The sequence below is a fragment of the Carettochelys insculpta genome, chromosome 15, assembly GCF_033958435.1.
Source record: "Carettochelys insculpta isolate YL-2023 chromosome 15, ASM3395843v1, whole genome shotgun sequence".
In the NCBI taxonomy this organism is placed as follows: domain Eukaryota; kingdom Metazoa; phylum Chordata; order Testudines; family Carettochelyidae; genus Carettochelys; species Carettochelys insculpta.
The window spans coordinates 27,351,882-27,415,288 of record NC_134151.1 but is presented as its reverse complement, the minus strand read 5'-3'; the positions used below and the strand labels follow the sequence as shown (position 1 = coordinate 27,415,288).

Here is a 63,407-nt window from a genome sequence, read left to right as displayed (position 1 = left end):
CTGCCATGGTTAATCTTCCAGAGTTCGATTTAATGCGTGTGGCCGGGACATGATAAATTGAACTTACAGGTGCCTTCGCTGGCTTCCATTAGCAGTTAGGGAAGTCAATGAGGACGTACACTCTTGTTGACCTCCTAGGGTGGAGATGGCAGGGAAGCTAGAATTAGGGTAAGTCGACTCTAGCTATGTAATTAATATAGGTGGAATTGCATACTTTAATTTGACCTTCCGCTGTAGTGTAGGCCTTTCCTTCATCATACACTGCTGACCTTCAGCAGACAGATTTTCTCAGAGACAGACAAACACATTTATGTTGTAAATATTATTAGTTTAGATCTACTGTTCATTATGAAGTCAACATCTGATCCCTGTGGCCTGCAGCAAGTTAGCCTTCCAGAAAGCCACAAGGAATAGTTCCCATTTGTGATATGCTATTTGTCCACGAGATGTTTGTAAGGAGTAGCACTTGTAAATCATTCATTCTGATAATTTTTACAATCTTTATTTGTTTTGTACCTCCATCTGTACAGGAAAATGGCATAATTAGTAAAAGTTTCAGATTTCAGACTTGGAATAATCCTGCCTCTAATATTAAGGAGCTATTATCTGGCCAAGACATCATGATCCTTACTATTGTAACAATGCAAAATTGCAATGCTGCTTTTAAACAATTTTGGCAACTGTCCTCTTGGCTTCACACCCACCCTCCTGTCAGCAGCCTGAGTGTACAGAGAAAGAAACTTACCCTGGTGAATACAGATCTAGGTTTCATAACATGGACAAAAACGGTGCCCATTGACATTAATGGAAAAAATCCTGTTAACTTCACAGCATCATCACCTGGCCTTATGAAAACATATTGAGACAGATTTAGCTCCCTAAAGAGAATTTCTGGACCTTCCAGAATTCCTTTATGCTATTTTACTGACCCCACACTTTTCTGACTGTTTTTTTTTTTTTACAGCAATATGTGATCATGGACAATTGATTTATAAGGATTATAAATAATCAAGTGGCTTTGGGACCCAATCATACAAATGAGGATTATGTAGCTGTAGTACTGAATTCCTCCTGACTAACCAGATGCGTACAATGTGAAAATACTTTCAGAAAGTTTTACTACAGGGGAAGAAACCTAAAGTCTATTCATGATGTTACAGATTTGATTTAAAAAACCAAAGCCTATAAAAGCAAAGCAGAGTAATAGTAATCTCAGACTAAGGTAAAATTGTGTCAGAGTTGAGTGATTCATCAGAAAATATTTTCATTTGCAATCAATGAGACTAAAACTCACCACATGGTGAGAGCAAAGAGAAAGTGTCATAAATTTCTGGCCACTGGGTAAAATGTTATCTCACTCTGATAGCTAAGAATAATTTACCACAACATTAGTGGGCTTTTCTAACATTTCCAGCATGTTTCTTTACAAAAGCGATTGTTGATTAAAAAAAAAAAGGATCAAATACCACATCATGCAAAAGGATACATTATAATCAGTTGTATCACTTCTTTGCCAACTTGTCTTTACACATTTCTTACAATTGGCTATATTTGATCCTTGCATATTTATATGCAGAAATCTCTAATGCGGAGAAGACAATGATAAGAATATTATTATAGGTTTGACCCACAAAAGCTTGTGCCCTAATAAATTTGTTATGTCTCTCAGGAGCTACAGAACTGCTTGTTGCTAAACAAGAATAATTGTTCTGATGAGAACATTACATTTGTATCCATTTTCCTAGTTAAAGACAACAGTAAGCCCTTTGATCTCTAAGCAAAACTTTTCAAAAGAATGCAAATAATTCAGAGAGATAAAAGGAAACTTTCAGCAAAGAAAGTTCATACACAAACTAAGAGCAATTTCACCCTCTGCTGGCTGCTACTGCAAACATGCTGAGGTGTCATAGCAGTGACATGAAGAGTTCTGAGTCAGCAAGAAAGCTTGTTTCTCTCACAAGTGGATCCAATAAAAGCCATTATTTCCCGCACCTTGTCTCTGTACTGAAAACAGCTATTTAGGCCAGGTCTACAGTAGGCATTAAAGATGATTGTAGATACACAATTCTAGGTACAGTAATTGTGTAGCTAGAATCATCTTATCTACCATCAACTTACCTGGCTGACCTTCCTTACTCCTTATGATATTGAGGAGGACAGGGGTCGACTGTCAACCCCAGTAGTTCAATTTCTTGTATCTTTACTAGGCCTGCAAAATCAAACCCCTGGAATATTGACCCCGACCAGGTCGATCTTCTGCATAATGAGGACATACCTTGAGGCTCCTGAGCTAATAAAATTCTTACTATAAAACAATGAGAAGTCCTGTGGCATATTATAGACAAACAGAGTTTTTTGGAGCAAAAGCTTTCGCAAACAAAGACCTACTTCATCAGATGCCTCTTTGCCCTCGAAAGCTTATGCTCCAGAAAAAATCTGTTAGTCTGTCAGGTGCCACAGGATACAGACCAACAGAGCTACCCCCTGATAAAATTCTTACCATCCCCTTGAGAAAACAAAATATTTTCTGCAAACGTCATTTATGCTTTAATGCATGGGTGAGCAATTAGTGCGTGCAGGCATGCACCCACCCACACACACACCACCTGTCTAATGTAATCCAACCTGACAGAAATTTCAGTTATTTTCACATGAAGAAAAAAATACACTTTCAATATGTGTAAGAAAGTAAGTTTGTAGAATGCAAAAATTTGATTAATTGGTATATAAATGTGAATACACAGACTTTAAAAAGTCATACATTTGAAAAATTTTTTGAGATTGATGAACCAACCAATCGGGCTACTCCCCCTTACAAAATTTCATCCCCTCCCCTTGCTTTAAATGTACTGTCCATTTCCAACAAAAGGGGAAAAAAACAGGTACAGGCTGAACTTCCTTAGTCTGGCATCCTCGGGACCTGTGTTGTGCAGAATGAGAAACATTTGCTGGATCACTGGAGGTCAATATTGTCTAGCACATTCCCAGCACTTCCACGGCTTACTGGGCTCTTAGAAGACATTTAGGGGGTAAATTACAACTAAATAACAGCACAGAACATTGAGAGCCAGGACTGGTGGCTAGTAACAAACTTTATGGGACCATGGGAAACTTGGCCACACCCATGATAAGTGGTCGTTCAGCTAATTAATTTATGCTGGATTATGGATATTTCCAAATGGGAGTTCCAAACTAGAGAGGTTCAAGCTGTACTAAAAAATATTAGAAAGATTTCAAATTATAGATTACATCAATAATGCATTTTAAAAGTAGTTTTGCATATCTCATATTTCAAATATGAAGTTTGACCAATCTCAAATATATCAACTATAATTGTGAGCAATGTAATATATTTTTTCTGAAATTAATTACATAGTTATTATTGCTACTTTAAAAATGCCTTCATAACAGCAAGAGGTTTTTAACATATAAAGAACTCAGTCCCCCAGGCTTGATGTTAATAGAGCTGCTGAGTCGACTAACTATGGAGGTTTGCCTCAGAACAGTGGTCTCATCCGACATCAAGTGTCTCATTATCTCTGATATGAAATCAAGTTAGGCACTTAAACTGTGAGGCACTTTTTAAATGTCACTAGGTACCAGAGACTATTCATGCAGTATGAATGACTAAGACTCCCTTGAAATGTGATCTGGTTGAGGTTTCCAGGCAGCTGTTTAATGGAGCCATGCGAACTGTCTCATCAATTTCTCTCTGATATCAAAAGACGACAAATATTTATAAGCACCTAAGTGACTTCAGAGCCCAAGTTCCAGTTGAAAAGGTTTCAGATTTTCAACAGTATTTAGCATAGGGGCCATAGGGGATGCACAGGGGGCCGCACTCACATCTGGCATTGGTGTCCTCCACTAGAATCCCAGCACCGGTCACCTCTGGTATTTTGGCACTAACGATGGAGATGTGATGAGTGTGGGGTGGGAGGGTGAGTTGCCAACTTTGAGTGGATGAATTTCTAAAGAGTTCATGACATGATATAATCTTTAATTAAAGATTAATCTAATTCATGGAGGGTTGGCAACCTTATGGGGAGAGGGGCATATGCTCCTACCCTAATTTGCTCCCTGGCTTGTACAGTGCATGCTCATGCAGCCCGAGCATGCTCAGTAATGCAACTGAAGCCAGATGCCTTCATTGTGCCCCTGCCCACTCCTTCAGCAGACTGGAGCAAAGTTGCAGATGACACTAAGCGAGGGGGAGAGGTCGATATGGTGGAGGGTAGGGACAGGGTCCTGAGTGACCTAGAGAAGTTGGAGGATTGGGCCAAAAGAAATCTGATGCGGTTCAGCAAGGACAAGTGCAGAGTCCTGCGCTTCGGCCAGTAGAATCCCAAGCATTGTTACAGGCTGGGGACCAACTGGCTTAGTGGCAGTGCAGCAGAAAAGGACCTGGGGATTACAGGGGATGAGAGGCTGGATATGAGTCAACAGTGTGCCCTTGTGGCCAAGAAGGCTAACAGAATATTGGGGTGAATTAGAAGAAGTATTTCCAGCAGATCTAAAGAAGTTATTATTCCACTCTATTCAGCACTGGTGAGGCCTCATCTGGAGTATTGCATCCAGTTCTGCCCCCCTCCCCCATTATAGAAAGGATGTGGACACATTGGAGCGGGTTCAGTGAAGGGAGACAAAAATTATTAGGAGGCTAGAGCATGTGACGTGAGGAGAGGCTGAGGGATTTGGGGTTATTTAGTTCAAAGAAGAGAAGAGTAGGGGCAATCTGATAGCAGCCTTCAACTTCCTGTAGGTGAGGCTCTAACGAGGATGGAGAGAGGCTGTTCTTAATAGTGACAGATGGCAGAACAAGGAGCAATGGTTTGAAGTTACAGAGTGGGAGATGTAGGTTGGATATCAGGAGAAACTATTTCACCAGGAGGATGCTGAAGCACTGGAATGCGTTACCTAGAGAGGTGGTGGGTTTTTAAGTCCCAGCTTGACAAAGTCCAGGCTGGGGTGATTTAGTTCGGGCTGATCCTGCTTTGAGCAGGGGGCTGGACTAGATGACCTCCTGAGGTCCCTTCTGGCCATGGAATTCTATGAGTCGTCTCTGGTGCCTATTGAGATTTTCAGAAGTGTCTAAAAGTTTGTGTGTCTAGCTGGATTTTCGGGACATGATGAGACACAAGTTGTCAGATAAAAGCACAGTTCTGAGGCTAGCTAGCAAACCTGTCTGCTCCATGAATTAGTTGTGGCATTACTGCCCCTTCTCCACCTCGTGGTGAAGCAGGGCTAATTAAGGGAGTGTCTTCAATCAGGTAGCAGATATATTTATAAAGCTATTTTCAATAAAGCAATAAGATACAACTTCCTTAAAATGTTAGTGGCAAGAAGGACCATAAAACAAGAGCATATCAATCTTGTTGGCTGGTATCCAACTCAAGGCCCATCTGCAGTGCCTCCATTCCTGCAGGCACACAAACAGCAGTGGTGAATCAAGCTCCCCAGAACTGGACATCAGAAAGGGCAGAATCCTTCTCTTTCTCCCTTGTGACACTGTGGAAGTAAACAGAAGTGCCCCAGGATTGAGGCAACATCAAGCTCTACTGTAGTGATTTATGGTTTATGCCCTTTCACCATAAGCATCAGGCACAAAGCCAATGGGCAACTTTCCATGCTGTTCTAAACCTTGTTTCTTAAGCAAGGATGGTCCAAAACCAGAATGTACCTAACTTTTGAACTCCTCCAGCATCCTATGGTTGAGTAAAACATGGTTTGTAAACATCCAGCAATGATTAAAAGCTAACTTATCAATTGTTAGTTGGCAAAAGTTCCCTGATTTCACATTAGAGCAGGACCATACAAGAACCAAACTTCCATCAGAAGACAGATGTTCAGTTTTACTTTTAGATAGTGCTGTTTTCATCTAGACAACCCATGATAATAGGGAATTTCCTACTAGAGCTGTGAGAGCCTAGAAAAAGCTAGCTGGTGACCTTATTGTTTTCTTTAAGAAACAAAGAAAAGGCTTTGATGTTAATGAGCCTGGGGCAGATTTTAGTTAAGATCACTGGAGAACATAAATATTTGGTTAAATTGCACAGTGAGAAAGGATACTATTTTAAGCAAATCCATGAGAAGCCATTCAAGCCAATTATCAGCAATCCAAACATAAATACAAGGAAAAAGAATGAACCGTAGATCTAATGAAGTAACAGGGGGCAAGAGGGGCTCACTGATGAATCTGCCCTTTAACTGCAGAGCATAAAAATTATACAGGAAGAATGTGTCTGTTCACTTGCTGGTTGCTGATATTATTAGCATCAGGGTTTCAAATATTGCCATATAAGATGCGTCACCTTAACCTGATCAGAGAGAAACACAACAGTATACACAAAATTAACTATCTTCTTGTAGTATCCAGAGGTACTGAGACCTCATTCTAGGGTGAGTGAAGTCTCTGCTCTACAGCCTCATCTGAGAGCCAGCTGGCCTTTAGCTCATGCAGTAGAGTGCAGGGCTTTAGACCCTATGCTTACAGGTTCTACTCCTGGTGCCAGCAACCTATGTCTGTTAGCAGTACATTCTGTATGAAGAGGACTCACAACCCCTCCTTCACTCCAAACTGAAATCTCAGCCTGCCTTTCTGACCTCTCCTAATTGAGGTCCTGCCATCATGGTATGGTCAATGAGGCCAAAACGCATGTCCCTATCTTTGTCTCCACTCATTCCTCTCCCCAGCACCTTTCTTCACTGCAGTAGACAACCACCCTCCCTCCCTGTCCCTCCAGCCTGTAACCTGCTCATATCTAATCTTTGTCTGAAGCTGGCCGATGCTTTCTGCATAACATTTCTAATACACAGATTTGCCTCTGCATCTACCCAGCTAAAATACTTGTCCAGGTCTTATCAGATCACATCTTGATTACTGTAGCACCATTTTCTCAGGTCTTCACAAATCCCATCTCACCCCTGTCAAGCCATTCAAAGCGCTACTGCAAAGATAATTTCCTAGCTTGTCTCCTTTCCAACCAGCTAGAGGGCATTGATTTTGCTGATGATGTCACCCTCCTTTCACACCGACATGAATGCATGGAAGAAAAGGTTGCACCACTAGACAAAACTGCCTCCTCATAGGCCAAAGTTTTTAAAATCCATTATTTGCCAGGTATTTCACATCATTGATATCTTGAATAGTAACAAAGAGGAAGCCATTCTAGTCTATATACTATCAAAACAAAAACCAGCCAAGGAGCACTTGAGAGCCTAGCAAAATGGTTTATTAGGTGAGCTTTCGTGGGACAGACCCACTTCTTCAGACCATAGCCAGACCAGAACAGACTCAATATTTAAGGCACAGAGAACCAAAAACAGTAAGCAAGGAGGACAAATCAGAAAAAGATGATCAAGGTGAGCTGTTTTTGGTTCTCTGTGCCTTAAATATTGAGTCTGTTCTGGTCTGGCTATGGTCTGAAGAAGTGGGTCTGTCCCACAAAAGCTCACCTAATAAACCATTTTGCTAGTCTTTAAAGTGCTACTTGACTGTTTTTTGTTTTGACATTGCTATCTTGAGAGGTATCTTGGGGACTTTCTGGACAGAACATTTTTATCATAATAATGTCTTTTTTTACATAAGAATATCCATACTGGCTCAGACCATCTAGCCAAGTATCCCGTCTTCCAACTGCACTAATGCCAGGTTGGAAGGAAATGGGAACGAACACAATAGGCAATGATCAAGTGATACGTCTGGTCCCAGCTTCTGACAACAAGAGGCTAGGGACACTGGGAGCACGGTCTTGCATCCCTGCTATCCTGGATAACAGCCACGAATGGACCTATCCTCTAGGAAATCATCTCGGTTCTTTTTTAAAATTGTTTTATAGTTCTGGCCTTTATTTTATAGTTTTGGCCCCTGGCAGAGTTACACAGATTGACTGCATGTTGTGCAAATAAATAATTCCTTTTGGTTTTTTTTTTTAAATTTGTTGTGTATTAATTTCATTGGGTGATGCCTAGTTCTTGTCTTATGTGAAGGATTAAATAACCACACCGCAACAAGATTTTATTGAATTCTATCATATCCCCACTTAGTTGTCTCCTTTCCAAGCTCAAAATTTCAGTCATTTTAATCTCTCCTCTTGTTTCATGCTCCTAATCATTTTCTCTGCACCTTTCACAACTCCAATATATTTGGCGGAGGGCTGGCCTGAGTGCAAACAATATTCAAGATGTGAGCATACCTTGGATTTATATAGCAGCTTTAGGATACTTTCTGCCTTATCTATCCCTTCCCTAACGGTTTTTAAATTCCCATTTGCTTTTTTGACTACTGCTGCACATTGATATTTTCAGAGACCCCTGCACAATGACTCTTGACACTTTTCTTGAGTGGTAACAGTTCACTTAGAGCCCAACACTTGGCATATGCAGTTGCAATTGTGTCTTCTGGTGTGCAATAATTTCCATTTATCCTACAGGCCGTCTTCACCCTCACAGTCCCACCTCCCACTGGGTATGACACCTTTCCCTGTAAATTCAAACACCTTCCATAAGTTCAATTTCCAGAGAAAACACTGAATTGGAACGTACTCAGAGTATGTCTAGACTACGGGGATGATCGACCCTATCAACGTCAATCTTACGGAGTTCAATTTCACACGCCTGGTACAGACACAGAAAATCAAACCATCTGGAGCCAGAAGTCGACCCCTTTACTCCTCAGTACTGTGAGGAGTAAGGGTGGTCAATGTGAGATTTTCTCCCGTCAACCTCCCTCTGTGAAGGCAGCCAGGTCAATTGCAGATACGTCATTGTAGCTACACAATTGCCATTGTTAGAATGGTATATCTACAATCAGCTTATCAGACTAGTGTAGACCAGGCCTCCGAAAATGCAGAGGAGCAGGGCCTGCTGATCCAAGAATAGTTCTTTAACCCTTTGCTGTCCTACCCCATTCTCTTGTCTTTCAGTCACCCAGGATCACAGTCAATCAGCTTTCCCCACAAAGCCCATTTCTGAGGACCCTGGAAGGGAGTTATGGGAGGAAAGGCCCAGCCCCCAGGATTTTGTCCACCAGATAGGCCTAATATCCAACTCCAGCTGTAGTTCACTGATTCCTGATCTCCCACTTCCCATGATCTTGTTTACCAGGCATGGTCTTAACACAGTCCTTGAGTTATAGCAGGAGAGTTTTTTGTTTGGACTAATTCACTGTCTTCTTTTGGCACCTTGTCCCACCAATACTTACTATGACACTTTATGAACTTTCACTCACTTTCCACAGGGAAGCTCACAGTCAGGGCAAATCTACGGACCCATTTTATTACAACAGCAGGGGCCATACTTTTGTTCTGTGTCCGTACCGTATCTGGCACAAGGGGTTATCAATCAGGCCTGGGGCTCCCAAGCATCCCACAATGCAAAATTCAGAATAAATAATAATCAGCACCGTCACAATACCACCATGAGGAAGAACACTGAGGACACTAGTGTCTGTTTCTTCCCTGCCTGTTGAACAATGAATAACACCACGCGTGGCCTTTGCATCAAATCTTCCACATGGAAGAGAAGTAAAACCCTTGTACCAGTTCTCTGATGCCACTGGATTCATGATCGGGGAATGCCTTGTGTTCAACTGGCATCCATGCTTCACTCAGGTCTGAAGTAGCCACATTCAGCAGACCCTCAATTTAATGGACTAATGGAGGGAGGGGTGTCCGGTATCCCCAAAGGGCTGTTAAATTCAGGGGTTTACTGTAATGCCCACCCACCAACCTCTGACAGCCCCAGTCCCTCTGCAAAAAAGCCCCTGCCACTCACCAGAGTTGCCACCACTGGAGGAACCTCATGCTCTGCCCACCCTGGGTGGGGGTGGTACTCAAGTGCCAGTGTGCCATGTACGCACCCCACCTCTGGTGAGAGGAGCTCGTGGTGGTGCCAGTGGAGGAGGTGCTGGCTCCCCCAGGCCACAGCAGGGGTAAGTCTCTATAGTTTTTTTTTTTTTTTTTGGAGGGGGTGTGATTTTATGGACCCCAGCAGACTTCAGGAACAATGGGAGTGACATCCATTGTTCCTGAAGGCCGCTAAATCGGGGTCCATAAAATTGAGGGTTTACTGTATGTATATAACCTTCCCAACAACAGCCACAGTGTGTCCTTGATGATGTCTTTTACCCTTTATCTCAATTGTTCTCCCCCTCTGTCTTTATTCGGGCTTCACACCCAATCCTGTTCAATATCAGAACTCTTTTTTGCACTGGGGGGGCCTTGAGGCAGGAAAGCTTCTATACTCAGGAAGGTGCCCTTGTGACTATAACAAATATGACTTTTCTTCAACCATATTGAGAGGCCTAAAGCCTTCCTCTGCCACCAGAATGAAGAGCATCAGCCATTAACTGGAAAGCTACAAGTCACATACTCACATTCCAGCTAAATTTCATTACCATAGTGTCACACCAGGTGGTAGAATGAAAACACATGCTGATGCCACCTGTGATGGAGTTCAGGGGTCCCTGAGCACTGCACCCCATCCGCAGGCAGGAGTGACTCTCACTCAGCAGGTAGAACAGGAAGTTTATTAGGCGACAGCGGCACAGTTTCTCACAGAAGAGTCAGTGCAGCAGTCAGAGAGTCATTCCAAACCATCCTGGGGAGAGAAGCCCAAGGGGTGCCCCTCTGGGGTGTAGCTTCCCCCCCTCGCCAGGCTGGCTGCCTTCCAGCTCCCTCTCACCGCAGCATCTAACTGCTGCCTCCAATTCAAAACCCCCCCGCTCGGCTCCTCCATCCTCTTTGTTCAGGGCCAAGGTGTTACCTGCCAGCCTAGGTTATAGCCCCAGGGTCATCCTTAGCCACTGGGAGCTGCTCTGCTTGTCTCACACACATCCAGCCTGAGTCTCACACATGCACTCCCCCAACTCCATCACACCACCCTCTGTCACCAGATAAAGAAACAGATCTCAAGACAGTAACAAAGAGGAAGCCGTGCTAGTCTATACACTATCAAAACAAAAAGCAGTCAAGTAGCACTTTAAAGACTAGCAAAATGGTTTATTAGGTGAGCTTTCGTGGGACAGACCATGAAAGCTCACCTAATAAACCATTTTGCTTGTCTTTAAAGTGCTACTTGACTGCTTTTTTTTTTGATAGATCTCAAGACAGGCAGAGAAAACTTAGTTAACATTTTGTCTGGCAAGAAACTACTTATAGCTAGCTGAGGCTGTGGAATCCTCACTCAGAGCTGACTGTCATCTCTACTCATTGTCTGTATGATCACTGTCTGGTATGTTATTGTTGCTGTCTGCTGTATAATTAATTTTGCTAGGTGTAAATCAACTAAGGTGGTGAGGGATGATTGGTTAGGTAATTGTGTTACAGTAGGCTATGACTGGCTAGTAAAATTATATTAAAATAATTGGTCCAGGTATAACTGAGCAGAACAACCTGCCAGCGTGAAAGTGGCACTTCTAGATTTTATCTACATATATTTGAACAAGCCCCCATCCTGCTCTGCCCTGGAACCTCCTTTCCAATGCATCTGATGAAGTGGGTCCTGGCCCACAAAAGCTAATGCTCCAAAACAATCTGTTAGTTGATAAGGTGCCACAGACCTTCTCATTGTTTCTGCAGATATGGACTAACACAGCTATCCCTCTGATACTTGTCAGTGTGTCGTGGGGCAGCCAGATATAGGCCAGTACTGGTCTCTGATGGTTCAGATGACTGGATGTGGAGGAGGCTGTCCTAAGCCTAGTAGATAGCATGCTGCACTCTAGACTGTGGCCCAATGCCTCAGTTTCCCCATCAGCAAAACAGGAATATGATTCTGACCTTCTTTTAAAGTGCTTTGAGATCTCTCGATAGAAAAACTGTCTAGGAGGCAAAGGCATTTTTATATCCTGAGACCCATGGGGTTTGGGTTGTGATTCCCTTCTTAAACAGACATCAAATAGAGCAGTGAGGATGTAAGCTGAGGAATCCAGAACTAAGTACATGCATACGTTGTGGTCAGCCTTCCACAGCGCCACCACTGGGGGAGAGGGAAGGCTAAAGACAGCAGCTGCTCCTAGCCCTGGCAATTTAAAAGGGCCCAGGACTCCCACTCACCACCTTGGCAGCAGCAGCAGCTGGAGCCATATGCACTGAAAGGATGGCTGGGGAAATCTAGCCCCAGACCACGTCCTTTCTGCCCAAGGCTCTGCCTCTTCCAGGGGTCCCAGAGCCAACTCCTCAACCACAGGAGGCCTAGCAAAGACTCTTGTTGGTCCTGGCCCTCCATATACAGAGGCTATAAAGAAGGCGCAGTGGAATTATATATGAAGAGCCTCAGTCAGTTCTAAAACCTAATCCAAAAGCCCTAAGGAGCAAGGTTCAGTAGCTCAGCTAAGAACAAAGTGATGTATTTGCATCCACTCTCCAACAGAGGTCAGTGCTACACAGTGTTCTCAATTTGCATGTGGAGAGCAGTCTAGTACGTGGCCTGATTTAGCACCATATAGAATCACAGACCAAACCCCCACAAAACATCCCATGGACTTTGCAGCAGGTGTATCACTGTCCTCTCCAGGTCCTGGTGTGTTTCTCAGGAGTCTGATGAAAGGACATGACCGATCCAATCTATGGTGTCAGCAATATCATCTCTCTTTCCCTCCAGAGGCTGGCTAAACCATGACCAGGTTTGCCTACTGAGGATGCACATGGGCTTTTCTATAAGCCTCTTGTGGGTATTGTTGTGAAGTGTTGTCAATTGCTTGTTTCTTACACATGATATGGTTTTTGGTTGGTTTGTTTTGCAGAACAGTTGCAGAATTTTATTCGTGAGGGCTCAACCATGAGCCGCCTATATCTACCTCAAGTCATAGGGGGAAAAGGGGACATTATTATACCCCAAGCTCCATGCATTGTCCTTATTGTCCATGTGCAGGGAGAAGAGACACTACCACCAAGATTTTACTTCCTCGCACAGGAAGTAGTTAGAATTTTCACTCTACATATCCACTGCCCCCCACTCAGCAAGTTGAGCTGAGAGGGAACTAAACTGTGCCAATAAAATGGCTTGTATGTGGCTTGCTTCCTATGCAGAGAGAGGGGAAAGCAAGGAGTCAGCTGGAAGTCAGTCTCTGCTCTGCTCGTGGGACAGTGTGGCTGCATGATGACAAAGGGTCATGACGGAATAGGAAAGCAGTTTACAAATATTTCAAGGGGAGCTAATATTTAGTGCTGCACACAGGGTACAGCTAGGAGTATGGGATAAAAAAGAGTATCAGGCACAGTTTTGATTGTGAGATGTACTACGGACTAGTCTCCCATGTTGGTTATAACAACCAAACATTGTAGTCTAGACAAATTTTTAGGCTGTGTCTTCACTGAAGAAAACTAAAGATATGTTTTTTACATAGAGATAACTGTCTCCTTGTAAACGCCTAGGCTATGTCTACACTAGAGAGTTTTGTCAACAACATGTGTGGAGCATCTACATGTAAAATGCGTTTTGTCAACAGTCTGTTGACAAAACTCAGCACTTCCGCCCACAGTGATCTGCCTGTCTGCGATGAGGAAGAACGCCTTTCTTGACAGTTTCTATCGACAAAAAAGCCGTCTGGATGCTCTGGGGCGCGCCCCTCTGTCAACAGACAGGGCTTCTGATTCACCAGGCAGCCCTGTTTGCTGAACTTCCAGTTGGACATTCTGTTGAGAGTGTGACCAGGCAGTCTGGCTGCTCTCTGTTAACAGAGCAAATTGCTCTTTCGATCCGCTTTTGGGTCTGGATGTGATCTGTGGACAGATTGCTGTAGTGTATACAGCCAGGTTAGCTAGTTTTTCTCTCAATGAGACTGTTCAGAAGCAACCATATACACCTTTGCCTTGAGCCTCTAGTGACCACAGGCACAATAAATACGACATTTATGCCTCCAACTCTTTCAGCTAATAACGGCTTAGCAAAGCAAAACCAGCAAACAGGAACATCAAGCTTCCATAACAAATTCACAGGGGTGTGCACAACATATAAATTTATACTCATTGTTATGTGGTTAATTCATATGAAAGAAATTGTAAGAGAAGATACAGAACGTGAACAGGGAGGAGGAGATTGTACCCTCACCTTTCCTGCTCAAGGAAACAGCTAATGAGAGTTCACCTCTTAGCTTTGACCAAGAGGATAGTGCAAAATATGCAGCTAATACTTTAGTCTTAGCATGTTTAACCCCTCTAACTATTTTTATGAGTCTCAACCAAATTAGCTGAAAAGCAAGCTGAGAGAGTACACAGAGGCCAAACTTTGAGAGAGAGCTCAGTGGTTTGAGCATGGGCCTGCTAAACCCAGGGTAACGAGCTCAATCCTTGAGGGAGCCACTTCAGGGCAAATAGGTCAAACAAAATCTGTCAGGGATGGTGAGAGGTCCTGCTGTGAGTGCAGGGGACTGGACTCAATGACCTCTCAAGGTCTCTTACAGCTCTGTGAGATAGGTATATAGGTCTTTTAATTATTCCCCCGAGTTCCCTTTTCCCTCAGCAGTCAAGGGTCTATGACAGGGATAGAGTCATTTCTGATAATCTAGGTTGCCAGTGACTATATCAGTATTTATGAACCAAGCTTTCAACGGCCCAATCACCTTAATTCATCTCTGGCCCAGCAATGGTTTATATTCAAGCCGACTTATTTATTGTGTACAAGTTTGTTGAGTGGTCATCTTTAGAGAGCGCTCTGGTAGAAATCCCAAAGTGCTGATGAGTTTTGTATTTGAAGAGCACACTCTGGCTTGCCGTTTGCCTCTCCTGATTTACCTCAAGATGAGACTGCCTCCAATGGATCAAAATTATACAAATCAGGATTGTCTGGAAAACCAGAGTGGCTTTCAGTGGTATTCATAGGTAGCTGCATGAGTGGTATTCAGAAGTAGCCACTTTCTTGTAACCACCACCTCTGACCTTTGCTGCTCCAGACCCCACTCCCCACATCCTCCCCTGCCTTTGACTGCTCCAGAATCCTCTTGTGCAACTTTCCTGCCCGCCCCTCCGGGCCTGCTTCCCCTCTTCTCCCCTGCCTCTCTCTGCTCTGACTATCTCCCCACTCTCTTCTACTGCCTCCCGTTGTTCTAGATCTACTTCTCCCCCTTCACGCACATTCACACATTTATGATTGTGCTGAAGGCAAACAATATGAATACTATTCTATGTAATATCATATCTCAGACTGAACAGGACGGTTTGTTCCCCCGTTACATCACATTCCTATTTACATTCCCATTTTTGATAGCAAGAGACAACTGTAATCCCTTCAGCTCTTAAAGAAAATTAAAAAGAATGAAAACAACCAAGTCCTTATATCAATGAAGGACAGTCACAGACAGGTAGCTGTGTTAGACTATCTTCACAAAACAAAAAAGCAGTCCTGTAGCACTTTAACTACTAACAAAATAACGTATTAGGTGATGGGCTTTCATGGGACAAACCCACTTCTTCAGATCTGGAAAATTCTGCACTCGCTAGATCTGAAGAAGTGGGTCTGTCCCACAGAAGCTCATCACCTAATAAATTACTTTTTTAGTCTTTAAAATGTTACAGGACTGCTTTTTCTGTTTTATCACTGAAGGAGGACATACAAACAAAAACTAAAGCTCCATCTCCTGGAGTATATTGCAAATTGTTATTTAGGCTTTTGGGCTAGGAAAATTCATATTCTCCCCAGCAAATAATTTTCTATATGTGTGTTCAGTATCTTAAGATATGGCACATTTGCAATACAGATGAAAAACTAACATGTCCTTAAAATATTTGAAAGCTTCCCAATTGCAGAGGAGAGCAATAATACTTAAGAAGTAATTGTCTATTTCATACATCCAACTAATCAAATATCATTGGGAGCAGTTTAACAGATACGGAACTATAATTCATTACAGACAAAAATAGAGAAACAATGTGTTCCATTAAAAGGTGTTATCCTACCTGCCTTCTCTCACTATCCTGGGACATATGCAATTACACCACTGTAAACAAAAACATAGAAAATACTTTCAAAATGTTTGTTTTCAATTTGATCAGGAAAACATTCTTTTTACAAGTTTGATAACAGTGAGATACTGTAATATAATATTTCAATTTCACATTTAAAAGACTCAGTTCTACCATCCTTGATGTTGATGGAACTACTGAGGTGAATAAGGGTTGGATGAGCTGGTATGTCTCTACTTAAAACCACCAGGTTTCGTCTATACACAGCGCTCAGTGGCTGCATTGGCGTAGTGAAGATGCTACCTATGCTTAAAGGAGAGCGTCTCCAGTTGGTGGAGGTACTCCACCTCCTCAAGAGGCAGTACCTATTTTGAGAGGAGATGAAGAACTCCTGTGAGCTTTGTGGTACTTTTTCATATATTTTTCATCTGGGGCTCTGAGGATCAAGTCTCACCCCATTTCACCAAGAAGCAGTAGCTCCTGTCCTGTCCCATGGAACTGGGCCTGGCTCCCAGCTCCAGGAAACTTGACCCCATCCATCTTGTTCTGGTGCCATTCACTCAAATTTGGCCTGGTACTCCTGATTCATGACTGGAAAACAGCCAAGCAGACCTGAATGATGCTGCAATCCCACATGCCAGCTTGCAATGCGCACAGCAGGGATTCAGACCCAGCCCTGTGGGACAGGAGCTGCTGTTGGGTAAGCGCAGAGTGGGTTTGCTTTCCACCTAACCGCCAATGACTTATTGTCTCCCTCAGCCACATCATCTGCCACTGTATTAAATTAACAAACAGTCCTATAGCACACTGGAAACTACCATATTTACTAGGCTACGAGCTTTCATAGGTAAGACCTACTTCTTCAGCTATCCCCCTGGCTTCTCAGAAGGAGTCATACTGTCTTTTCCAGATCCCAGTGTGTTTCTCAGGTATCTGATCAAAGGATTTTACTGTTTCCAGACACATTTTCTCAGACATCATCTCTCTTCCCCTTCAGAAGGTTAACAAGCTGGCACACTGAGCCACGGCTCCTTAAAATGATTATAGGTTTGAAATCTACCTCCTGGTTTGCATATTGGGGGTGCACTTGATGCTTTTTGCTTCTCCAGCAGCCTCTTCAATTCCTTGGGGTTCCCCCCACCAAGTATATGGTTTGATTTTTGCTTGGTTTGATTTGTAGAACTACTGCAGAACTTCATTTACCAAAGCCTAAGCTGTGAACTACCTAGGGCAGCCACATGGGGGACTGAGAGGACATATCCTGTCCTCTGCATTGCTTATCCACATGGCCAGCCCACGTAAAGAGGGAAAACAGCTGCCTCTAGGCTTCTACTCATTCTTCTGCGTAGGTTGGTGGGAGTGGATGGATGCCTTATTGTGAACTAATTCTCCTCCCCCAATGCTTTCACCAGCAAGCTCAGCTGGCATAAAGGGGAACTAAGCGGTGCCAGGAAAGAGGCTTGCAACACAGTTCACTTCCTTCATGGTGCAGGGAGAAAGCAGGGACTGAACTGCCAGCCTGACTCAGAATTAGTCCTATCTCTGCACCTCAGGCAGTGCAGCTCCATGCTGCCCTAATTTGGTCTGGGTTTTAAGCTGCCAACACCATCCCAAGTGATGGTATCAAGAGGATGATAAAGCACTGGAATGAATTTCCTCAAGAGGTGGTGGAATCTTGATCTCTAGAAGATTTTAAGTCCCCAGCTTGACAAATTCCTGACTGGGATGATTTAGTTAGAGTTGGTCCTGCTTTGGGCCGGGAGCTGGACTTGATGACCTCCTGAGATCTCTTCCAGCCCTAGGAGCCTCTGATTCTAAGAGACCAGAGGTTTTCTAAGCCTTTTAGGAAGTGGGTTGAAGTTGGCGTCGGGTGCTGGTTTGTTTGGGGAGGGGGGTCCTACTTGGTTTCTAATTGGAAGTAATCATTTCTATGTAAAAGAGAAAAGAGCAGACACATCAACACAGACACATGATATTCATGGCGTGAACTTCACCCATGCAGAGGGACCAGAACTAAATAAAGGTTAAGAGGGATGTCAGCGATAGACAGGGTTTGTGCTGGCTCACTGCACAGGGCTGAAATTCACCCGTGACAGAATAGGACTATGAATCAACACAATATTGGAAACAAATCCTTAAATTATTCCATGAATGATAAGTTCTGCTTCTGTTATGTACACCTCTCATCACAGCCACACCATTGAGTGCACACACAAAATATTGTGTCCACAGTATCGCTACATCTTTTAATCAATGAGGGTAACTAGCAAAGGAACACTAATAAACATAGAAGAAAATAAAGGACATTTTGAATTTTCCCTTTTGAATAATTCCTCCTGTTCCCTGAGTCTGATGTGATCACATCTGGAGTATTGTGCATGCCACATTGCTTGAAAGAAGCAACAAACTGGAAGGATTTTGAAGAATACTGATTAGAGGATAAGGGGCTAAAGGAGTAAAGATTAAAAAAAGCTCAGTTCGTTATGGCATGACTAGAGGATGATGAGAGGGTGATGAGAGAGTCCCAAATATTTAACAGGAGGTTATTACTGTGTTACACACCAGAATATAGCTAGGAGTACAGGACAAAATTAAGAAAGCTAAATATCGTGCTGTGAAATACATTCTGACATGGAACAGTCTCCCAGGGTAAGTGGCAAACCCCCCCGACTCTTGGGAATTCCCAAGGAAGACAGGATGAAGTGCATGGTAGGCTATTCCTCCGCATAGGAAGAGAGATGGCCTGGAGACAAGTATTCTCCCTCTCCCATTTATTTGTTTGTGTACTTGGTGGCTCCAGTCTCGTTTTCTTTTTTCAGCTCAGCAGCTTTCAGTTAATGAAAAAGTTTCTCACGTTTTTCCAAATGCTCAGCCAGCTGCTGTTAATTCGTTATCAGCTGCTACCTCCATCACAGAGAAACCAGTTCTTAATTTCCAGTCTGTGAACCAACATTCCTATTGTTAATACAATAAATCACCTTCTGAATAACATAAGATGCAAAATAGAGCAGAAGCCTGTAATCAATTGCTCTTGCAAAGTTGTTATAAACCAGATTATATTTATTTGGCTTCCATTTTGCATGTGAAGTTAGAACCAACACCAAAGATTCACTGATGTTAAAGACTTCAATGGCCTTTGGAATAAGCCTTTTTGACTCTGACTATACTACAATTAAAAACCCAGAGCTGGCCTGTGCAGTTACTCAGGCACATAGGGCTTAAGTTAAGGGTCTGTTTAACTGCAGTGTGAACATTTGGGCTTGGGCTCAAGGATCCTGCAAGGAAGGAGCTGGCACAGGCCAGCTGCATATGTCTAGTTGGATTTGGGGCCACGCCCACAGTGCTTGGGAAAGACAATGGCTCCACAAAATGGACATGGCCCTGGACATGAGAAAATGGACATGAGAAAAAAGCAGCTGTTTCGCCAGCCTTTTGCACACTGAAAGTCATACCCGGAAATGATTGCTTCAGTTTGGCTAATTAGCACCAGCTGAAATGTTCTATTTGATCTATGCTTCATAATCAACTTTAGCTTTTTTGATTAAAAAGAAGAAACGGAAATAATAAGATGCTGTTGACACATTCTGTAACAGGCACCTTTTAATGAGTAATTCACTCCTCCTTTTTGTCTGCTCAGTCCTTCCTGGAGAAAGCTAATGAGAGAAATTCATACAACCAATGTCCAAAGAAGGAACATTGAAACTGACATAAATGATTGACAAATAGCTGCTCCAGGAGCTTTTTCTGACAGTGGCGAGAACTAGAGACACCAGAGGAAGAGCCAAACCTTTTTAATAGACCATTTTGAAATTCCATGATTCAGGAAATTAAAACCTGTACTTTCAGGAAATCTAGATATTTCCAAATCTGATACTTATGCTGCTATACAATCCTTTCTGCCTTCGTTATTGGAATCCACAAGTATCCATAACAAAATAGAATAGATTTTATTCTATTTTAGTCTGCAGCAATTTTGATACTTTATGCTGATTTAAGGGTGTATTCATGCATGTCTGCTACTAACAAGGACACCTAAATAGATGGGATATTTGCTTTATATATGCCGAGTGACAGAACTAAGAGCACAGTAGGAACATTTAAATTCATGTACCTGGATTCCTAAGTAGCTCAACAGATGAACAAAAAATTCTTTTAAGGAAATGTTTATGATATCCCAGTACGGATGGAGTTCTTGGACATTTTATTTGCTGGATTTGAGGAGTTTTGGAATAAGATTTACTAAAACTGTTTTATCTATTTTTATTTTAAATACAGTTTGATTTATTCGCACTTTTTATATTTGCCAAGCTAGCTGGTCAACATTTTGCTGTTTATTCATTACAATTCATTACTGCTTATCAGTTAACTAGCTCTTAATTGACATGTTCTGCTTTTTATACTTACTTACTTCTTTACTTTTCAATGATTTTGTCCATGTTTACAGATTACAGTGGCAGATTTACATTTATGCAATCCACAGTAGTTTAACTGTGAAATGAAATGGAGTCCACTGAAAGTTTTATGTTCATTTTCTGACTCTCAGCTTGCACCACCATTTCTATTAATTGCAGAATGTAAACTCCAGAGCAAGAGCCAATTGGCGCCAGATTCATATTTCGCTGACACTAGTCTGAAGCCAGTGTTAGTCTAATGAAGTTCAATGTGCCAAAACCTGTTCCAAAAATGAATAAAATTAAGTGTAAACCACCATAAACATTTCACCTTTTGTGGTTCTTACTGCATGAAGTTGATTCTCCCTCCCCCACTTCCAATCTCACCTCTCCTTGAAGAAAATCCTAAATTCGATACACACATTCAGATAGAGAAACACTGAAAAAAATATACCCTTGGATATGGGCCCATTTTTAAACTGCTTCTCCATTCATTTGTTTTCTCCTACTCACCCCACATCACAAGTGAACTCTGTCATTTGTTCTACAGTACTAACTGAGAAAGATAGAGAAACTTGTCAAGAGGCAAGGAGACATCAATAACCAGGCTCCTCTTTGAAGCTGGCAGGTTGAAGAAAAGAAAGCAACGGATATAGAGCCCGGTTTTCATTCTGAATGTTCTCTTCAGAACCGCTGGCATACACTGCCTACTTGGTTTGGAATTAGATATGCTGTAATTTCACTCACTGCTATAAATTGGCTCTGACTGTACCAGTATCTAGGTCCCTAACACCCCTTCAGATGTCATCGGCCTCCATTGTGTAATAGATTGCTAAGTTAATTCCAGTTCAGGAAGAAAGATGACAAGGATACATTTTTATACCTAGTAAAAGATTAATATGATGGAATGTGCTTTACAGATACTGAGTCTATCAGGTCTCTGATTACATTTTTTGTTCTTACCAGACTGGATACCATGGGATATGGGGAAACAGGGACAGCCGGTCCACGTAAATCACCTCCGTGTGCTTCCCCCTCAGCTTCTGGTAATGGCGATACCTTCTGTAAGGAAGGAAGAAGGATGTTATGGGTAAGGTACTGGACTGGGACTCAGGTAGTCTCAGTTTTGTCCCTAGATCTGCTTCAGACATAGAGATGTTGGACAAATCCCTTAATCTCTCTGGGGCAGATTTACAAAGGTACTTTGGTGCCTACATAGGTGTGTAGAGCTAGATTCACAAGGGATTCCAGTGTATAACTGCTACCTTAGCTATCCAAATCCCAAATCAACATTCTCAAAACCCCTGCCCAGCTGCCACCTCCCCTGTAAGCACCTAAACTACCTAGCACCCACATTCCCATTTAGCTGCTCAGTCCCTAAGCTCTGGTGGGATTCACAAATGTGGTGTTCCCCTGCTTAATTCACCAGTGGCATCCAATCAGTGGGCATGCTGGGAAGCACATATAATGGACTAGAACACACACAAAACACAGCTGGAGGCAAAGGTAGTGCTACCCCCATTATGTCTGATGGCATTTACGCAGGATGCAGGTGGCCCACGGTCAAACCTTCAGCTCTGTCTGAGTTGGAATAGGAACTTGGCCTCAGTCTCTCACCATTATGGCATTTGTCCTGGCTCTGGCAGTGGATCTTTGCCAATCTCTCCTCTTGAATCTTTTCCATTTTTTAAAAATAAAATACTTGGCTATTCATTGGAGTAGGGACCCTAACTTGGGTCTCCCACCTTCCCAGAAAGTGCCCTAACTAGTAGTCTGTGCAGTTTTCCTCACTCACCCACTGAAGATTTAAGTATTTTATACACAGTGGACTACCAATAGGAGAGAAGGTGAGAGAGACCTGCCCCAGTTTATCCCATAGCTCAGTGGTTAGGGAGTCTGGAAGACTAACTCACAGCTGCAGCATCACAGAAGGAGGGTGCAAATAATTATACACAGCAACACTTTACCTACATCCTAGGAATAAGAGGATTTTGATGTTGGTGGGGCCCTTTCAAAAAGGACCCCGGTATAGACGAGCCACGCGGGAGCGAACCGCGGCACTTTCGAAGTGCCGTGGCCGCTGGCATGCTAATGAGGTGCTGAATATGCATTTCAGCGCCTCATTAGTATTCTTCGATTTGGCTATTAGCATGGCCATTTTGAAGTTTTTACTAAGTGTAGATGTGGCACTTGGGATATACTCACCTAATTCACTTCCTCACTTTTATAAATGCCATTCACCCCCCAACCTGCATATTTAGGTGACTATGTGCTTTTATAAATGTGGTTCCTTGTGCCTCAGTTTCACCATGAGACTAATGACACCCCTATCTTACAGGAGAACTGGGGAAGCACATGCACTGGGTGTAGGATGCTGTGATAGTGTAGGGGTTTCTATGGTGTGTACTAGCAGTTCCCAAACTTTTTCCAGTCATGGAACACTTGGATCTCATGGCGCTCTCTGTGGAACACTTTGTATTTTTTACATCATCAATCTTTTACTTATCTCAGGGAGTTATTTAAAAGTGTTTCAGGGTGAAATACTGGTTCTAATGAAGCCAATAGTAAAAATGGCACTGACTTTCACGAGGTTCAGATTTCTCCCATAGGGTGGACTGGTATTGTTCTTAACCATTCTGAATATTAGCTGTGCTATTCTGGTTTCAGTTTCTGGCCTCCGTATCTCAGCTCTCTCACACACTTACTTACTGATTCTTAAATCATGGAAGATAAGTTGTACATTTTCCTATTTCAGTCTGCCCATTTCTGGTTTTGTCTCTCTCACACTTACAATATATGAAATATTGCTCAAATTCCAATTCTTTCTACTACTGGGTATTCAGCAAAAGAAAACCATCTATGTTTAGGCCTGATGATAAATCTGAATGTTAGTCATTAATAAAAAATTCCCTTGGGTCATCACAATATTTTTCTATATTGCAGGCAATGGATCAGACACTTAAATTTGTACTCAGTGTTCCTTTGTGCATTTATGTGAAACAAATTTTAACAGAAGATACAGAACATAGAAACATGGACAAGGAAGAAATTGTATCTCTGCCTCTCCGACTCAAAAGAAAGCAGCCAATATGCATTTCTCTCTTATCTTTGTCCAAGAGGATAGCATAAAACATTCAGCAAACAATTTAGCCTTAGTAAGTTTAACCCCTTCAACTAATTTCATAAGGACAAAAGCTACTGAAAAATAAACACAGAGCACAAGGGGGCAAATCTTGTCGTCCTTCCTCAGCAGTTATTCCCATTGAAATCCTTTTTCTCTCAGTAAAGGATGCAGGATTTAGTCAAGAGCCTGTACTGGGGAGTAAGGCATGTCTATTAATCCAGGTTTCTAATGAGCTCTTCACTGCCAGTTTATCAACATCTAGGAAACAACAGAAACAAGTTTTCCACAGCTCATTCACCTAATATCCTCAGTGGCACAGCCATATTTGATATTCAAACCTAACTACATTATTTATTGTTCATGGGTTTGTTGAGAATGATAAGAAAAGCCAGGTTTTAGATCTCTCTCTCAGGTAGAAATCCCCTTATACTCCTATATTTTGTTATTGGAGCCATGCACACTGTGCTAACGTTTTGTCTCCAAAAGACTGCCTCCTTTACACTGAATTGAAACTATCTGAATTTGGATTGGCTTGAAAGCCAAGGTGGCCTTCACTGATATTCATAAGTAGCAGGATGAGAAGAAAGTTGAGTACTGCCCTGTGAGCACGGATTGTGGGGAAGCAGACAGAATGATTTCACTGATTTTCGCCCTGGCCTTGATTTCAGTTGGTAAGTCTATAACAAAGACTAATTGGTTCAGTGAACATAAACTGACCCCTATGCTGTTTCATTGACTTAATTGAGATCTGTGCATAAAAGATGCTACATCATAACTAATTATTATTTTTATTGAGATTATGTTTAACTGCAAATTCTGTTGATATTTGTTATAAAAATGCTACAATAACATAGATTTTCAAATGTTATCTAGCTATAATAGGAGTATTATGTGAGTAAAAGTCAGTTCAGAGTTTATCAATATTTTCAACACTACTGTGTTATTCTAGAAGTGCAGTCACCAAGAGCGTTTTAAAAAGGCAAATGAGGACTGGAAAGGGTTGGCATTCTAGTCTCTACTTTCTCATTTAGCAGTTCAAATTTAATCAAAATTGAACTAACAAGGACCTAATCAATTTGCTGATAAGGAAATTTCCTGCTATTTGGTATTGAGCAGTTTAAATCATTATCTTTATTATATATCTTTCGCATCTTCAATGGTTGGTGAGGCTAGAGCTGAATAGAACCAGCTGGATCCTGTGTGTGTTAATTAGGGATGTGAAAAGGTTTGGTTTTATTTTTTTTATTTTGTTTCTTTTTTTAATCTTCTGAAATGTATGTGAACATTTTAGGGGAAGTTTGGGGGAAAACATTCTTGGCAAACAAGGGTTTTTTGCTTGCCCTGAACAGACCACAACTTTATGAATGCTATTGCCATACTTTATGCTTTTGTTTCCCAGGGGAAAGACGTCCTTAAAACTTTCTTGATGATTTTCTTTCCTAACAATTCTGTTGTTGCCTTCTATTCACAATTGGAAGGAAGAAGACATCACAGGTGCACAGGGGAACAACTAGGTCAAACCTAATATCTTAGCACATGGCCACTGATCACGCTAAGAAAAAAGTTTTCAACTGGTCAAAAGTTTATCACTTTAGAAATCAGGTCAGCCTACTGAAAAACAACAATAAACTAATTTATTTATCTTAACAGAGGGTGATATTCTAAATTAAGCCTCTCTCTCTCTCTCTCGCTCTCTCTCTCTACAAGACTAGAGTACTTATTTCTGTTAGAATTCCACACTCAGAGTTCATCACGTATCTTCAATCCAAATAACTTCTTTAAGAGAACAAGTCAGGAAATCTTTGCAGCTCAGCTTTCACAGAGGCACAGCCAAGTCCAGCATATGGTTTCATGAGAGCTTCTCAGGAACTTTATGAGAACTTATTTTCTACTGAGTTGTTTTTGTCACTTCACTGTAACAGTCTCACAGATCTTTACCATTTCTCAAAGTTCTTTTCTACTTGCTAGTTACTGCTGATGTTAAATGTGAGCAAAGACAAGGGAAGTGCTATAACTATCGGCAAAAGAGATGCTGGTCTGAGATGGTTTCTGGATTGTGTGGAAGTGATCAAAATCGAAAATGCTGCATGCCTTGCCCTGATAGGTGTAAGTACAAACTATTGTACAGCTTACTGATATCATGTGTCCAAAGTGTGCATTTATAATACATTAAGACTGCTTAAGCATCATCTTAGAAAGACAAGGAGGGTGACTTAATAGAATTCATTGGACGAACTTGTGTTGGTGAGAGACAAGATTTCAAGCTTCAACTATTCTCCAACCCTGGGAGAGGTACATAGTGTCAAGGCTAAATACAAAGCTGAAGAGTTTAGCATAGCTAGATAATACATTTCTAAGGAACCATTCAAAGTGAAGTGGCCCTCTTCTTCCTTGTGACAAACTCCATCCTTTACCAGAAGTTTTCTTTTGAGGTCCATGCCTTTCTCTTCCCTCAGATTCTATGGGATGGGGAGAGAGAGGCTGATGGGCTGGCTGCCTCTTTCCATCATTTTGTGAATTCATGTAAATGCTGAGGAGACTCCTTCCCTCCATCTAGAGCCATGGGAAGGATCATCTCTCTGGGTGGGTTTTTTAATCCCTACATGAACAGGAAGGCCAAAGAAACACATCTGTTCCTGGTTCTTCTGCAGTGGTCCTTCAAGTTGTCTAGAGCTGCCCTGGAGAAAATTAAACTCAGGGGAAATCTCATCTAGAGCGCAGAATAACAGCATAAGTGAGCTTGAACCATGCCTGGTAGGAGTTCTCTAGCCCAGTAGGCCACCTGGTCACCTTTTGGGGGTCAAGCCGAAATATCTCTCTCCTAAAAATATTGCAGATTTAGCCAGGTGATGGTGGCAAGGGCACGGCATGGTGTGCTTTCCCCAGGAGGTATATGGGTGGGGACTCAGTTCTAGCAAGGCGTTATACATTCACCTATGCCCAAAATGTATGATACTGAGACCACACCTGGATCTCCATACACTGCAGTGGGCAACCCATACCAATAAGGTGTCAGCCAAATGATGTGGTGGTAAAACCATATGAGGAGTAAATGATTGGCTTTTGAGGAAAGACAGATGAATTTATATGATTTGTCTCTATAATAAGGAATGGAATCAGGAAAAACATTGACATTTTCAATCACTGAGAAAGTGCAGGAATTGCTTAGGGTTATTCAAGAGGCTGCAATGGAAAGAGTCCTTCCCCATTGGTCTGGACACAGTCCTGGAGAAAATCACTGACCAAAGGACCATTCCTAGCCATTTCCATGAATCTGTGCCAGTGCTTCATGCCAGCATCACTGTGATCGTGGTTACTAAAATAAATGATGGATAATATTAATTACTGAGGAGTTTTTAAAGATCTCTCTCATTTCTAAGGTAAACTGGATGAGCACATCTGGTTTCTGTTCTTCGATGAACCCTGTTTAAAGAAGCGAGGGATATGTCAGTATAGGAGCAATTATTGTCCTGGTCAATATGCTAACTATAAATGTGGGGGGCCTCCAACACGCCACTGCTGTTTGCTACGTGAGTACAATGACTGCAGATAATCAAATAAGATTGGAAAAAGAATTTCTGAGGAATGTCACAAAAAAGAACAAAATATTCGCACTCTTGTGTTAGGAAAAGTAATTCACTCTGCCTTTCTTACTAATGATTGGAAATATGTTGTAGTCTGTATATTTGTACTTGAAAAGGATTGATCTTGGCACCATATGAATTCTTACCATTAAATCAGCAGGGCTTATAGCCACTGTGAGCCCTGGGATAAAGTGGGAGGGGGGCAGCTCCATGCTCCAGAAGGGGTGGGGCATGGGTGGAAGGGGTTGGGCTTAGGAGGAAGGGGCAGGACGTCAGGCAGTCAGCCCTTAGTACTGGGGGCTGCAACCTATGGCTCTGGAGACGTGTGTGGCTCTTTAAGGACTTCTTTGTGACTTCCAATGCTATAATTGCCAAGTGAAAAAAAAAACAAAGCCCACTTGATTATTTTCGACAAATGGGGAATGTCTAAAAGCCCCCAAAATTAGCAACTCATATCTCAAGAGCAAACAATATGTTACCTCGAAACATTGGCTAACTCCTACTAGCATCCTCCAGAGAGAAAAAAGGTTCAGGAATGAAAGTCAGGAAGGCAGTGGTACAAACATACATGTAAAGTATGAAGAAATAGAATATGTAATTAGTTTGTGAATGTCCTGCAGTAAACATGTATCACATTGCAAATCATTGTGTGTGTGCTGTTCTTAAAACACGGGCAACAAAACATATGGCTTGATGTTACTTATTTATTCAAGACTGTTGCGTATTCACATGCATTGCAGCTCTTGAATTTTTGAGTTTTTTACTAAATTGTAAAAAAAAAAAAAAGGGCTCTTTTTGCTAGTTTGGTTGCCAACCCAGCCTTAGTGCACTCAGACCATGGCACATCCCCCTTAGCATTCAGAGCCCCATGGAGCAGCGTTCTAGGAGTGGGGTAGCAATTCAAAGGGGCCCGGAGTTCCCAGCTGCTGCCACAGTAGCAGAAGTGGTGGCTGGGAGCTCCATGCTCTGGTGCAACTGCCCTTCTTCCCTCTCCCCACACCCTGTCAGCAGGCTTGCACTAGAGCGTGCCTTGGGAGTAGTAATGGTAAATGTTTTCCTGCAAAACTTTTTTAGAATGGCTGTTTATTAAACACTTGATCTATGTCTACACTGCCCCTCCCTTTCAGAAGCACCGTGCAAATGAGGCCAATCAGAAAGGCAAATAAGGTGCAGATTTAACTATCTCATGCCTCATTTGCATACTCCCACAGGATCTCGCTTCTGGAAAAGCTGTTTTCAAAAGACCAAAACAGGAAGAAGGGAGCTTTCGAAAGCGGAGTTTCCCTACGAACGAACCCCATCCACACAGCTGTTTTGGCGTTAGAAAATTGCTCTTCTGGAAGCGAGATCCCATTGGAATATGTAAATGAGCTGCAAGATATGTAAATCCACACCTCATTTGTGTTTCCAATCAGCTGTATTTGCATGCTCCTTCTGAAAGGGAGTGGCAGTGTAGATGTAGCTATGATTTCATAGCCCCTTGCTCCTTTTCTTAAAATGTCCAGTTTTTCATCAACACGAAAATTATGTAACAGAATTCCAGGATTCTTGGCCTTTTCCCCTTCTCTTCCCCTTTTTTCCACATTGACCCAAAGTATACAAGAACACAAGCCAACGCTATTTCTTTGTTATTTTACTTAATTTCATTTTAACCCCTCCATTTTGAGGAGGGCAAGCCTTTGTGTTTTGAGTACTCTGCATCTAAATTTTGTTACAGAGGTAGCAAAGCCAATTATTTCCAAAGACAGTTTGATACTATGAAAGGAAAGAGAGAGGGCATGAAATTAAGATGGTTGAGAGTATATCCACCTTGCCTGAACATCCCATAATAAAAATATATGTAACCTATTATTTCTTTGTTATATTACAGCTAGGCGAGGTCGGAAATAATGACTCCCTAAAGAATACATCTGCAGAAGAAGAGCCACAAATATGAAGTTAAGTCAGTCTCCAAATACCAGCAATGGGTCACAATCCCTCCTTCTCCCAAAATAACCGTGGTTTGCTTTATTTATTCCTCAGCATTCTCCATTTCTTTACTATCCCTCAATTTGGTATAAATCACATTATTACAGGGGTTCCTGATTTTACTTTCAGCCATTCTCCAGATTGTAACTTTCTGGCTTTTCCTGATATTAACTTTGAAGTGGTGTCATATCTCACACGTATAATAAAATAGACTTGTGTAACTGATCAGGAGATGTCAAGATTTCTGGTAAGATAAGAAAGAATATTTCCTGGAACTCCCTTTTAAGGTTCTGTGTGACTACAATTTTTTCAACATAAGATGAATAATTAGTGTTCACCTCGTAAAGTATGTAATTGTCCAACTAGCTGAATTCCTTCCCAAAAGTAAGGTGCATTTGTCTTCATGACTGCCCAAGGAGCTCTGCAAATAATTTTGAGTTCACGTGACAAAAAAACAACTCACGTCCCACCTTCCATCCAGTTTCTTTTCCGATATCAGGATTTTAGCTACAGGTCGAACCTCTCTACTCTGGAGCAATCTCGTTCAGTATGATTTTAGTTAGCCAAGTTTTCCATGGTCCCATAAAGTTTGTTTCCAGCCATCAGTCTTGACTCTCAGTGTTCTGTGGTGTTATTTAGCTGTAGTTTACCCCAATGTCTTTCAAGAGCCCAGTATGCAATGGAAGTCTTGGTAACATGCTAGAAAATACTGACCTCCTTCTGTCTCGCAAATTCTCTTGTCTGGCACTAGTCAGGTCCTGAGGGTGCTGGAAGAGTGAAATTCAACATATAATGACTGGTGATGAGTGCATAGAAAGATAACAGCAAGTTCTACTTGAATTCTCCCCCTTTTAATTCTTAAGACCATTGTTCATTTGTTAAAAAACACCCCCTAACAAGTTACTTGCATTGCATTCTCACAGAATCATATATAATTACTTTTGCCAAAAGTCTGGCATTACCACACTATTAATTATCTCCCTTGCTGTTAAGCTCTCAAAAGAAGCCTCTGTTCTAGTTGGTATTTGTATTTCCAAATTAAATTTTTCCAGCAAGATAACAGATTCCTCTTGCATTTCCCTAATAATGTTTGATTTGTGGGGAATTTGGGGTAGGTCTACACAGCAAAGTTATTTTGAAATAACAGCTGTTAGTTTGAAATAACTAACCTAGCGTCTACAGCTGCATCTACACTGCCCCTCCCTTTTGGAAGGGCCATGTAAATGCAGCAGATCAGAAATGCTAATGAGGCACTGATATGAATATCCAGTGCCAATATGAATATTATGCATCATTTGTATAATGACGGCCACTCGCCACATCAGAAGTTCTGCTTTCAAAATGCAAACTAGCCATCGACACAGCGTTCCTTTAAAAGGAAGCCCCATTTTTGAAAGCACCCTTCTTCCTAATTCATCTACATGGCTATTTTACATTTCAAAAGCAGCACTTTCAACTTGGCGAGTGGCTTTTATCATGCAAATGAGGCACTGAATATTCACAAACACCTCATTAGCATTCTAATCTGCTGTATTTACATACCCCTTCCAAAAGAGAGGCGTGGTGTAGACATGACCAATGAGCGTATATCTCAGTCTACAAGAAACAGCATCTATTTCAAAAATGCTATTTCAAAATAGGTGCTCTTAAGACAGGGAATAGAGCTTATTTTGAAATAACCATAGTGCTTCCAATGGCTCTATTTTATGTGTGTAGACAATGTATTTTGAAATAGCTAAGTGTTATTTTAAAATGCACATTGTGGCCGTTTCTACACAGGCCACTTTCTTCGAAAGTGGCATGGTAATACATGGCCTGAAATATGCTAATGAGGCATGGATGCAAATTCCCCATGCCTCATTAGCATAATATCACGTGATTTGGAGTCCAGAAGACTGTTCTTCCTTACTCCAAAATGCTGTTTAGAAGTGCAGCCCCCAGGGGGTCTTCCGGAAGGAAGTCTTTCTTCCAGAGACCCCGTCTTCCTAAAAACGGCATTCCGGACTCCAAATCACATGACATTATGCTAATGAGGCACAGGGAATTTGCATCCACGCCTCATTAGCATATTTCGGGCCGTGTATTACCATGCCACTTTCAAAGAAAGTGGCCTGTGTAGAAATGGCCTGTATGTAACCGTGTTATTGTGAAATAAATTATTCCAGAAGAGCTATTCTGGAATAGCTTATTTCAAAATAACACTGCTGTGTAGCCTAGTGGTTTTCAACCAGTGTGCCACAAGAACTGTCTAAATGTGCCATGGAAATGTAATCACTTTCCCTTCTCTCCAGCTCTTTGCAGAGCTGCGTGTGCAGAGGGTGGTGTTGGAGGGGGAAGTGATGAAATTTCTTGGCACACTTAGATGAACCCATGCCATCTGGGGGCTCAAGCAGCAAGGCTGTCTGAGTCCCAGCTGGCATGGGTTGGTCAATTTCCCCTCAAAGAGGCTTTGCAAAACAGCTGTGGCAGGGAAATTTCGGAAAGAAGGGGCCTCCGGAAGGAGGAGTTCCTTCTGGAAGACCCCCCAGGGGCCACGCTTCTGCAGTTTGTTTTGGAGTCCAGAAGAATGTCTTCTGGACTCCAAATCACATGGCCTTATGCTAATGAGGCACAGGGAATTTGCATTTGTGCCTCATTAGCATACCACTTGCAAAGAAAGTGGCATGTGCAGAAACGGCCAATATGATTTTTGTTTTTGAAACTTACTTCAAATTTCATTAAAATGGGAAACACTGAGAAATTAAAATGATGTTTAATGGCCAGTAAATGCATAAACTGGCTGTTCTCACAGCTCTGATCAACACATAGTCCAAAACACATAACTTCACAGCGAGATTTGTGCAACCCGGCGCTTCTACTTTCCTAGAGGCTTACTATGCAAATTCAAATTCTCTCTCAAGTAACCCTTCCAACATGTTGGGGCACACCTCCTGTGCTTCAATACAACCCTGCGTGCCAGGTGAGGTAGTGAGAGAGACCCACGAAATTTGCATTCTTTATTTCCAGGTAAGTGTTTTGATGTTCATTAAGATGAACCTCCCACACTCAAATCTCTGTCAGAATTTGCAATAAAAACACCCTTACTATTTGCATGATGTACAAATAGTATACAGTGGCAACTACCCTGAATAAGCCTGAAAAACCTGAAAATGGTTTGGGAGTTAAAGAGGCAATGCAGCAAGATGAGCATGCACTGGTCACTCTCAAATGCCTTTGCAAGACACAGAGCTTAAGTATTTTCATTTGTGTGGCCTGAGTGATCTGATGATCAAAATAAAATACCACAACAAGGAGTTCAGTGGCATCTTAAAGAATAACAATTTTATTATGGCATAGGCTTCCATGATTTGCAACTCAACATCAGATAAATGAGATGCAGCTCACAGAAACTCAAAGCTGAACTCAAAGACGTGGTATATGTCATTAGTATCAGACATTGTACCAATTTTCCTCTAGTGCAAATATTAAAAACGCAGCTAAAGAGGCAGATTTAGGTGAAATATTCACAGATATATGTTGAATTCAGTCAACTGTGTTGGGTCAAATAAAAATCAGAAAGAATCTAAAAGTTTAATTTTGAGATTTTTAAAAATTAATGTTTCATTGAAAATTATTCTGTTTTGAAATTGACTTCAATTTTATTTACATACCAAAAATATAAAAGCTAAAGAAAATGTGAATGTCCCCAAAACCAAAAAAATCCATTATTCTCACAGCTTTAGTCAGCCCATCCTCTACCATACATGTTCCATAGCAGGATTTGTCCTACCTGGTGAGTCACACCAGTGTTTCCTCTAAGTTTTACTATCTGTGGGTGGAATAAATTTTGCTATGTGCACCAAGGCATGTGTAGATATGCACCACCAATAGAAATATATGCTGCTGGCTGTGGGTGCTGTGGGCTGGCCTGCTGACAAAGGGATGGGGGCAAAGGGGGCAGTTGTCCCCAGGTCTGGCATTTCAAAAGGGCCTGGAGCTCTGCGCCCCTTTGAAATGCTGCAGCAGTGCTGCTCCAGCTTCACACCTGTGAGTTGGGGAGGGGAGCCCGGCGCCACAAGCTGGGCAGTGCTGAGAACTGAGTGCTCTTGGTTCCTCCTCCTACTTGGTTCCTACTCCTACTCCTGCCCCTCCAGGGCATGAAACTGGGCCCCCACCCTCTTTGCTCAAGGGCCTGCAGTGGCTGTCTGAGGGAGCTCTGCTCATCAGCTGGGCGGCAACTGAACATCTCCTGGGCGGCCACATAAGTGCTTAGTTTGCAGGGAATACGACTTCCCACCTCCTTCCCTAGAGACTTAATAGAGAAATTCAAATTCTCCTTTTATGTAACCTTTCCAACATATTGGGCCACAGATCCTGTGCTTGAGGACAATTTTCACTACAACCCTACCTGGGAGTTAAGCCAGTAAGAGACACCCACAAAATTTGCGCACCTGATTTCTAGATCAATGTTTTGATGTTATTTAGGATGAACTCCACACACACAAATCTCCAATAGAGTTTACAATAAAAAAAATTGGACAACACCATTTCCATGATGTAACAATACTATACATTGGCAGCTACTCAGAAGAAGTCTGCTAAGAAGACTGAACAAAGTTCAGCAACTGAGAAGGCAATGCAGCTAGATTGGTACGGAGGAAGAGATTGGGCTATTCTATAAAGACTTGACAAAGACGGTGGAGGACATACCAAAGAGAGAGGTGTTGATCATCGAAGGAGATTAGAATGTGAAGGTTGGAACAGATAATGAAGGTTGGGAGAGAGTCATGGGAAGGTTTGGATATGGAGAAAGAAATGAATGCTGTGAGAAACTACTAGAGTTTACCACAGAGCATGAGATGATGATCTGCAACACGAGATTCCAACAAAAGGACTGTAGGAAGTGGATGTGGCGATCAAATGATGGGAAGTCCAAGAACATGATAGATACGATTTTGATAAGAAGAAGATGGATAACATCAGTACAGCAGTGCCGAACTTTCCAAGGAGCGGATATAGATTCAGACCAGTCTAGCGATCACAAACATCAAGATAAAACTCAAAAGAAAATAGAAGAGAGTTTAGGAAAAGAAGAGACATGGCAAGGCTCACAAGGAAGAAACAGGGAATGCACACAGAGCAGCGCTTGAAGAGAAGATTAAGAATATCGCCACAGAGAAAGGCCTAGATAAGAGATTCGCAGGGATAGCCAACGCTATAGAAGAGGCAATTGAGCAGACTGTTCCAGAAGAAGAAAAGATCAATATGAAGTGGGATTACCCAGGAGACACTGAAGCTGGTTCAAGAGAAGTGAGTGTTGAAGATCCGAAGAGATGTCTCTGAGATGGCAGAACAGCAATATAGGATGAAATGCAATGAGGTAAGGAAAGCAACCAGAAAGAATAAGGAGAAATGGTTAGAGGTGCAATGTGAAGATATAGAGAGGTATTACGGTGAATGTAAGACCAGGGAGGTGTATAAGACCATCAGGAATATTAATAGGAAATGACAATCGAAGCAGATGGCGATTAAAGATGAGAACAAAGAGGTGCTCATGAACAGGGAGAAGATTGTGCAGCAATGGACAAGATATTGCACCAATCTATATAAAGCACAGTTGGACCCGAGTGTCTCAGAGAGAATGATAGAAGAATTGAAAGAGAGATCTCCCCCGACCATCGAGAGCGAGATGGATATTTCAAAGGAGGAAGTAGAAAAAGCAGTGAAACGACTAAAGAACTACAAGAGCCCTGGAAATGATAAGATCATGGGAGAGATGATCAAATACGGTGGAGAAAGCATGATTCAGGAAATACACCGACTATATAATATAGCATGGAAAGAAGAGAAGGTTCCTAAGGAATGGACAAGTCCATGCTAGTGACAATACCCAAGAAAGGAAGTACACTGGAGTACAAGAACTACAGAACGATTGCCCTAACAAGTCATCTAGGCAAGGTGCTGATGATGATGTTGACTGAGAGACTAAGATCGCAGATAGAAGAACATATAGCAGACAAGCAAGCGGGGTTCAGAAAAGATAGAAGTACCATACAGCAGATATTGGCACTAAGACTGATAGAGGGAAAAGCTTGACAAACACACAAGAACGGATACACTTGCTTCCTCAATTTTCAAAAGGCATTAGACAGTATAGATCAGAAAGTGACTTGGGAGGTGTTGGAGTCGTACAGAGTGGATAGCAGACTGATACGGTTGTTGAAGAATATCAATGATAATGTGGAGGTAGCGGTAAGAACATGCGGGGAGTTGAGAAATTGGTTTAAAACAACTAGAGGTACAAGACAAGGAGATCCCATATCGCCAACTATCTTCATCGCACACCTGGAGAGAGCGATGGACAAGATCAAGGAGGAGGTAGAAGTGATATCTGTGCACAGGAAATGAATTAACACCTTGAGGGTCACGGATTGTTGTATTTCTTTTTAGTGACAGGTCCCAGAGGTGCGATACCGCGAAGGATGAAAGACAAAGACGAACATAGACAGCAGGGGGCCAACAGTTCTATAGTCTGAAGGCCCTAAGTTTATTATTCTCACAGCTTTTATAACCAAGTGAGAGCACATTATTATGAGAAAAGCAGTCAGCTACAATAACTGGCTCAGCACTTCTATCTCTAAAAAAGCCACATCAATCCTCCCAGTCCTTGAACATGGACTCTCAAAAACACCCAATCAAAACAACACAGCTCCCGGCGGCTTGCCTACACGAGAGCAGGTGTTCCGTCTAGATGCCAAGAGCCCAGCCAGGCCTGGGAAACATGTAGGAGGGAGAAGGCAAAACTCCTTCATCTCCCCCTTTTTGTTTTTCTAGCTACTCCATGCAACATCAGAGAAAAAACAGCAGCTTGTTGCCTGCAATTGGAGGATAGGGGGTTTGTTTTTAAAATGTGAGCTGTTGTCAGACTGGATTTCATGGGGTGCTGGGACAATTGCTGTTAAGCAGTTTAGTCCCATAATTGTGAACAGTCCTGTTGCCAATGGGGCAGGGTATGCAAACCAATTTCTGAAACAACTTCCATTCCAGTCAAGAGGTGCTTACACCTGTGCCTGGTAGTAGGAAGTGGGCCAATGTAATTAACCTGCCAGGTTGCCCATAGTGTTTTCCATCTCTTAGTCTGGCAAATCGCTGTCCTTCAGCTGTGTGTTTTCAAGTTTATAGCACAGATAGTACAGGCTTGCAACAGGTCTCTAGCCTGTTGGTGGGTGATAGGCCACCCCCTGATATGTGCTTGCCATACCAGCTCATCACTCCCTGTATGCCCCAGGGTCTCTTGTAGCCATAGATACAAACGTTTCCAATGTACTTGGGTGGCAGAGATCTGGGCTGCTGCATCTGCCAGGTTATTTAGCTGTGCAGCCGGGGTGTTATTCTTTTGCTGGGCTAACGCATGCCCTCTACTTAGGGGTTGCTGGGTGGCCTGGTGGTACTCACTAGGCATTCCCACCTTCCATAGGGGTTCCTTAATTAAGGTGGAGTTCTATGCAGTATCAGCTTTCCAGCATGGACATTCCTCTACCCATCCCGAGAACAAACAAACAATAACCAGCACAACTTTTAAAAGATTTACATTTGGGTAGCTGAATGAAGCTCATTTGTAACTTCAAGAACAGTCCTAAAGGCAGAAATCTGGTTGCCAAAACTGTCTTTACAGATTTGCCCATATCGTGGGCTTGGCAGACAGGGCAAGCCAGACAATAGTTTGGGCTACTTAGGAGAATTTAGAAGCAAACCAATTTGCTTAAACAGCAGTAATTATTTCCCTGCTTCGCTTACATGAGTCAGGCTGTGGTGCATGCAAGCAAAATAAAGGAAAAGGACCTTGGGTGCAACCAGGCGGCCGTCCGGGGAGCACCAAAGGTGTTCAGAATGCAAAAGGCATTAATCCAGTCTCTAAATAGTTTCTTCTAAATTTAGGGCCTGATCTTAAAATAGTGCAATACCAATAAGGGTTACAATAGGAGACTGGGAATCTATAAAAATGGGAAGCAGTGAAGCGGCCCAAGGGGGGGAAAGGTCTGCAGCTTTAGCTGCTGTGCCAGCCAAGGCATTTAATAAGGCAGCAATATGCAGACCATGTTGTTTTCATAAGCCCATATATATTTTAGCTTACCAACATAGACAATTTGATAATGCTATTAATAAGATAAGCACAAACATAAAATACAAAACCACATTCTTCATTTTAAAAAGAGATTCATGATGTTTAGGTTGTTCTTCAGTAACTACCAGCTTTTCTCTGTGTTTCTGAAAGACAAAAGAATACTTTTCTACCCCCTTTGGGGTGGCAGGTTGCATATTGGAATATTCCATTTACAAATATGCTCAGTTCTTTCTAAACTCTGCAGGCTACTCACTCTAAATTTTCTCCAGACCCTTCAGAGTTAAGGACTTACTCACTTACTCTGAACCTCAAATCACATGCTTATTTTCCAGAGTGACATTTTATTGGATATTACCTTTTTAAGTATCACTAAAGGGATTTATATCTTTTATTCCTATAGTGAAAGGTGTCCATATCGGAAGGCGTCCCCTCCTTATGGATGCACCAGCAGGACAAACAAACAAACAGACAGACAATATTGAACAAAACTCCATAACAAGACACAAACACGTGTTAGCAAAACAATTAATGTGAACAAAACTCCATGACACATACACATACACCACAACATAAATGTTTACATAACTACACTTTGTACCACAAAGAGTTAAGGACTTGAACTAAAGCTTTCAGACTTGGGCAGTTTCTTCAAGGTCTTATAATCTGGGTTTTTGTCCAAGGAGCTGTTTCTAACAGCCAGATACAACTGCTCCAATATTCCTTTTTCTCTTTTAGTTTACAAGCAGTTCTCTGCTTACAGAGCTGCAACCATGATTCCTCTGATAAAGCCCCATTGGGGCCTTCCTCCTTGGTAGGCGGTGAAAGCGGGGAAGGCGGGGGGGGAGGGAAATCGGGCTCCGGCCGAGCCACACAAACACTAACAACAGGGAAAAAGCCCGATGATGTTTCACGGGCAGTATGATTTTTCTGCTGTTCAAAGTTCCCTGTCTTTTTATCTCCTGTAATAGGCTGATCCTCTTGGCCCTCCTCACTAGAATCTCCTGATTCCTCCGATAAGGTCCCGTCTCCGTTAGGGACCCTGCGTCCGGCTCCTGTTTCCGCTAAGGAGTCCGGAGAGAGGGGGTAACCCTCTTCAGAGCCAGACTGCAACGGCTCTAAGGCACGGACTACAAGATTACAAAGAGACCAAACGGGGAGTGGGATAATTTCCCCTCTTTGGTGCGCTCGACGCAGGGCTTTCATAATCAATCTCCACTGTTTCAAATTCAAAGCATTTTTCCCACTTGGGGTAAACCAGTAACAATGCTTACAAATAAGATCAAAAAGTTTCTGAAATGTACTTTGTTTTACTTTTACTCCTGAGCTTCTCAATAAGGTCTGAGGCAATTCAATATAAGAGGAGTAAGAAGATGGAGAATTCCCCATCTTAACCCTGCCCAAATCCCGAAGGTCTGACTCACCTGGTCTAGAAATCTCTTCGGTCCCTCCGGTATTGATACACCTTCCTCGCCGCATGGACGCTTCTCACCTCCGTGTCCCTGTTCGGGCGCCAGATGTTGTATTTCTTTTTAGTGACAGGTCCCAGAGGTGCGATACCGCGAAGGATGAAAGACAAAGACGAACATAGACAGCAGGGGGCCAACAGTTCTATAGTCTGAAGGCCCTAAGTTTATTATTCTCACAGCTTTTATAACCAAGTGAGAGCACATTATTATGAGAAAAGCAGTCAGCTACAATAACTGGCTCAGCACTTCTATCTCTAAAAAAGCCACATCAATCCTCCCAGTCCTTGAACATGGACTCTCAAAAACATCCAATCAAAACAACACAGCTCCCGGCGGCTTGCCTACACGAGAGCAGGTGTTCCGTCTAGATGCCAAGAGCCCAGCCAGGCCTGGGAAACATGTAGGAGGGAGAAGGCAAAACTCCTTCAACGGATGATATAGTTATCTTTGAGGAAGATGAGGAGAAGCTAGCGAAAATGGTGTGGATGTTAAACGAAGAAGGGAAGCGGTACAGACTGATTATGAACATTGATAAAACAAAAACAATGGTATTCGGAGATAAGGAAATAGGAAGGAAGATCAAAGTTGAAGGAGTTGAACTAGAAAATGTAGAGAAGCTCACATATCTGGGGAGACTGTAAGAAGGAAATAGCGACTAGAATAGCAAAAGCAAGAGCGAGTTTGAAGGTGATGGATAAGATCTGGAAAAGCAAAACAATTAGCTTAAGAACAAAGCTGTGCATCTTGAAATCGTTGGTATTCAGCAGCATGTTGTACAGATGTGAGACAGGGGTGATAATGAAAGATTCGAAAAGAAGAATATTGGCAGTCGAAAGGAGTTGTTATAGAAAGATTCTGAGAATAGGATGGAAGCAGAAGGTCACCAATGAGGAATTATATAGAAAGATACAGCTGAAAGAGAACCTGCTGCAGGTGGTTATAAAACAGAAGCTGCTACTATTTGGGCATATTTGCAGAATGAATGACGAACGAAAAATCAAGACCCTGGTATTCGGCATAATTGATGGTTTGAATGTGAGAGGCAGATCCCACAGCAGCTCAGCAGCAGTACGATGGAAAGGGACCTAGGGGTTATGGTGGATGAAAGGCTGGATACAAGTAAACAGTGTGCCCTTGTAGCCAAGAAAGCTAACGGCATACTGGGGTGCATTAGAAGGAGCATTTCAAGCAGATCTAGAGAAGTAGTTATTCCTCTTTATTCAGCACTGGTGAGGCCACATCTGGAATATTGTGTCCAGTTTTGGGCCCCCCAGTATAAAAAGGATGTGGATTTGCTAGAGCAGGTTCAGTGAAGGGCAACAAAAATGATTAAGGGTCTGGAGCACAAGACCTATGAGGATAGGCTGAGGGATTTGGTCTTGTTTAGTTTACAGAAGAGAAGACTTAGAGGTGATTTAATAGCAGCCTTCAACCTCCTGAAGGGGAGCTCAAAAATGGAGGGTGAGAAACTGTTCTCAGTGGTGTCAGATGGCAAAACAAGGAGTAATGGTCAGAAGTTGAAGAGGGAGAGGTGTAGGTTAGATATTAGGAAAAACTACTTCAGCAGGCGGGTGGTGAAGCATTGGAATGCGTTGTCTAGAGAGGTGATGGATTCTCCATCCATCGAGGTTTTTAAGTCCTGGCTGGACAAGGTCCTGGCTGGGATGACTTATTGGGGATTGATCCTGCTTGAAACAGGGGGCTGGACTAGATGACCTCCCGAGGTCCCTTCCAGCCCTATGATTCTGTGTGATTCTTTGTGAGAATGTATAGATGATAAAGTAGATTGGTGTGGAGCTAGTCTACAGAAACTAAGCCACTTTGCACTGGACAGGGAAAGATGGAAGGAAACAGTGAGAGAGGCATCAGACACCAACAGGTGCTGAGCCCATGGTTATTGATGATGATGATGATGATGATGATGAGCAAACTAAAATCATGCCAGACTGTGGAGATTGCCAGATGGGAACGTTCTGAATTAGAGAGATTCAACCTGCAATTAAATCTATTGACCATGGGTATTTACAAACTCCTTCCCCACACACTCTGTACAAACAACATGGAACTACAATGTGTGGGCCCCATTGCATAGCTTTTTCAATGTTCTCTTTCCTGCCATTTTGCATATGTATTAAATTGCAAGTTTACTGAGATAGATCCCTTTTTGTCTTAGCTAAGTGTTCCTCTCCATCCACCAAATGCAGAACTGGCTTGAGTCCCCACCCGGTAATGTGAGAAATTCATGCACCACCCTGGGAGCCTCTGAGAAGCAATGCTTCCTCACACACAAGCACAGAGTCTGAGTGTAGAAAAGAAACTTTTAACAACAAGGGAGGGGAGTAACTTGGCATTAATTTGGGAAAACACAACAAATAGGATTCATAAACAGAACCATGAGGAAAAGTCTGACCCCAAGGAGGGTTGGCAATGTCCTGTTTCTCTCAGGTTCTTAAGTTCCGCAACCCAAATGTCTCCTTGACGTGTCCAACCTCTCTCTGTATCCCACTCACAGTTGCTGTCCTTGATCAGGGCAGACCCTGAGTTCAGAGCTGTATCTGCAGGAGTCACCTCCCACCCTGCGTAAAGCAGCATCTTACTCACTTCACTGGTCACTCGACATCTGCCTCTGCACTGCTCTCCACCACCACCTGCTGGCCACTTCTTGTGCCACCACTGCACTGCTGCTCTCACCAGCCACCCTGCCAGCCACACTGCTGCTGCACCCACTGGGGAACTTGCTCCGTACTTCCACCAGCTTGTGGTGGATTTGTCTCTGGGAAACTCAGTGATTTCAGGGGTTGGCTAAAAGCATAGGCCAGCCACAAGAAATCTCCAGCATCCACTGGGGTAAATTTAAAATAATACAAGAGACTTTTCATGGATCCTGTCTTAGTTCAGTCATTAAACAGTAGGGAGTCTTTCAGCTCACTTTTGAAGAGCATGTGGCCGGCTGACTCTGAGCTCTCCCTCCCCATTCATTTTCACAACATTTTGGCAAAGGGTCCCTTGTCTGTCCAAGGTTGTTTAAGCTGACGGTGTCTCTCTCCTTTTGAAATGGGTTAAACATTAATTAGCCACATTACAATTAGCATTAACACAATATGTGCCTCAACACCAGCCAAGTTGATTACAATGAGCAAACTACCACTCTATCAGCTGAATATCTAATGAATTTAGCAAAGCAGGAGCAAACTGTATTGACAGACATACCCAGGGTTTCTCTCCCATCCGACCTAGCTGCAATGGAAGTATTCCTTCATATCCTGCTTAGATTTGTAAGCTGTATGGCTTCTCCTTCTGTATTTGGGTGTTGTCCTTCAGTTCCTTGATGACATTTCCATGCTCTTTTCTATGAATTCTGGAGTGACTCTGAAATCCAAAGCATAACATTCATCCTTGTGAGCAGATTGGACAAAGTCATTGGTGAGTATCTTGGTAGCTACGGCATTAGTATGACACTTTGCCCTGGCAACTAACAATCGACTGTTACTATCCGTTTCAAAGACTTGGAAATCTCTGAGTGTTACATCCAGCTGTATTTCATACAGCCTTCTCAAGATCATCCAGTTGTATTTCACTGAAGTGTATGATGTATGCTGTGCTTGATGCTGTCTTTGTAGCATTTCTGGGGTGGCTTTGAGTCTGATATCCTTGTTCCAATGCCCCACAGAAAATTTTTCTAGGGAGTCGATATTCAGGCATCCTCTGATGTGTCCAATCCAGCATAGTTGGTCTTTTATCATCCTGGCCCCAATGCTTATTATTGTATTTGACTTTTGGTATGTTAATTTTGTCAGCAGATCCACATAATGGCAAACAGAGACCACATCTGGAAGGCCTCTAGGGCTACGTCTACACTAGCCAGCTACTTCGAAGTAGCCAGCACAACGTCGAAATAGCACTCGTCGTGTCTACATGCGTTGGGTGCTATTTCGATGTTGAAATCGACGTTAAGCGGCGAGAAGTCGAAATCACTATTCCCGTCAGAAGATGGGAATAGCACCCTACTTCAACGTTGGACGTCGAAGTAGGGTGTGTGTAGGCGATCCGCATCCCGCTACTTTGAAATAGCGGAGTCCTCCATGGCGGCAATCAGCTGAGGGGTTGAGACGCTCTGTCCAGCCCCTGCGGGGCTCTATGGTCTCTGCACTCAGCAGCTCTGAAAGCCGCAGGGACCCAGAAACCCCGTAGCAGGAAGCTGGCAGCATGCACGCAGCAGCCCTGTCACGTGGTGTCCCTGCACTGCCAGAGGGACATCATGGCAGCCAGCCAGCCTCACGAGCGCCCCCAGAGCTCCCCCTCCAGGCCATCCCAGGGCTCCCAGGTCTCCAGCCAGCAGGGTAGGAAGCGGGGCCCCTCCTGGACAGACCCTGAGCTCCAGGACCTGCTGGGGATCTGGGAGGAGGAGGAGGTGCTGCATGTCGTGGGGAGCAAGCGGTGGAACGCGGAGGTGTTCGCTCGGCTGGCCGAGGGCCTGGCTGCCCGGGTCACCCTGCCCACACTCCTGATCATGTCAGGAGCAAGGTCAAGGAGTTGCAGCAGGGTTACGCGCGGTCCCGGGACTCGGCCAGCTGGTCTGGGGCTGCCCCCACCACTTGCCCCTATTATCAGGAGCTCAGGGCTATCCTGGGCCCCCGGGGCACCTCCTCCCCCCCCCCCAGCCACCCTTGACACCATGGCCAATGAGCCCCAGCCGGCCTCGGAGACAGGGTCAGGACTGGAGGCCAGCCCTGCCCCCCCACACCTACAGCCGGGACCCTCCACCCCAGCCACGGATTGGTCCAGTGAGGAGGGGGAGCTGGTGCTGGACGTGCCATCCCACAGCTCCAGCTGGGTGTCTGCCTCACAGGCATCTCCAGAACCCGGCAGTGCACCATCAAGTACGTACCCCACAGGGCACAGACCCCCTGAGCATGGGGCGGGGGCACCACTTGACTGGGGGCCCCCCACATCCCCACAACACCCCAGCCTGACATGGCCCAGGCAATCCACAGCACAGGGACAGTGCCACAGCCACCAGTGCCCACCAGCACCTCCACCCATGGACAGTGCTGTGCCCCACCCCTGGTGGGAGGGGAGAGGGGAGAACCACTGGAGGGGGCCACCCACAGGATCACTGCACGCACCAATGGGGGATGGATGGGGTGGGGACACAGGCCGTTGCGGGGATTGGGGGGTGGGCCACGGGTCAAGGCTGGGTACTCACGGCCTCCCTTCCCCCTTTCCCCCTATTTCTGCAGCCACACCGTCGTCCCCGACAGCCCTCCCAGACCACCGGAGCATCAGCTGTTGGGGACATCACCTGCCCCAGTCCAGGTCCACTCCTGGGGACGACACCACCGCACCACCACCACCTACGACCCAGAGGTGGCTGCCACCCTCCAGTGGCAGGTGGACCTCATGGAGTGGAGGCTCCAATTCGAGGAGCGGGAGGCCGCCTGGCGCTGGGAGGCCTGGCGTGAATTCATGGCCACCTTTAACCAGGTGGCCGATACCCTTGAGGAGGTGGTGGCCCATCTGCCTCCCCCAGTGTCCTCCGTCCTGCCCTCCCCGCTGCCCCGCCAGCTGTCGTCCCACCCGCTGCCCCACCAGCCAGCTCCTCAGAGCAGGAGCCACCCGGGGCCATGGACCCGCCTTGGCCATACCTCCCCATGCTCCCAGCCCGCAGCCAGCTTCGCCGGGGACCCTGGCTGAGAGGGGGACCGGCCAGCCAGATGCAGCAGGAGTCACACCCTTCCACCCCCACGCCAGAATGATGGGCCGATGGGTGGTCTGCCCACATCTCCCCCCTGTAAATAGTTGTCCCCACCCTTGTATACAGTTATTTATAGTTGACCGCCCCCGTTATAGTTTGTAGAGATGTCCCTACTTGTGCATAGTTATTATTTTCATTAATCTGTTTTTTTTGCTATTATTATTTATTTGCCAAAAAGAGGTGACATTTTTGTTTTTCTTGTAAATAATGACAGTTTTATTTTTTCCAAAATCTGTGTCCCGTGTGCTTTTGGTGAGGGTGAGGTGTGGGTGCTGGGGCAGGGTTCAGGGATGGCTGGGGAGGTGTCGCTCACTGGGCCCACTGGTCAAAGTACTCCCTTAGGGCCTCCCATACCCGGACCCCATCCTGGTGGGCCTGGCGGCTCGGGGCAGTGGCTGGCTGGGGGTAGGCCGTTGCGGCCTCCTGGGCCCAGCCCTGCACGAAGGCCTCTCCCTTGCTTTCCACCAGGTTGTGGAGTGTGCAGCAGGCCCCCACAACCTGGGGGATGTTTGGGAGGCCCAGATCTAGGCATGCCAGGAGGCAACGCCAGCAGCCTTCCAGGCGCCCGAAGGCTCGCTCGACCACTTGTCGGGCATGGTTGAGGCAGGTGTTATAGCGCTCCTGGCTGTCAGAAAGGTGGCCTGTATAGGGTCGCATAAGCCAGGGCTGGAGGGGGTATGCCGCACCCGCCACAAGGCAGAGGGGTACAGTGGTGGTATCCCCCAGAGGGATCTCCCTCTGGGCGATGTAGGTCCCCACTTGCAGTCGGCGGCATAGTCCTGAATTCCGGAAAACGCGGGCGTTGTGGGTAGAGCCGGGACAGCCCATGTAGATGTCCTGGAAGCAGCCATGGCTGTCAACCATGGCCTGCAGGACCACAGAGTGGTAGCCCTTCCTGTTGACATAGCGGCCACCACTGTGATCTGGGGCACGGATGGGGATGTGGGTCCTATCAAGGGCTCCGAAGCAGTTGGGGAATCCCATGGCGGCGAATCCCTCGATGGCCGCATCCAGGTCCCCAACTCGGACGACCCTCTTCAGCAGCAGGGCATTGAGTGCACGCACCACCTGTGGGGAGGGAACACGGGTGCCTGTGAGGGTTTGCAGAGTGTGACCCCCTCACCCAGGCCCCCCCTCACCCAGGCCCTCCTCCTCAGCAGGGAGTTCAGCCCCAGGCCTCCTTACCTCCATGAGGACAGCCCCGACTGTGGCTCTTCCCACTCCAAACTGCTGTCCCAAGGAGCAGTAGCTGTCTGGAGTGGCCAGCTTCCAGACAGCTATTGCGACCCTCTTCTCGACGGGGAGGGTGTGCCGCATGCGGGTGTCCTGGTGCCTGAGTGCGGGGGTGAGCCACTGGCAGAGCTCCATGAATGTCTGCCAGCTCATGCGGAAGTTCCACAGCCACTGGTCATCATTCCATTCCCCCATAACCAAGTGCTCCCACCACTCGGGGCTGGAGGGGTAGCTCCAGAGTTGGCGGGGCACCCGGGGGGGGGGGGGCAAGGAGGGCCCGATGATTGGGGGGCATCTCCTGGTGCTCCTGGGGAGGGCTCCCATTCCAGAAGCTGCTGGGCAGCTGCCCAGACAGCATCTAGAAGGGCGCCTGCTCTGCGGGAGGCAGCTTGTAGGGCTTCCAGCTGCTGCTGGAGGTCCATGTCTGCGGGCTCGAGGTCTGTGAGGCTTGTCTCACCAACGCAGAGCTGCTCATGCAGTGCAGGCTGAGTGTGCCTGGGAGGGGCCCTTTAAGGGAGCGGCTTGCAGCTGCCCCGGAAGGGCTAGTGTGCTCTGTGACCCGGTTCGTGGGCTTTCCTGGCCCCTTATTTCGAAATAGGGGCTTGTGTGTGTGGACTCTCCGTGTTTCCCTCTGGGGCGGCTCTTTTCAATGTTCCCTGGCGCTACTTCGACATTGAACGTCGACGTTTGCCAGCCCTGGAGGACGTGTAGACGATAATCATCAAAGGAGCCTATTTCGAAGTTCTTACTTCGAAATAGGCTACTTCAACGTTGTGTCCTAGTGTAGACATAGCCTAGATGTTTGATATGCCATTTTTAGGGTGTCCAGGTCTTACAGCCATAGAGGGGAGATGTGAGCACAAAAGCATTGTACAGTTTTATTTTTGTCGCCAGGGATATGTTGGGGGATTTCAAGACTTTGTTATATACCTTTCCTAATGACCAAGACCTTTTCTGTATCCTATTTATGATCTCTTTGTCAAGCAATCCATCGGTGCCAATGTGCCAAAACAGGTGAAACTATCCATTTGCATTAGTTGGATTCCACAAATGGACGTGCTGGGGATATGACACAGAGGGATGAAGATGATTGACGCAACATCACAGTTTTCTCTAGGCTAACTGTGAAGTCAAACAATTTTGATGCCTCAGCAAAGTGATCTACAACACACTGAAGATCTTTCTGTGTGTGTGCTTGAAGAGCACAACCATCTCCAAAGAGAGCTTCTCTTACTGGGAGTTCTGTTCCTTTTGTTTTAGCTTTAAGTCTTATAAAACTGATGACTGAGCCGTCATATCTGTACCTGATGTGTACACCTCTGTTGAGTCCTTTTGTACAGGAGTAGTAAAGAAAGAGAGACGTATTGGCTGTGCAGAAAAGGCTCCAGACATTGGATTGAGTTTGCTTTTCCTGCTCTCTGCTTCTCATAGTCCCACTGGGCCTACGTAATGTATTTTTGATACCCTTCCCATTTCTGAACCTCTCTTTGCCTTTCTCATGCAGCCGTGAGGACATCTCACAACTGTGAGCTTCTCAAGAACTGTGCAATTTTTCAGGCGGTTTTTATGTGGCAAGAAGCCACTTATTACACTTGGCTTTCACAACTGGATATGTCAACAATTATGTTTTTTCTTAGCATACCCAGTGCCTAGTCTAGGAATAATGCCTTTGATAGTTTTAAACTCTGATTTGCTCAGCAGACAAGTTAAGCCCTTCAGGAATACAAAAATAACAAATGACACTTCACATTATAACTTCAAACGGGGCAGAGAACTTGCATCAAAGGGCTGCAAAATGTTCCCAGTCAAACTAATTGTTTCTGTTGGCATGGTTTCAATTTGTAATGTAAAATTAGTCTCAGTGGGGTAGCCATGTTAGTCTGTATCCTCACCAAGAACAAATAGTCCTGTAGCTCCTTAAGGACTAACAAACTTATTTAATAGGTAATTGAATACATCTGAAAATCTGAAAATGTGGGTCTTATGCAGAGCAGCTCATTACTTAATAAATAAATTTGTTAGTCTTTTACATTCTACAGAACAATTTATTTCTTGTAATGTCAAATTATTATTCCATGAATCGTCTTGATGCTTTTTCCAAGCTGACTGAAACTTAAATGAATATCAGCTAGTCTTCCATCATAATCCATCCTCATTTATTTAGTTTTCAAAGTAGCACACAATATTTTAAAGAACTGTCAATCTATAAAAATGCCCAACTGCATCTATTTTATCAGCTGTTTTGGGGAGATTTTTATAACTTCTCAAGTGGTTTAAAGAAATGTTAAAAGAATTGCAAAATGAAGGAAGCTTTACTTTATTTTGAGTAGGTGTCAGAACTGGATTATACAACCAACAAGTTATTAGCTTTGCTTGGTTTCTAAAGGAACTTGCCATGTTCTGTAACTTTGTGATACAATTGCTACAGTTCAACAAGTCACAATAAGTATGTAACCTTCAAGGTTTAGAGTCCAGAGTAACTTCATGTATTAAAACAAGAATAGGGTCGGCACTGGGGCCGGAGCCTCATAGAATGCTAGGGATGGAAAAGACCTCAAGAGGTCATTGAGTCTTGTCCCCTCTGCCTTGTCTGCAGCAGATGTTTTCTTCTTAAAACTTCATAGAATTGATTCTATGGGGGCCAAAGCTACCAACAAAAAGGGGCTGAAAGGGCTGCTTCCCCAGGGTCTGATGATTTAAAATGGCCAGGGCTTGGAGCACCAGCTGGAGACCAAGGTATTTTAAACTGCCTCCAGAGCCCCCAGCAATGTCAGTGTCTGAGCCTCTGTCCCTTCCAGGGACCCAAAGTCAGCCTGACCAGCTTGTCCGGGGCGTGGCAATTCTCTTAATAGCCTAATTTGTGTAGTTCAATAAGGGGAGGATGAGCATTTAAGCCAGATGACATCTGCTATTGCCATTTTAACCATTCTGTCACCTGGATCCACCCTGCGTGAATTAGATAACAGAATAGAAAAAAGCATCGGTGAGTGCTCAACACTCTCTGGTCTGCTATTCTTACCACTAGTAGAAACAACCTTGGAAAATACAAAGAAAAATCTAGCATAAATGGAGCCTCTGTGAAAACTGGAGTTGGAGAAACAAGAGCCAGAGAACAGATGTGATGCAGCACTCCCAGGTTTGTTCTAGGCCTTGTGTTGCCAATGAAAGAAAATTCTTCCTCTAGTTAGAAAGGAACACATTTGAAGTTCTAAGGTAGTTTGACATTTAGAGCCTAGGGAAGTCTACAATTCCCCATTTGCATTAAAGGCAGATATCTAGACTATATTCAGACAGAAGCAAGTTGAATAGCTGTTCCTTCCCCAAATTCACTATCCACACATGGAATAGAAATACAATACTTGGTCTCACTCTTGCAAGTATTGATTCCAGTCTGTCAACTGGTCATCCTCTCTCCAACTCAACGCTTCACTTGTAATGAAACAAGTACTGGAGCTCAAGCGTTCATAGCTGATGCAGCAAGGCCATAGGTGCTGGGGCTGCGAACTGCCAACCTTAAAGGTGCAGATGCTCAGCCCTGGCACAGCTTAAGCGCTGCTCTTATGGAGGACTAGATTTCTGAGGTTGCTGTTACCATATAAGTTGCACCGATTCTCCAGATGCCCAGCTTTGGAACATGGGGAAGACTTATCCTGACTCAGTGCAGCACACAGGCACACTGAACAATGTGATTCATACAGATAATATTACTGCAGAACCCACTTTCTATACGCTAACTGGAGCTGAATGGTACCCAAAGGGAAGAACACCGGTAACCTTCTAAGAACATTCTCTTACAAGAAGCAAAATTCTATAGTGACTGTCACCATGACGAACCATGCAGTGGTTGTGAGCAGGCACAGGACTGGTGGTATCTCTCCCTCCAGAGAAGTGAGTCCTCAAGGCCCCATTGGTCGGAGTGGGAAGCAGGCAGCGATTAAGGTATTTTTCATGTGATGTCACACTTCTGCATACATCCATCCCACAATAGCCTGCTCTCAAAAAAATAGCAGCACTACTGCTGATGCTGTAAGTACCGTACACCAACATGTCTTTCAAGGCTTACTTTTGCCTTGTGACATCTAAAAGGACACATTAACAGATTTTACAAGGCCCGTTTATATTAATAATGAGCTTCACATGATCAAATGTTTCTTTTGAGACAGCTCACCTTGCAAATCATATACAGAAAGAAAAAAATCTAATTTTTTGGCATTTTACTGTATAAAAGAGCATGGTTGTGAGAAAAGGAGGTTATATTTTAATAAGAAAACACACTTTTCCAGGAACACCTATTAAAACTAAAATAATTAAAATAGTGTACAAAGCAAGCAGGAAAATATTTAAGAGCTTTTTCTCTAACCCAGCACCAATGCCGCAATGACTGACAATACTTGAGGGAAGAAAGGAAAGATCTGAAATTCAGTTCAGATAAGCATCCGATAGCGCTAATGTTTTTCCATCTCCTGAACGTGTGTGCATCTACCACATCCCTTGCCCTCCCACATCCTCCTTTAGGAGGGACACTGTCTGGCAGTTTCAGTAGCCCATCTCACACGGTATGACATATGAATGACCAATTATACTATTACTGACACCGATATTATAAAATTGCAATGAATTCAGTATATAATGTGCCATTTAATGTGTCATTGGAAAAGTTATAGTTCACTAAAGATGGTAATCTTGTGGTTTATAATCAAGCCCACTAACAGGCTGAAGAGGGGGCAGCTGCCCCATGGTCCAGTGATACAAAATGTCCCAGAGCTCCTGGCCCCTGCTGCTGCTTCTGTGACAGCAACTGAAGCCACCTGGTTCCTTGGGTACCTGGGGCATGACTGAGCTCCTGGGCCGGCCTTTTATATCTCTAGTCCTGCCTCCTGGCTTCCAGTCAGGAGAAAGGATGGGGCAGAACTCCACCCACCAGAGCTCTAGGAGGAGCTTTTCTCCTTCTGGGTCAGTGAGCAACAACTCTGTCTCACTACAAGGAAGAGGCTGCTCTGATTTCTGTAGCCTACCCTGACCTTGTCATTTTCATCAAGGGAGATGCTTGGCTTGTCAGTCTTGTTTGGCATGACAGTCCTCAGAACAGGGCCAACTAACAAGTGAGAATTAGTCTCAATGACAGTATAATGTTTGGGTACCACTTTGCATATATGCTCAAAAAAACAAAACCTCACAGGAAGAAGAGCAAAAGCAACCAGAAATAAAATGAGGTCCATCCTTCTCCTCTAGGAATCCTTGGACCCAGATATCTGCCTGTATCCACCATGACATGAGGCTTCTACTCTCCCACACAGCCTTGAGGAGAACAGCCAACTAGACACTCCTATTGTTTCTAACAATGCCAACATTTGAACATTTCAGGCAAAACTGATGCAATTTATTTTTCTTCATCCTGTGTCTGCTATCTCCAGCTGATACTCCTCCATCATTCCCCCAGCTCACAGGACACAACTACATTGCAGTCAGGTGTGTGACTGCAGCATATGGAGACATGCCCAAGTTAGCTTACATCTTGCACAGCAGGAACATGGCCTGAATCCCAGGACACTTGTAGAATTAACCATGGGAAATATTAGGAAAAGCCTTCCATAGAGGGAGCCTCTTCATCAAAAATGTGGCTGGGACAAACCAGACCCATACAAACTACTTTGGAGGACTCCAGAATTTTTTTGTTTGTTTGTTTAAGGATTGTGTTTCCTCTAATTAGATAAAATACACATTTCAAGTTCCAGAATGCATTGCTGTCTAGATGTTAGGGACTCTTTGCATTGGCTGAAGATTGATATGCTAAATGCAGTACACTGGCCAATGCATCTGTTACAACATTACTGCTTCCAATCATCGTTACACCATCTTCTGCATTATGCATTCTGGGTTTTCCATCTCAAAATAGAGAATTGAGTATGGGCTGAATAGCAGTCAAGAAGACAGAAAAAAGGGCATTTATGTCAATATCTGCTTATAAATACATATCTTTTCTATGTAAAATATGTATTTCCTTCTTAGATGCCAGCCAAATTCCTATGCATCTTTGGTCACTTTACTTTTGTCAACATACACAAGCAAGGAAAGGAGGCAATAGGTCTATTTTAACTCACTATAGTCAAGTAATTTCCTTTTGTTTTCAGCCTGGTCAACAACCTGATCTGGGTCAAGAAGGAGCTTCAGGAGGCTTTTGCTGAAGGCTGTATTGAAGTAGAGACTTGGAGGTGGTTACTTCTTTCCTAGAAATAGAAGAACACTAGAAAGTTGCTATTTTTTTTTCTTCTTTTTACAGCTAAACAGTCTTAGGCATACACCTGACAGAAGAAGACCCAAGAATATAAACTCAACTGTCAGTCCCCATTTATCACCACAGGTCACATTTGCTCCCATCCCCCAAATAATTTCAGATTGCCTTATTCACACTTCAGCATTCTCCTTTCTTGAACATCCTCTAATCCGGTTTAACAACATCATCATAGGATTTCATGTTCTTACATTCAGCCACGCTCCAGCCCTGTGACTTTTCCTGATGCTAACTCTGAACTTGTATCATAGCTAAAGACCTACAATGAAAAAGACATACATAACTGAGTAGGTGAAGTCCCATTCTCTGGGGAGACATAAAAGAACATTTCCTGGAACGCTCTAATAAAGTTCTATTTGCCCACAACTTTTCCAAAATAAGGTGGATTATTTGGTGTTCACCTCCTGCAGTACAGAAGTGTCCAACTAACTGGAATCCTTCCCACAAGTATGGTGTGTGCTCTTCTGCCTGCCTATCCAAGTAGTTTTACAGATTACTTAGAAATCTCTTCCCACCTTCCACCCAATTATCTTTCTGAAATCAGTAATTTTCTGCATTTCTCAGCAGTCTGTTGTTGAAACGTACCAGCAATATTTCCTTGATTTCCCCCCTCCTTATTTTAAACCTATTGTTCATTTGTTAAAACACCCCCCAAACAAATTAACTACATTGCATTTTCCAAAGCCACATAATGTAACTCACTGTTTATTACCTGCCCTGCTGGGACATCCTTTATTATGTCTACACTGCAGGGTTTTTCAGAAATAATTTATTTCAACATTCTAACCTCAAAATAAGTTATTTCTGAAGAGTGTTCACATTGCAGGAGCATTTTGAAATTGAGTGTTCACTCTAGAGAGCCCAGTTTCAAAATAAGAGCAATGATGACGTGCCTCCCAGGAGACCAATTAAATTTTAATTACCTCTTCTTAGTACACATTGAGTCAATCTTGAAATTGAAGGTGGGGAGGGGGCAGAAAAGGTGCTCATTTTGGTGGCTTTACTATTTCAAGTTATATATCCTGTCATTCCAGAATAAGAAGCTTTGCAGTGTGGACACAAGCTTCCCCCCATCGCCCACCATTCCAGAAAAAGTTTGTTTCTGGGGGAAAAAAAAAAAAAGGCAGTATAGACAAGCTCTTAGAGAAGTCCCTGTTCTGGCTGGTACTAGGCTTTACAGAATAAATTCTGAAGCATGATAACTGACTCCTTTTAAATTTCTCTGATAATTGGCTGGGTAGGAACTGAGAGACAATCTCTTTTGAAATGCATAAATAGAAAGCAAAGTATTTTAGGCACTTCACTTCAAATCACAACTCTGGTGATGAAGACAGAGCTGCTCATAGCCAGAGCAATCCTAGTAGCTACCTTGATTTCATGCGGTAAGTCAAAATTTTTTGTAAAGTAGTTGACCCTTTGGTTGGAAAAACATATTAAGGAAACGACCAGATCTCAGCATAACCGCCACTTGTGCTTTTCAAAAATCACATCCATTTTATATAAACACTTTGTCCGAAACTTTTATGGATTTTGTTGTTAAAGATTACAGCACAATAAGGTATCCATCTATGTCTATTGCATGAGTCAAATATAGTATATTGATTTTATCAGCAATTTGGGGTTTGCCTCACAAGCTTCTGAATGGTTTTAAATAATGAGAAAGATCAAAAGATGTGGACCATTTTAGATTGTTTCTCCATCTGTGATTCTGTAATAAAAGGACCAGAACCACAGAGGAGCAAATTTTCTCTGTTTTGAAGTGAACTGTTGTCATTCAGTAAAGTGGGTAAAGTAGGATAGAATTTACATTCTTTTCTGTTACTGCTGTATAAAAGCATTCATCCATGTCCATTGCATGAAACAGTCTATAGACAAGTAATAATACATTAACTCCATCAGCAGTTTGGGATTTGCCCCAAAAACCTGTACATGGTTTTAAATGAGGCAAAGATATAAAGGTTTAGATTAATTTGGACATCTACACTACAGTGATCCTTTGAAAAAAGCTCTTCCAGAAGATCTCTTCTGAAAAAACTTCTTTTGAGAGCACATACACAATACAAAAAAGCAGATCGAAACAAATCAATCCACTCTTTTGATAAAGAGCATCCACACAGCCTCCACTCTTTTGAAACAACTGGTTAGGGATCAAAAAAATCTGGAGCCATGAGGACTGCTCTTTCGAAAAAAGGGTTCCGGGGTGTTATAGCTTTTTTCCCAAAGGAAGCTTTCAGGAAAAGGTGCTGTTCCTCATCTGGGAGAGGAAGAGGGCTGCCAGAAAAAGCTCTGTGTTCTTCTGATTTAATATCAAAAGAACACATTTTCTGTATAAATGTTAGAAGTGATGGAATTTACATTTATTCTGTTACTAGTATATAAAGGCCTTTCCTCCAAGTGATCTTATTAAACGTTTGGGTGAAATATGAACCTTTCCCCCAATGTTTACTCTGTATACATTGTGAAGGCCTTTCAGGAACCACTAGTAGGTCAGATATATTTCTCAGATCCCTTCTTCACTAGTGATTTGGTGTTTTTCTACTTCTATATAGCCATTGGATAACATTTTTTTTTGCAGGACACCTGCGCAGCAGCCCTGTAATAAATCTGAAGTCCAAACTCTATTTATGCAATTCCTCTCAACCAGTTCGAAGGCTTAAACAATGAACAGTAATATCCATATAGTAATACTCATTTATAAGCATTTGATCAGAATGCTCATAAACAGATCAGTCTCAGGATAACCCTTGTATCCTGGCTTGTCTCAGCATGATTGGCTGGGGTTTGATAAATACCCTCAGCAAACTTGGCCATTTTATACAGTGCAAACAAGTGATATCATAATAACTGCTACAATCCTAGCGAAAGACCTCTTTTGGGCCTATATAACATCATGACTGGTTCAAGGTGCAGAGTCCCCATTTATTGTCAGAACTATTCCGGAACACTGGGACTAGTTACCAGTTATCTTTTAGGTCTATTTTTTTTTTAAAGAAAAGTCACATTCCAAGCTTCATATTTCCACTTAAGCATACCATTTTCAAAGGCCATCCCATGACTGCTAACTGCAAGCAGTATATTTCATTTAACCAAACTAATTTAACCTCTGATAGCTGTATCATCCAACAGCAGCTATTTCTACAGCATCTTTATATACAATTGCTATCAGGAAATAAAAATACTCCTGGGAGTTCAAATGGATTGTTTGCATAATTGTAGAGGATTTAAAAATACTATTAAGTGTGAAACCACAGAACTACTCTGTCCTGTGTATAGATAAAAATGTGTAATCCTTTTCTATACATCAGCTATTTAAAGACATGGCTTATGTGATTAATGTTTTGTGGCAGTTATCAGCTATTTTAACCATTTTCTTCTATGCAAATATGACTAATGTGTCCACAGAGGCATCATCCTATTCAGCAGAAGAATATTTCTGTAGGTTTATTTCTACATTTAATTGGAAAGGGGCAGAGTCTGCTATCTATACACACACATCAAACATACATTATTGCACCAAGACTCCACACAAATAAATGGTGGAGATCTAGAAGAAATTGTTATGAGCTGGGTGGAACCTTGTTAGACATAAAACTGCCACCTTGGACAAAAGAAACATGGAAACCTGCACAGGAGCTTTTACTGAGACTTTTCTATTTGACCTGGTGTGTTGCATGGGTGGCAAAACTGGGAACAGGAGAGAGAGAACACCTAATGAACAAGGAGGTCACCAAATGAAATTCATAGGCAGCAGGTTTAAAGCAAACAACAGGAAGTATTTCTTCACACAACTCACAGTCAACCCATGGAACTATTTTCCAGAGAATGTTCTGAAGGTCCAAACTACAGCAGGGTTCAAATAAGTCATGGAGGATAGGTCCATCAATGGCTATTCACCACAGTCGGCAGGGAGGGCGTCCTTAGCCTCTGTTTGCCAGAAGCTGGGAACGAGAAACAGGGATGGATCACTTGATGACAGCCTGTTCGGTTCTTTCCCCCTGGGCTATCTGCCACTGGCTGAAGAGAGGACGCTGCACTAGATGGAGCTTTGGTTTGATGCAGTAAAGTGAAGTGGCTGACCCTTGCAAAACAGAGAAAGGTGTTTTTTTATGGCTGAGAAAGGTGCAATACTTGTTAGAATATTGCATCTCTTTCTAATACATCAACTAGAAACCTCTCGGGACAGAATCTCGGTGTGACCTTTTCTTTTTAAAAGTGCTCTCGCTCTCTCTTTAAGTTTCTAAATGACCCCAAGTTACAAAAGACTCAAAAGAACCTCATCATTCATTTGAAAGGCAGAGACAATAGTAGAGTCTAAGACAGGGGTGGGTAAAATATAACTGGTGGGTTGAAGATGGCCCATGAAGCAGCTGGATTTGGCCTACAGACTGCCTGAGGCACAGAGCAGCCAGCTGCTTCATTAGTGGCTTCCTGCTACCCTAGTTCTTTGCTCCAGATGTCAGGAGGGAGGTAGAGGCTTTCTGTGCTGCTCCTGACCCCTTGCAAAATATTTCAGCTCCCACTGGCCAGTTTATGGCTCCCTTCTGCACCCAGCCTCCTCTCCAGACCCCATACCTCCTCCATTAATATCATGGAAGAGTACAGCCTTTAACCACTTTCCAAATTCTTGCTGTTCCCTCCTCCATGAAAACTTATTGCTCACTCCTCACCCAAGAGAACAGTTTATCAATAATGAAAACAGAAAATATAGTAGAATTATCATAAGAACATAAGAACATAAGAACATAAGAATGGCCATACTGGGTCAGACCAAAGGTCCATCAAGCCCAGCATCCCATCTGCCGACGGTGGCCAATGCCAGGCGCCCCAGAGAAGGAGAACAGAAGACAAGTGATTTATCTCCTGCCATCCATCTCCTGCCCTTGTTATGAAGGCTAGGGCACCATACTTTATCCCTGGCTAATAGCCATTTATGGACCTGACCTGCAAAAATTTATCAAGCTCTTTTTTAAACCCTAATAGAGTCCTGGCCTTCACAGCCGCCTCGGGCAAGGAGTTCCACAGGTTGACTGTGCGCTGTGTGAAGAAAAATTTCCTTTTATTAGTTTTGAACCCACTACCCATCAATTTCATTTGGTGTCCCCTAGTTCTTGTATTATGGGAAAAGGTAAATAATTTTTCTATATTCACTTTCTCCACACCATTCATGATTTTATATACCTCTATCATATCGCCCCTCAATCGCCTCTTTTCCAAACTGAAAAGTCCCAGTCTCTCTAGCCTCTCCCCATATGGGACCCTTTCCAAGCCCCTAATCATCTTAGTCGCCCTTTTCTGAACCTTTTCTAATGCCAATATATCTTTTTTGAGGTGAGGAGACCACATCATCTTCCTAGTAACTAAAGGCTACGGAACTACTTGTCCAATTCTGGAAATAGAGTGCATCCACCACATCCCTTGCCCTCCTACAGCATCCTTTGGAGTAGGCTCAGACAATCTTGGTATTCTACAAATTACACTTTTCAGGACAGGGCTAAGTACATATGGAAACATATGGGTATCCAGCAGTCACCTACTACAGGACAGGCCCCGAAAACAGAAATAGAATACCACTGGCCATTATCTACAAAACCCAGCTCCTGCACCTTACCTCCTGCCCAGACCTCTTGCCCTGCTCCTGAACCCTCAATTCCCACCCCAACCTCAAACTCCCAGTCTGCCCCCGTACCCCACCTCCTGGCCAGACCTCACAAATCCATCCACCTCCCACTCCCCAGCAGCCCCCTCCCTCACACTGAACCCCTGATTTTGGTCATACCCCACAAAATCTAATACTTCAGGGCCCCCAAGAGAGTTAATTTGGCCTCAGGGAATCCCTAAATCTCATTCCTTCCTCCCTGCTCCCTGGAATAAGGTGTCTCAGTTGGGGGCCACACCAGTGAAGGTGGGGGTTTTTTTTTTTAATACTTCTTTTTTCGTGCAGCCCCCAAAAAGGTTCCCTACCTGTGTTTTAAGCCTTATAAGCAGTCAGATATGTACCTGATGTGTTTGCCTGTGTTGAACCTGTGTGTACAAGAGCTGCAAAGAAAGACATATTGGTTGTGCAAAATTGGCTCAAGACATTTGACTGGGTTTGACTCAGATGCTCTCTGTTTCATGTAAATTCACTGGACCTAGGAAACATATTCGTGGCACCCTTCCCTTTTCTGCACCCCTCTGGGCCCCTTCCTGTGTAGCTGTGAGGACATGTCGCAAGTGTGAGCCGCTCAAGAGCCATGCAATTTGTCAAGCTGCTTTTTATGAAGCAAGAAGCTAATAATTACACTTGCCACTTTCAAAACTAGACATATCAACAGTTCTTTTTTCTTTACATCTCTGCTGCCTATGGTTGGAACACTGCCTTCCATAGTTTTAAACTCCAATTTGCTCAGCAGACAAATTAAGCCCTTCTAGAACCCAAAAACAACAAATGGCAGCGTACATTAGTATAATTTCAACTCGGGCACAGAGATGCAACATGCTACCATTCAAACTGATTGTTTTTTGTTGCCTTGGTTACTACTGGTAATGTAACATTACTATTTCCTGCATTGTCTTGATTCTCTTTTCAAGCAGACTTATTAGCAGACAGATAAATGAGCATCAGGTATATATTCTTGAATCAAGATCCATCCTGATGTATTTTAAATCCATCAAAATCAAACTCCATGAATCCATGGATGCATCAAAATCCATCCTGATGTTTTTAAAAAGTTAATGCAATATACAATATTTTAAAGAACCCTAAATGTATAAAAGATCCATGGGCACCTACTGTATTAACTGTCACTGTGACAACTGATGAAGTGCATGTGATGAAGTGAGTCTGTGCTCACGAAAGCTCATGCTCAAAACTTTTCTGTTAGTCTATAAGGTGCCACAGGACCCTTCGTTGCTGTTACAGATCCAGACTAACATGGCTACCCCTCCGATACTTGACTGGGACAACTATAACTCACTAAGCAGTTCGGAAAATGCCACGAGAATTGTAAAGGCAGTTTTAAATTATTCTGGATAGGTCTTAAAAATTATGTACAACCAACAAGTCACTAGCTTTGCTCAGTTTCTGAAGAAACTTGCCATTTTCTGTGCCCTTGTAATGCAATTGCTACAGTACATGTAATCTTCAATGCTGGGAAAGATAGGCTCCAATGCTGACCTCCCTGACACCAGAACAGTTTCGTGTATTACAAGAAGCATAGGGTCAGAATCAGGGCCAGAGCCTCTGCCGTGTCTGCACCAGGCTTTTTCTTAAGACTTCCTAACAATTGATTCTACAGGGGCCAGAGCTACCATCAGAGAAGGACTCAAGGGGCAGCTTTCCCAATCCCAATAATTTAAAAGGACATGGGTTTCACAGCAGCAGCTGGAGCCCAGGGCGTTTTAAATTGTCACAGGACCCCTACTATTGCTGGCCAGGCAGCTCTGAAAGGCTGGCTATGGGAGGCTGGTGCTCTAGACCCTCTTTTTTCCCCCAAGACCCCACCCATCTTGTGGGGGGGACGGCTGTCCAGAGCCAGGCACCCCGATCTTATACAGGGGCTCAGCAATTCTGTTGGCATCCCTGACTGGGATAGCTTAGTCCCTGGTAGACATGGGGAAGGCTGAAAGCCAGACAATAGTAGCTATGCTACTTTAACCATTTGTTGTCTGGGTCCATTCTGGGTAAATTAGATCAGGGGTGTGCAAAGTGTGGGGGCGAGCCCCTTTGGGGGGGTGAAATTTTGTAAGCAGGGGGAGTAGTACAGTCAGCTGCTGGGTCTCAGGGTCATCCATCTCATTCAAAATGTTGAAATCTGTTACTGTGTTTATGTCTGTGTATTCAAATTTCTGGACCGATTAATGAAGTTTTTACATCTACTGACTTATTTTCTGACATGTGCCGAAAGCTGAGGTTTACCCCCCCCCCCCATATGAACAACCAAAATTTCTGTCGGTTTGGATTCCATTAGACAGGCTGTTGGGGAGGGGCCCTGATAACTGGAGAGGCAAAAAATAGGGCCCGATATAAAAAGCTGGTTCACCCCTGAAATAGGTAACAGAATAGAAAAAGTACCAGCGGCTGCACAACGCTCTCCCACCTGCTGTTTTTAGCACTAGCAGAAATAACTTTGGGGAATACAAAGCAAAATCTTGTACAGATGCAGCCTCTTTGTGAAGCCTGGGGCTGGTGCAATGAAAGCCACAGAAGATTTAATGAAGTACTCCAGGGCTTGTTCTGGGGCTTGTGTTTCCAATGAAAGAAAATTCTTCCTCTAGCTAGAAAGAAGCGTATTTTAAGTCCTATGGTACCTTGACATTTAGAGCCTAGGGAAGTCTAAAAACCCCAGGAAGAATTCTGCTCTTCCACTCTTTTGCAATCTGACAAAGTGAGTTTAACCCATGAAAGTTCATGACCTAATATACTTCTTAGTCTCTAAGGTGCCTCAGGACTTCTGGTTATTCACATAGTGTAAAGCAGGACAAGTCAATAAGCCAATCAACAGCAAAATCCAAACCATCAGATACTTTTTGAGCAGCTCATAAAAATCTTTGTATACACTTAAGCTATGTCTACACTTACTGAGAATGTCAACAGCTGCTATGCAGTTTTATGTACACCAGTTGTGTACCTAAAATCAATTTGGCAGCTAGCAGCTTTGGTCCCGGTTCTCACTGCAGAATGCCCCTGGGAAGACTTCTCCCATCGACATTTCTTAATCCCCGTGTCTTGCAAGGAGTTCCGGGGTCAACGTTGACCCCAGAATGCACCGTTTCACGCATGCTCAAAACAGCGCCCAGGAAGATTGGCCCGAAGCATTCGATCTTCTGTGACCAGTGTAGACCTGGCCTTAATTACATCATTACTGTTATTCTTGTATTATTTGCTCTGGCCTCTGGACCTTGGCTATAGCTTCACCAAGAAATTTGGAACTTGAAAAAAAAAAATGATTATCCCTGATCTAAAGCAACACTGAGAATATCAGAATTAAGCTGGTTTTAAATTGGTCTTATGATGTCTGACAGCTAAAGTACATAAATCACTCAAGTTATTAGCTCTACATTACCTGTGGAAGAATATACATTGTACTGTCTTTGTAACACATTGAACATCATACTGAACAACTAAATATTCCTGGTTCAAAGAGTCCCCGCCCAATTCAGATCTCACATACATCAGTGTAATTTCACTGATTTTAAACAGAATGAAATAAGAATCAGCCCAAGAGTCTCTGGTCTTGTCTGCACTAGACTTTTGCTTCTTTGGACTTCCTAGAGTTGATTTCACTGAGGCAGATAAGTGAGTGGAAAACTCAGGAAGGGATGCTAGTTCAGACAATTTAAGAGCAGCTGTTTGCATTTTAACCACCCTGTGGTCTACATTTACATTGGGCTAGTGTCACATGACAGGATGGTGGTAACACCAGAGTCAAATCTACACTCTGTCTTCTGTTCTTCCTGCCACTAGTTGAAGTGACCATGGGAAATATTAGGGAAAAAATCTACCACACCCAGATGCAGCCTCCTTGTCAAAAATGGGGCTGGGGGAAACCTGGTCCATAGAAGATATTTTGCAGCACTCAAGAATTTTCTTCTGAGGCTTGGGCTTCCTCTAACTAAAGTGCACCTATATTTCAAGTTCCACAATGCCTTGCTCTCTAACTATTAGATTCTCCTTGCACTGGATGAAAAATCATATGCTAAACGCAGTACACTTGGGAATGTACCTGTTACAACATAACTGCTCCCAAGTGTCATTGCACTGTCTTCTGAATTACGTATTCTGGATTTTCCACCTCAAAGAGAGAACTGAAAAACAGACAAGATGATGGAAAGAATGGTATTTATGTTAACAGCTGCTTATAAATTTACACTTCTTCCCTTTGAAATAGCTCTTTGCTGCTTAGATGCCTGTCAAATTCCCACCAGCCTGTGGTCAATTTTCCTTTATCAATGTACGTAAGTAAGTGAAGGAGGCAATAGGTTCATTTTAATTCAGGACAATCAAGTAATTTACTTTGTTTTCGGCCTGGCCAAGAACCTCATTTGGAACAAGAAGAAGCTTCAGGAGGCTTTCGCTGAGAGCTGTATCAAAGTAGGAATTTGGAGCTGTGCATTTCTCTCCTAGCAATAATGGAACATTGGTAAGCTGCCTATCATTTTTTACAGCTAAGTAGTCTGGGAACTGGTGACTCTCAACACATAGATCCGACAGAGGAAGAGTCAAGAATATAAATTTAACTCTCAGTCCCCAGCTATCACCAATAGGTCACATTTGTTCCCTTCCCCCAAATAATTTCAGATTACTTTATTCATCCGGCAATCTGGTTTAATCACATCATAGGATTCCTTGCTCTTACATTCAGCCATGCTCCAGACTGTAGCTCTATGACTTTTCCTAATGTTAACTCTGCAGGTGCAGCATACGTAGGATGTATAATGAAACAGACATACATAATTGAGTAGGAGGTGTCTCATTCTCTGGGGAGACATAAAAGAACATTTCTTGGAACTTTCTAAAGTTCTGTTTGTCCACAACTTTTCCAAAGTAAGGTGGATCTGTCGGTATCCACCTTCAGAAGTACAGAAGGGTACAATTAGCTGAAATCCTTCCAACAAGTACAGGGTGTGTTTGTATGCATGCCTAACTAACTTTACAGATTACTTTGAAATCTCTTCCCACGTTCCACCCAATTATCTTTCTGAAATCAGTAATTCTCTGCATTCCTCAGCCATCTGCTGTTGAAAGGTGTCGGCAATCTGTCTTTGAATTCACCTGTTTTTACTTTTGAACACATCCCAGACAAGTACACTACATTACATTTTCCAAAGCTACATAATTGCTTTTGCTGCAGGTTTGGCATCAACACACTGTTTATTATTGGCCCTGATGGGACAATCCTTCAGAGAAGGCCCTGTTGTGGTTGGTATGTGTCTTTACAGATTAAGTTTTCGAGCAGGATAACTGATTCCTCTTAAATTTCTCTGACAATGTCTGATTGGCTGGAAACAGACACAACCTCTTTTGAAATGCATAAGTAGAAAGCAAAGTATTTTAGATGCTTCACTTGAAATCACAACTCAGGTGATGAAGACAGAGATGCTCGTAGCCAGGGCAATCATTGTTGCTGCCTTGATTTCATCTGGTAAGTCAAAATCATTTTGTAAAGTGGTTGATTTCAACTGACATTTCAATTGGAAAAACATCTTAAGGAAACAGCCAGATCTTGGCTTAACTGCCATTTGTGCTTTTCAAAATCACATCACAATTTTGTATAAATACGGGTTGAACCTCTCTAATGCAGCATTCTCTCCCGTCCAGCAACATCCATAATTCAGCATGATCTTAGTTATCCGGATGACCATTTACCTAGGGTGCAGCTAATTTGTTCACAGCCACCAGTCCTGGGTTTCAGTGTTCAGGGCTGTTACTCAGCTGTAATTTACCCCTAAATGTTTTCTAAGAGTAGGGCGACCATATCTCCCTGTCCCAAATACAGGACAGAGAGATATGGGGGGAAAGATGGCTCCTCCTGGCTCCAATAAGTCTCAGGGATCCAGGAAGGAAGTAACAGCTTCTGGCGCTCTCCCAGAGCTTCATGGAAGCAGCA

General features: G+C 43.3%; 2 long non-coding RNA genes and 1 pseudogene across 2 annotated transcripts; 2 read left to right on the top strand and 1 right to left on the bottom strand.

Annotated features, from left to right (window-relative positions):
* Positions 1 to 15,906: 15,906 nt before the first annotated feature.
* LOC142021331 (uncharacterized) lies at positions 15,907 to 38,644 on the bottom strand. Its single transcript, XR_012647664.1, has 4 exons — positions 38,495 to 38,644; positions 29,684 to 29,736; positions 21,257 to 21,355; positions 15,907 to 15,937 (listed from the first exon to the last, which is right to left on the bottom strand). It is a non-coding gene; the product is annotated as an uncharacterized LOC142021331 (long non-coding RNA).
* LOC142021137 (uncharacterized) lies at positions 24,024 to 28,956 on the top strand. Its single transcript, XR_012647601.1, has 4 exons — positions 24,024 to 24,088; positions 25,386 to 25,523; positions 26,798 to 26,947; positions 28,872 to 28,956. It is a non-coding gene; the product is annotated as an uncharacterized LOC142021137 (long non-coding RNA).
* Positions 38,645 to 62,884: 24,240 nt separating the features above from the next.
* LOC142021382 (leukocyte cell-derived chemotaxin-2-like) overlaps positions 62,885 to 63,407 on the top strand; it is a 16,430-nt pseudogene continuing 15,907 nt past the window's right edge.